The 71,384-nt window shown below is 49.3% G+C and overlaps 1 protein-coding gene across 1 annotated transcript; it reads left to right on the top strand.

Moving 5' to 3' along the window:
* Positions 1-27,720: 27,720 nt before the first annotated feature.
* CDX2 (caudal type homeobox 2) lies at positions 27,721-48,020 on the top strand. The gene is made up of 3 exons (XM_056858158.1): positions 27,721-28,225; positions 41,839-41,984; positions 47,820-48,020. Exons 1-3 carry the CDS (start codon positions 27,721-27,723, stop codon positions 48,018-48,020), a joined length of 852 nt encoding a protein of 283 aa, XP_056714136.1.
* The last annotated feature ends 23,364 nt before the right edge of the window (positions 48,021-71,384 follow it).

Below are 71,384 nucleotides of genomic sequence, written 5' to 3'. Positions count from 1 at the left end.
AATTTAACAAGGCAGAGTTCTACATCTGGGTAAAAAAAATGAGAAGCATGCATGCTTCCAACTCTATGATGCTATGATTCTATGCTTTTGTATACATCTAGGGATCTGATCATAGATCCTCAGCATGACTTGTAGTTTGGCACTAGGATGCTGTCCCACCACCATTCATGTACTTCTCAAAGTAGCCCTCTGGGAAAATTAATTACCCATCAAACCTTCGCACCTTGTGAACTGCTGGTTTGGCCCACAACTCAGCCTTCATTTCCAGCCTTCCTACTACTCAGTTGTTCTGCCAGGTTTCAAAGCCTGGTTCCTTGTGCACACTGCTTGTGTGAAGAACAACAGATGCTCCATCCAAGTCCTTCCCTAATGAGCATGGGTTGTTGGAATCAAGCTCAAATGAAATTAATATAATATTCCTCCTGTCTTGACCCTGTTAGATGCAAGGCTCCACCTCACTTGGTTTTACCATTTCGAACACTAGGTGGTGCTCGAAGATCGTGTTTTCATAGCTGGGCATTTTTTGCAGGGTGGTACAAAATAAATATTTGTGTATACCTTTGCATTCCTCCAAGAAGGGGAAAAATAGAAGAATGGAGGAGGGGAATTTTCAAAACAAACACTTCTAACTCAAATGTGGTTGGACACACACACACATGTTTTTCAATACCTTTAATTCCAGATACCATTCCATTTACGGGTTTTAGGGAAGCATTAAAAATGAATTTGGCAAGCTGGCACCTTTAATGTTGTTTTTAATTGTTCAGATTGTTTAAATCTTTTTATGTTGGCTACTTTGGAGACCCTGATTAAGTGGGAAGGCAGCATGAATTGCTTTAAATAAATAAAATAATCAATTAGTTAAAACAAGGCAGCACAACATTATTATTTCCCCCCAAAATTCAGAACTCCTCATTGAAATCATTTAATGTTAACCAGCTTGGAAATTGTGTGCAATTTTGTCTTTGCCCTAGCTCTGAGTAGGTTTACCAACTGGGCTGGAGAAAAAAATGTCCCTTTCATAGAGTCATAATGGAATGGTGATACTATTTAACTCCATGCCAAGAAAACCTTCACCTGCCCATTTCCACAAATTAAGCCTCTATTAAAGGGACAGGACATTCCTCCACCCCACCAGGTTATTGCCACCATAGCTCTGAGCAGCAGACCAAATGTCTACAAAGTACTTTCCCGCAAAACTGGGCACCTCCTTGTTCCTCCAGGGATACCAAAGAACTGCCCTTGACTTCGGAGGCTATTTTGAAATGTTCAAAAAGCTACTAGTGGGATGCTGTGAAGAAAATGTATGGAGGAGGGAAAGAACTCGTGCAGAAAAGTGTGGCCGGAAAAAGGATCTGGAGTTTAAGGAGGTCTGCTTAATGCAGGGTATGAAAAGCCTGTTGCAGCTGGCTCTGATATCTTAGGGCCAGAGCTCTGGTTTGTATAAAAGAGTCTGGGGGAGGTGGAGAGCAAGGAGAGAGAATAATACGGTACTTATAATAACATGAAAAGGGAGGGGGAATGCTGTACCTCTTCTAGCTGAATACAATGTTTGGAATCTCAAGAGATGCATATTCTGCTCATCTGAAAGAACATAAGAAAAGTCATGCTGGATCAGACCAAGGCCCATCAAGTCCAGCAGTCTGTTCACATGGTGGCCAACCAGATGCCTCTAGGAAGCCCACAAGCAAGACGATTGCAGCAGCACCATCCTGCCTGTGTTCCACAGCACCTAATATAATGGGCATGCTACTCTGATCCTGGAGAGAATAGGTATGCATCATGACTAGTATCCATTTTTAGTAGTAGCCATAAATACCCTTCTCCTCCATGAACATGTCCACTCCACTCTTAAAGCCTTCCAAGGTGGCAGCCATCACCCCATCCTGGGACTGGGAGTTCCACAATTTAACTATACGTTGTGTGAAGAAATACTTCCTTTGCTCAGTTCCTCTGCTCAATCCTTCCCGGACAATGACGTTTCCTTTTTTAAATGCCTCTGTGTATGTAGCTCCCTAACTTCTCTTTGAATCCACCCAAGTTTCAAAGTGGAGCATTTGGAGCAAGAACTTTGCACCAAGGGTGAAATAGAATAGAAATGCTGGGGTGGCAATAGCTATCATGCCCAGCCTCATCCCAAATGGTCTTGAACATGGAGGCTTAAAGAACAGTTTGGGTGTCCCTTGTAGATACTCTTCTGAAAAAGAGAAACTGAAACTGTTTGGATGCATCCAGGCAGTGTGCATTCATGCTCATCTGGTTCTTGGCCAATGGGATTTTTGTCCTCATTGTATGGCTTTATTTGCTCCCTCCACCTATATTTACCATTGTGCTTATTGCCTGATGGTTTATGTTTTCTAAAAGGTAAAGGTAGTCCCCTGTGCAAGCACTGGGTCATTACTGACCCATGGGGTGACGTCACATCCCGACGTTTACTAGGCAGACTATGTTTACGGGGTGGTTCGTTCTACATCAACCTAAAAAGCAATACACAAGGTAGAAGATCTTCTTAGATTTGAGCACTAACAGCAATAATACAACATGTTTCCATTTCTAGCAAGACCAATCCTTTCCTTGTTTAGTTCTTAACCAGGAACAATCTTAAGAGTTGCCTGTTCCCTGGCTTTATAAGTAGGCGTCTGTGAGAAGTATGTTTCCTCAGCAGCAAGTGAATACAGCAGAGACAGCACGTATACAAAAGTGCTATTTTTATTCACAGTGATAAAGTACTTCACAACACACCTCCTTCTCACAACCCACAACCACTATACACAACCCACAACCACTATACACATATAGTACAGATATATACACTTCTGGCACAGTTTACCAGCCAATGAACTGTTGGCTTCTTTGTGGCCAGGACTAACTTGCTCAGTCCAGTTCTGTCCAGAATTTCTGCTCAGTCATTGAGCTATCATGTGACTCCAGCTGTCACCTGGCTGTCACTTGGATCATTTCAATCTAATTGCTATGTGCAATCTCAACTGTCAACACTTTTGCATTCGTCCACCATCTGAGGTGTGGAGGAAAAGAACCTTCTTGGTGTAGAACCAAGAGGATGAAACTTACTCTCTATGGACTTCTTGGCTCCTTCCTTGCAGATCTTTAGAAAGTAACTTAAGACAGTTCTTGTGGAGTGTAGAAAGATAATCATTTCTTTCACTGCTACTGGCAGGATAAAAAAAATATTTTAAGAAATTAAACTTTAAAACAACTGAAGTCTTCCAAAGTAATCTAGCCCAATATAGGTGAGATGCCCTTTTGGTGTAAAGGTAGGGAGGGTCAACTTCCCTTTCCTTGAAGACCTCTTTATTCTGAAGATGATGGTCCAGGCCCAGAAGTATATTTTCTTGCATAACCCAACCATTTCCCTTGTGCAGAAGCAGTATAATAAACATAGGCTGCAGGATCTGGGAGACCCAAGTTCAAATCCTTACTCACTTATTCATCATGGGCCAGTCACTCATCATGGGCCAGCCACTTACTCATCGTGGGCCAACCTAATCTACTTTACGGGGTTGTTGTGAGGGTGAAATGGAGGAGGGAAGACTGATGAATGCTACTCAGAGCTCCTGGGATGAAGCGAAGGATACAAACGCACCAGCCTGATTCTTGTCAGAAGCTAAGCAGGATCTGCCCTGGTTAGTATTTGGATGGGAGACCACCAAGGAAGTCCAAGGTCACGGCACAGTGGCAGGCATGTCTCTTGCCTTGAAAATTCATGGGGTGTAAGCTCTAGCCCTGCGGCAAACCCATAAACAGATTTCAGCAGACAGCAAATCCACGAAAGCAATTTTATTGGTTAGGATCGACAGGTTTCAGAAGCCATATTCAAAAGGACACTAGTAAGGGTCAAAGGCAAGGCACATAGCATATATGGGGGAGCAAAAGGAGATAACCGGTTACACAGGCAACCCCCCCCCCCCAACAGGCAGGAAGGAGCACTCTGCGATTCCCACAGTATGGGAATCTATGAAGACTAAACACGGGGCTTAGACTGGCCTTGGACAGAATAGCACAACAGCACCTGGAAGCAGCACAACAACACTACCACATACCATTCTCATGGCCTGCTCCAGACATGGGCTGAGCTGTGTAAATCAGCTGTGACTTGGAAATGGATCCTCCTTTAAAGACTCCCTCTAGAGAGCGAAATGTTGGCATTGGGGTGTGGGCACCAGGAAGAGGTGTTTGGGGGACCAATGTTAATCAAATTGAGATTTTTAGCTGGGAAAAATACGGTTGAAGCCGATGGATATGTGCTGGGTAGAGAATGGGGCCCTTCAGATCATTCTGGGACAAATACCCCAGGTCTACAGTCCTTGAAATGCTCCCTTTGAGGTGCTCAGGGCCACGGAGAGGGGAGGGCTGGGGGGGGGCAAAATTTGGAGGGCCCCTGAAGACAGCCAAATTGCCTTTCCAACTATTTTCCTTTTAATGCAATAGAAAAGAGCAAGAGTCCAGCAGCACCTTAGACTAACAAAATTTCTTTCGTGAGTCACAGCTCACTTCTTTTAATGCAGTCCTCGCTGCAGCCACTAGGGGCACAGAGAAGTCTGAGCACAGTAAAAGGCCCATCATCTACAGCAGGGGTGGGGAATGTCAGGCCCGGGGGCCGTTGAAGGCCCATGAAATCATTTGGTCTGGCCCTTCGTGGGTCATGGCAGATCTCTAGCTCAGAAGGATTTAAGACTGGCGATCCACCCCCTCTCGCAGACAGGAATAGCCTCTATTAAAGGCGGATATGAGTTTGTTTTGCCGAGAAAAGGAACCTTTTCTCCACCTTGCAGAAGTGTCATTAGCTATGGAGATGCTAGGACCACCCAAGAAACTGTTAACCCTTTCCGACCCGGGCCGTGGAGAAATGTATTCCCTCTGTACTACAAGAGGGCTGGGAGCGGAAGTGGCCGCAATGGAGGGGTTAAAGGGGGCAGGGCCAGAATGCGTGGGGGGCGTTCTTAGCCAGAGTGTCCTCATTTTATCCCTGGAGGCGGAGGTAGCAGGAGCTGGCTGTAGAATCCGGCCCTGACCATGTGGAGCAGGAGCAACTCCTGCGTGTGGCTGGACGGCTACACCCAGCTGGTGCAACAGACCATCCTGTGCCACCAGGTGGGTGAATGTGCCACTGGTTGGATGCCTGCCTGCCTGCTTGCCCATGCCGGGAGTCATCTGGGGCAGCTGCCTGCTTGGGGCTTGGTCGGCTAATTTTTAAGTTGATAATTTTGTATGGCCCGTGAATGATGTTGTAAATATCCAAATGGCCCTTGGCAGAAAAAAGGTTCCCCACCCCTGATCTAGAGATTCTAGCCTTTCCTTCGTCCTTTCCGCGCCCCCAACTCAGTCAGAACTTGCAAAGCTGTAGTTAGTGAGTGTTGCAGCAAAATAAAACAAGCTTTCCTTCTCTTTCCCTTGATTTATCTCCCTCTTTCCCACATTTTTCTCATTCGTTTCTCTCTCCCTCCACCTAATTTTTTCGTGTCCCCCCCCCCCATATATGTATAACTACTTACTATAAATTCATGGTGACAGCAAGCTAAGTTATTTCTTTTGTTATGATATTGGGTTTGGATCAGGGTCGTGGGGAAGGGCAGATAGAAGCCTTGTCTGGGGGGCCGGGAGGGGGGCTCTCAGCAAACCCAGAGCTGCTATCTGAGCAGCTCCTCTCTCAAGCTGTAATCCCTCCCTATATGGTTGTCGTTCAAAGTAGGCTCAGTTGAAACCGATACAACTTACTTCCTGGGAAATGAGTTGAGACCCAAGGTGTCATAAATTGAACAAAACAACCTGGGACCTCTTTTTGGAGGAAGCAATCAACACCCAGGGAAGGGGGTGGGAGGGGATGGCTCTCCAATTTCCTTTTAGCTACAGGTCCTTGACTAGAGGTGGAACCCAGAGGTGAAACATAGCATTTATGACTGTCACAAAGCAGCTTTCAAAACAAATTCACTTATTCAGTGTGTTTTTTCATTTACTAATTTCTATCTACTAATTTTTTAAAACAGGAAGTGTTGAGATTGTTTGATACCTGACTGCTGGGTTGAAGAGAGATCTGAGTTCAACTCTACCCTTTGTGTGGCCTTGGGCGAGACTAGGCCTCAGTTCCCAGTTTTATAATGTGAGAATAACGATGAGCGTTCAATACAAGCACTAAATTGAAGGTAGCAAATGAAGTGAAATAATACCCTCATCCTCAGCAAATCACTTTCAGGCATTATTTATGTATTGGTTTCAATTATACCCCACTTTTCTCCCCAAAGTGGCTTATAATTTTTTCCCCTTCTCTATTTTATCCTCACAATAAAACTGTGAGGTAAGTTAAACTGAGAGTGACTGGCCTAAGATTTCCCAGCAAGCTTCCATGGCAGAGTGGGGAATGAAACTTGGGTCTCCCAGATCCCAATTCAACACTCTGACCACTATAGAAGACCAAGAAGAAGAAAAGTTGGTTTTTATATGCCGACTTTCTCTGCCACTTAAGGAAGAATCAAACCAGCTTACAATCACTTTCCCTTCCCCTCCCCATAACAGATACCCTGTGAGGTAGGTGGGGCTGAGAGAGTGTGACTAGCCCAAGGTCACCCAGCTGGCTTTGTGTGTAGGAGTGGGGAAACAAATCCATCTCCCCAGATTAGCTTCTGCCACTCATGTGGAAGAGTAGGGAATCAAACCCGGTTCTCCAGATCAGAGTCCACCGCTCCAAACCATCGCTCTTTACCACTCCACCAAGCTGGATCAAAAACTGTGACTATTAATCAGTAGAAAAGAGCAAGAGTCCAGTAGCATCTTAAAGACTAACAAAATTTCTGGCAGGGTATGAGCTTTCATGAGCCACAGCTCACTTCTTCAGAAGGTTCATACCCTGCCAGAAATTTTGTTAGTGTTTAAGGTGCTACTGGATTCTTGCTCTTTTCTACTGCTAGTGACAGACTAACATAGCTACCCATCATGATCTGTGACTATCTATGGAATCTACCAATGAGGCCTTGGAAGTGTGCAGGCAGTGAACCACACAGGTGAATGGATTAATTAATAAACACCACCTAACATAATAATTAGCATATAACTTCCTTTAGCATCTCCAACTCAAATTCCATTGTATGGGTACAGCTTTGGAAAAGTGAGTTATCATGTGCAATCAATGGGATGTAAGCCAATTTAAGGTTTTCTGTACCCAACATGTTTGGGTTGTGAGTTTAAAGCAAATTCACAACAATTTTTTGGGGGGGAGGGGGGGAGTGTTTTCCACTTCATCTGTTATGCAATTCATTGCTTAGTGGTAGATCACACCATGCGTGTGGATAAGGTCCTAGGTCAAATCCCCTCCATCTCCACTTCAAACCACCTGTTAAGGAGGCTGGAAAAGATACCTCGGGATCTTGGGCAACTGCTACCAGTTAGCATTGACAGTACTAGGCTATAGTAATGGTCTGCCACTATAAAACAGCTACACATGCATGTCCTAATAAAACCTGTATGACCAAGCACATCTGATGCCTTTAAAAAGGACTCACATTCTCTTGCTGCCTCCTATTAATCATGTCCACACATGTCCATGAAGAGTGCAAAAGATGCTCAAAGGCATATTCATTATCAGGCATGCACAGGGCTATGGAAGCACACATCCTCTTGTAGGATGGATCATCTGGTAATTTGGAAAGAGAGGGGATTCTGCAGAGTCCGTGTGGTGCAAACGTGAGACCAGGAATGGGGAGACCAGGGGTATCCTCACCACTCAGCCATGAAGCTCCCTGGATGACTCTTCTCTCCTAAATGAATTTACCTCCAGCAGGGAGAAGAAGAGTTGGTTTTTATATGCCGACTTTCTCTACCACTTAAGGAATAATCAAACCGGCTTACAATCACCTTCCCCTCCCCACAACAGACACCCTGTGAGGTAGGTGGGGCTGAGAGTGTGTGACTAGCCCAAGATCACCCAGCTGGCTTCATGTGTAGGAGTGGGGAAACAAATCCAGTTCACCAGATTAGCATCTGCCGCTCATGTGGAGGAGTGGGGAATCAAACCTAGTTCTCCAGATCAGACTCCACGGCTCCAAACCACCACTCTTAACCAGTACACCACGCTGGCTCTACACCACACTGGAATAATCCTCCCAAAGTTCCCAGGAAAAACTGGCCGGGGTGTGTGTGGGAGGAATGTATTGTAGATTGTTGTGGGTGGATAAGTCCCCAAGGCCAGAAACTCAGAGGAAGGGGGGGAGAATAAGCCCTTTCTTCCTTCTCCCTCCCATCAGAGCAAGTTGGACTATGAGTTTGGGGGGTATGAATTAAGGAGGTGATGCACACACATATACATGGTCTAGTCTGTGCCCAGCTGTGCCAACCACAAGCCTTCCCTTGGCCCACTCCGCACTCTGCCTGGATCCCCTAGCCCTGCATTCCCAGAGGCCTGGATTCCCACAAGCCCAATATCATCTCCAGGACAAAAGTATTGGCTTATTCTGCAGTGTAATCTACATCAAAGCCCTGGGGCTAACCAGCTTGAAAAGGACCAAGATGCTTTTTAACTTCTTATCGGGCCTGTGCTTAGAGGGAGCCATAAATTCCACAGGTCGCTCTCCCACAGGGTTCCTACTTCCCCCCTCCTTCTTGGCCACCAAAAGCATTTAGAGAGTTTTTTTTTTTGTAAATCCAACTTGCAAACAAAGCCCCCAAGGGAAGGGATGGGGGGAGGGGAAGGCCACTCCAGCAGGGCCCTGTCAAGCTGACTTTCCCTAAGCACCCAGGGGTGAGGAAAACAACATTGCTGGTGAAGTCGAGTCCAGAGCTGGAGGAGAAGAGGGCACCGAACCCTGAGGCAACCCTTGGACTGCCTTGATCCTTTCCCTGCCTGGACTAGGGTTTGAAAGCCACGTATTGACAATGCAGTGCATGAATGTGACCAAGGCATGTTTGCAAATGAAGAAGAACCCCCACTTTCTCTCCACACCCTCTTCAGTTGCCCCATGTTTAAGACCACCTCTGATTATTCCTCTGAAACATCTACACCTCTAGACCACATGAGTGACAATGATTATTAAATGGGCCTATATAATGCAATCCAAAGTTACCAAGTTTCTTTCTTTCTCTTTCTTTCGGAAAGTAAATGTCTTGTAAGGATAATACTGTATTCATTATGAGATATTAAGACGCAAAGACAACAAATGCTCTTAGAATAACGGGGGCGGGTGTTAGCTTTTCCTTTTTGTCGCAATCTAACTCTGTACCTATCCGATCATGTGATCCAGTTATTCCAATCTAAGCCCATGGATAAACTGGAGGAACTCTGCACTGGGTCTACCTTGCTGAGAAACTTGCTCTCCTGCAAAGATACCCCCTCAATTGCTGAACTGTCCTTCTTGCAGCAAATCCTGTGATAGAAGAGTAGCTTTGGCCTGGCCATGCAGTCTTCTGTGAACACATGAATACATGAAGCTGCCTTACACTGAATCAGTTCCTTGGTCCATCAAAGTCAGCATTGTCTGCTCAGACCAGCAGCGGCTCTCCAGGGTCTCAGGCAGGGGTCTTTCACATCACCTACTTGCCTAGTTCCTTTAACTGGAGATACCGGGGATTGAACCTGGGATCTTCTGCATGCCAAGCAGATGCTCTACCACTGAGCCACAGTGCCCCACCCACAAAACAGCCTGGATCCACCTTCCACTCTGGATCCACCTTCTGCCCTGTCCTGTTGCCTTTCCTTTTGGCTATTAAGCCTAAGGCATCAGAGCAACCCACACAGAGATTGGCAAATATGGGGCTCTATAGAAGGAGGAGGAGGAGGAGGAGGGTTTTATATGCCGACTTTCTCTACCACTTAAGGCAGAATCAAATCGGCTTACAATCACCTTTCCCTTCCCCTCCCCTCCCCACAACAGACACCCTGGGAGGTAGGTGAGGCTGAGAGAGCTCTAAGAGAGCTGTGACTAGCCGAAGGTGTGTAGGAGTGGGGAAACAAATCCAGTCCACCAGATTAACCTCCGCAGCTCATGTGGAGGAGTGGGGGAATCAAACTCAGTTCTCCAGATCAGACTCCACAGCTCCAAACCACCGCTCTTGACCACTACACCACGCTGGCTCTCAGAAGGATGTTTTAGTGCTGTTGCATGTCCATCCAGCCATGAATTCTGCACAATGGCGCAAGGGCAGACAGCCCCAGCTTCAAGCCATTTTCCAGCAGTGGTGAGAACTGCAAAATTACATTCTTAATACCCATTGCCAGTGGTTCAAATATTAATCATTGGACTATTCACAAGTTTTCTCAGTAAAACCAAACATCTTGCTGCAAGGAGTAATAAAAATGCAAAAAGAGGAATTCTGATTTGATTAAGATGATCTCATGCCTGTCTGGATGAATGCATACTGGGATTGGGGAGGGGTGGGTTTGCAAAGCTATCAGGAGAGGGCAAGCATTTCAGATGTTAACCATTTTTCTCCAACCCCACAGACTGGAAATCTTTTTTCAAATAATCGTGATCTCTTTTAGTTTGATTAAGGCTGCAGTTTGTACATACAGGTTTGTGTTTGAAAGAGAAAGGTGATAAGGACATCAAAAAGTTTCAGCCCTGCAGAGAGCCAAGGTAGTGTAGTGATTAAGAGCTGTGGACTCTAATCCAGAGACCTGGGTTTGATTCTCACTCCTCCACATGAGCGGCAGACTCTAAGGTGGTGAACTGGGTTTGTTTCTCCACCTGCAGCTGGCTGGGTGACCTTAGGCTAGTCACAGCTCTCTCTGAACTCTCTCAGCCCCACCTACCTCACAGGGTGTCTGTTGTGGGGAGGGGAAGGGAAGGTGATTGTAAGCCGGTTTGATTCTCCCTTAAGTGGCAGAGAAAGTCTGCATATAAAAACCAACACTTCTTCTACCTCACAAGGTGCCTGTTGTGGAGAGGGGAAAGGAAGGAGATTGTAAGCTGGTTTGATTCTCCTTAAAGGTGGAGAGAAAGTGGGGTATAAAAACCAACTCTTCTTCATCTTCTTCTTTTAAATATAAAACTTATTCCTACATCAAGTCAGTTTCAAGAAGGTAGCCTTCTGCAGTCAAACAGCAAGATTCAAGTCCAGTAGCGCCTTAGTGAACAACAAGATTTTGGGGGTGTCAGCTTTTGAGAGTCTAAACTATCTGAGGAAGGGAGCTTTGACTCTGAAATGCTCATATCCCTAAGATCTTGTGGGTCTCCAAGGTGCTACTGGATTCGAATCCAGATGTTCTTCCTCCATGAGGCCTAGAAACGTTGCCTCCATTTTTGTTTAATATCATCCGGGTTTGATCCAAAAGTCCACCAAGAGGCTGACTCTCTGGGAGGGGAAAAATCTTAAAAGAATGAGCCTTTCCTGCTGCGCCTCCATAGGAGGCCGGGCTCCATCGCCCTTCCTCCCGGGTAGGTATGTGGATTTCACAAGGGGGCTGTGTGCGTGTTGGCCCGCCCGTGTGTGAGCCAGACTTCCTCGGGGCAAAAATACTTGCCGCGGTCACTGAGAAGCTGGCTGGGGTTTGCCCGGAGAGGTGTTTTCAGTGCAATTCCGAATGAACCTGGAAAGTGCTTCATGTCCCATAAAACGGTTTATAAATAGTAACTGAGCGGCAGCGAAGGAGCCAAAAATGACAGGGCCGGAGAAGGACGGGTTCTGGCCAGGCCGGGAGGTCCCCTTCCTCTCTGAGCTTGTCCTCTTCAAGGAATCCACCCCCTTTCCCCCCTCCCTCCAGGAAAGCACATGGGGAGGGGTGGGGTGGTTGGGGAAGAAGCCTCTCCCGTCCCCCCACTACCCCGGGGGTGCTGCTCTCGGTGTGGATGGGCCGCCTCTCCTTCACCAATGCGTCCAAAGGCCCGAGCAACACACTGCCAAGCCCCCTTGCAGGGGAGGGGGGCAAGGGGTCGCTCATTTCTCCCTCCCCAGAGGGGCTCCGTGGTTTGTCCTCCCGCATGCTGGAGGGGCTTGGGATTTGCGCAACCAGTGAGAGATCTCTTCTCCGTGAATCCAGCTAGAAGGAAGAAAGGAAGAAAGAAATTGTTTAATTTATTTATACCGTGCCTTTCTCCCCAGTGGGGACCCAAAGTAACTTACATCATTCTCCTCTCCTCTGTTTTATCCTCACAGCAACTCTGTGAGGTAGGTTAGGCTGAGAAAGTGTGACTGGCCCAAGATTTCACAGCGGCTTCCATGGCACAAGTGGAATTCGAACCTGGGTCTCCCAGATCTTAGTCCGACACACTGAACTACTACACCTCACTGGTTCATTTCCATATTGCGCGAACCATTTGACAATCAGGTTCCCCGGGGGATCCTGAGTTCCAATGTCTGGATGGGGGGTGGGGAGAGGGAGACTCATAGTAGCATAAGCCCCTATCGCTCGTCCAACAGTGGGGCAGAGGCCCAAAGGGTGCGAGGCGAACTGATTTCTTCCACATTCTTCGGGTGGGATCCGAATCACGCTGCCAAGAGTTTGTTTCCCTGGCCGCGCCTCTCTCCTGCCCTGGCTTGCAGCCTTAGGATTCAGAGCATGTTTCAGAATTGCAAGAAACGAAATTAAATACCTAGACGATCAACCAACCACAACGATCTCTTAAACGATTTTCCTTCCACCCATCCAGAGAGCCAGCGTGGCGTTGTGGTTAAGAGCGGTGGTTTGGAGCGGTGGACTTTAATCTGGAGTACCTGGTTTGATTCCCCCACTCCTCCACGTGAGCTGGGGACGCTAATCTAGTGAATGGGGTCGTTTTCCCACTCTTACACACGAAGGCAGCTGGGTGACCTTGGGCTAATCGCAGCTCTCTTAGAGCTCTCTCAGCCCCACCTACTTCACAGGGTGTCTGTTGTGGGGAGGGGAAGGTGATTGTAATCCGGTTTGATTCTCCCTTAAGTGGCAAAGAAAGTCGGCATATAAAAACCAACTCTTCTTCTTCAGGAACGACTTTGATTGCTCATAGAAAATGCTGGTAGAACTCGGACTCCGGCGAACCTCCGCTACCATCTGGCGTGGACAGTGAATGACCCCCGGGACATCTCTCTCTCTCCCCTCACCCTTTTCATGAATGGGAAGGACAACTCTTAGCACAAAGCGGGGTAAAAAGAGTGGGGCAAAAAAAAAAAAACCCCATCTTGTCAAGGGGGGGAAGGGTGGTTACAGACAGAGGGGGTTATGTATTCCCAGCGATGTATTGAGAGTTTGAAAATGTTATAAAAAATACTGTTCGCACTTTCTCTCCCTCTCCCTCTCCCTCTCCCTCTCCCTCTCCCTCTCCCTCTCCCTCTCCCTCTCCCTCTCCCCCTCTCCCCCTCTCCCCCTCTCCCCCTCTCCCCCTCTCCCCCCTCTCCCCCTCTCCCCCCTCTCCCCCTCTCCCCCTCTCCCCCTCTCCCCCTCTCCCCCTCTCCCCCTCTCTCTCTCTCTCTCTTTTCCCCTCCCCCCCTCTCTCTCTCTCTCTCTCTCTTCCCCTCCCCCTCTCTCTCTCTCTCTCTCTCTCTCTCTTCCCCTCCCCCTCTCTCTCTCTCTCTCTCTCTCTCTCTTTTCCCCTCCCCCTCTCTCTCTCTCTCTCTCTCTCTCTCTTTTCCCCTCCCCCTCTCTCTCTCTCTCTCTCTCTTTTCCCCTCCCCCTCTCTCTCTCTCTCTCTTCCCCCCTCCCCTCATTTGCCAAGAGCTTAGCAGGCCCCGTTTCATGTTAACTGGAAAGGCTCGTGTTGTCCCGACAACTACAGCCCGGGAGGCTCCGGAAGGCAGCAGCCATAAACCTGCTACTTGCCGGTGGCCCCACCGCCTGGTTCGAGGCCCTGAATTGGAGCCCCCTGCCAGGGAGGAAAGGCCACGGAAGCGCCCGCGGGCGGCAGGGTTTCTATCCTGGCATGTGAGCACTTTCCAGATCCCAGCCCAGCTTCTGCGCAGGGCCCGCGGGCCAGCCCTTGGGGTCCCTTGCAGCAGAGCCCGCCAAGAGGTCTGCGGCATCTCCAAAGCAAATCTGTTGGTTTGGGCAGGGGGAGGGGGAGGGGTGGCCTTCAGACACACTCACCACCCCCCTCAGATGCAGGCGGGAGAATCCTAAGCAGGCAAGGCTGAGGACCGAGAACCACAGCAAGAACGAAAGAGAGAAAAACAACAACCCTGCAATACAGGGGGAGCGACAGTGAGGGTTTCCATTTAAAAACATCAGCGGACTATGCTTAAAATTCACACGGGAAGCCCAAGGTTTGGTGCGTATGGATGGAAAACCCACGCGCATGTGTCAGGTTTCTGAGAACCACACCTGAACACATGAAGCTGCCTTATACTGAATCAAACCCTTGGTCTATCAGTATTGTCTGCTCAGACCGGCAGCAGCTCTCCGGGGTCTCAGGCTGAGATCTTTCACATCACCTACCTGCCTAGTCCCTTTAACTGGAGATGCCGGGGATTGAACCCGGGACCTTCTGCATGCCGAGCAGATGCCACAGTCTCTCCCCACAGCCCCACGGTTTGCAACATGCTTGTCACAGAGCAGTCTGTGATTTTATATATATAATATATACATTATTTATTTATTTATTTATTTAAAACATGGTTATGCCGCCATTCTACCAAAATAGACCCCAAGGCAGTGAACATGAAAACATGGAGGGAAACAGACGGCTCGTCCTGCGGAGGGAGGGCCAGAGCGTGGGCGCCACCACCGGGAAGGCCCTTTCTCGGGTTGCAGCCCATCTAGCCTCAGGGGGCACCTTGAGCAGGAGCCCTGGGAAATTCCAGAGGAAGAGTAGATTTTGATCTTCCCATTTTAAACTGCACATTTCAAGTCTTCAAAGCATTTGCCACCCAAGCGCCAGTCTTCCTTGCAACAGCCCTGCAAACGGGGTTGCCAGCTGACCTGGAGAAAAACGCCAGTCCCTTTAGCAGAGGCTTAATGGGGTGTTGTTTTACCAAGTGATGAGATTTTCCTCCGTGCCACGACAAGCTTCCCTTGCCTGTTTCCACAGAGGAAGCCTCTGCAAAGGAGACAGGGATTCTCCCCCCCCCCCAGGCCTGTTGGCAACCCGGCTCGCATTGCAGGCCCCATGACACCAAGGGGGTCTTATTAGACAGGCAATACTGGGCAAGCCCCACTGAACCGAGGCTGGCTCCCGAACAGATAGGGGTGGAATGAGCGGCCCCTTCTTTCCTGGAAATCCAAAGGTCGTCTAGCAGCTGCGTCCAACCCCTGGGTGGGTCTCGAAGGTCCCCGTAGCTCTGGTCGCTCCTTCGAATCAAGGACGCTCATTGCTCCGGATAAAGGGGCTTCTGCCTTGCACACAGTGGCGTTCTTCCGAGTAAGTGCACTGCTCACACAGAGCCAGGCCGGCACGTCTGACTAGGCTCAGAAGGGCCCCTCCTCAACTCCCCCCTGGGGTAAGGCCAGTCACTGCCTCACTACCTCACAGGGTTGCTGTGAAGATCAAGAACATAAGAACATAAGAAAGGCCATGCTGGATCGGACCAAGGTCCATCATGTCCAGCAGTCTGTTCACACGGTGGCGAACCAGGTGCTTCTAGGAAGCCCACAAGCAAGACGACTGCAGCAGCACCATCCTGCCTGTCTTCCACAGTACCTAATATAATAGGCATGCTCCTCTGATCCTGGAGAGAATAGGTATGCATCATGACTAGTATCCATTTTTACTAGTAGCCCTCTCCTCCATGAACATGTCCACTCCCCTTCCAAGTTGGCAGCCATTACCACATCCTGGGGCAGGGAGTTCCACAATTTAACTATGCGTTGTGTGAAGTAATACTTCCTTTTATCTGTTTTGAATCTCTCACCCTCCAGCTTCTGCAGATGACCCCGCGTCCTAGTATTACGAGAGAGGGAGAAAAGCTTCTCCTTGTCCACTCTCTCCATACCATGCATAACTTTATAGACCTCTACCAAGTAGATTCCTTTGAAATGTGGTGTTGGAGGAGAGTGTTACGGATACCGTGGACTGCCCCAAAAACAAATCAGTAGGTTCTAGATCGAATCAAGCCTCAACTGACCCTAGGAGCTAAAATGACTAAACTGAGGCTGTGGTATTGTGGTCACATTATGAGAAGACAATAGTCACTGGAAAAGACAATCATGCTAGGAAAACTGGAAAGCAGCAGGAAAAGAGGAAGACCCAACAAGAGATGGATGGACTCAATAAAGGAAGCCACAGCCCTCAGTTTGCAAGATCTGAGCATGGCTGTCAAAGATAGGACATTTTGGAGGACTTTGATTCATAGGGTTGCCATGAGTTGGAAGTGACTTGACGGCATTTAACACACACACGCACACACACCATGTCTCCCCTTAACCGCCTTCTTTCCAAGCTAAACAGCCCTAAGCGTTTTAGTCGTTCCTCATAGGGCAGTTGCTCTAGTCCCCAGATCAAGGGAGACGGGGCGCCTGAGTCGCTTGGGCCAAGGGCCTCACTTCCTGGGAACCTGTCTGCTTCCCGCTTTTGAACACATGAAGCTGCCTTCTACTGAATCAGACCCTTGGTCCATCAAAGTCAGTATTGTCTCTTGTGGGGTACGGTCAGCACACCAGTTTGGAAAGGGGACGAATGAATGTTGGCTTCGTAGGCGGCTCCTGCGGACTCTACTAGTCAGAAAAAAAGAATTCAGCTAGAACATTTAATACTACAAAAGGTGCCGGTTGATTTGCAATCTTGCCAGACATAGCACTGCGTGCATACAGTTTTACATAGGCAGCCTCCATTCAGTTTTACAAATAAATACTTGAAGGGCTGTCATATAGAGGAGGGTGCCGAGTTGTTTTCTGTTGCTCCAGAAGCTCGGACCAGAACCAATGGGTTGAAATTAAATCAAAAGAGTTTTAGACCAAACATTAGGAAGAACTTCTTGACCGTTAGAGCAGTTCCTCAGTAGAACAGGCTTCCTCGGGAGGTGGTAAACTCTCCTTCCCTGTAGGTTTTAAAGAAGAGGCTAGATGGCCATATGTCAGCAATGCTGATTCTATGACCTTAGGCAGATCATGGGGGCATCTTGGCCATCTTCTGGGCACGAAGTATGGGTCACCGGGGATGGGGGGGAGGTAGTTCGGGATTTCCTGCATTGTGCAGGGGGTTGGACTAGATGACCCTGGTGGTACCTTCCAACTCTATGATTCTTTCTGTGACTACCCCCATACATATTTATGCCAACGTAATTCGCTATCATTTCTATTCTTTGCCGTTATGCATTTATGTTGGAGAATCGGCTGCATGTTTTAGTCAAGCACGTCTATTTATTCCTGCGGGGGATTACCACAAAACAAAGATTTCCCCTTTGAAAGATGTGCGGGACAATTGATAAACAAACGCCAAGGCTCCCTGTTAGAATGGGGTTTCTTTGTTTTAATTCACTCTGACAGCAATAGGCCCCGACGCCAATTAGCATGGCCGGGACCCTTCGCTCCACCGATTAACATTTGCCCCCAGCCGCCATTCATCAGCTGAAGAGGCGCGTCGTGAATTACGACCCGGGCAGCTCGCAGCGCAATCCTTAACGGAGAGGTACACTCTTCCAAGTCCGTGGAAATCAAACGGGGTTAGAAAGGGGTAACTCTGCTGGGGATGGCAGTGTTAAGTATCTGCTTACATTCAAAAGACCTGTGGCCTTATTCTGGGCGCGTTTGCTTGGAAAAGGCTCCCACGGGGCTCGGTCATAGCTACTTCCAAGTAAGTGCACATCGGATTCCCGCTTCTTAGCAGACTAGAGCAAAACTTGCATCTGTATGTTTTAACTAGCATCTTTATTTTTATCTTTAGGTTTTGGCTGGTTGAAAACTTATAGACTTCACCAAACTTCGAGTTAAAGCAGGATTGTTTACAGAAGCGATAGATTGGCTATAAAGGCAGACAGACATAATATGCAATAGACACTTTATAGATGGCCGGCCTGGACAATATCACATGCACCATACACAAATGCAATATATATTTTACAAAATGCATTCCTAGTATATAGCATTTTGTGTACAATATAGGTTTCTACCTGCCTCTCCCATTCTCTACGCTCCAGGAGAAAGCAAAGAATTTCGGAGAAAGCACAGAATGAAACCAGCGGGCCACCGGTTCGATCCACCAACTCGCGTAAACTGAGGTCCAAGACTGTCGATTTATGCCATTTTTAGGCAAGGTGGGCAGGAGAGCTCCCATTACCACTGTTCGTTGTAACCGAAGGCCTCGGGGTCAGTTTTCAGTCCCGGTCGCGCTTTAAACACCTTGCGGAACGGTTTTCCTATAGAAGGATTTTCTCCCCGACTTGTCCTCTGAAACACAACCCAAATGGAAGCAAACGCTGTGGAAACAGGCGCTGGTGAACCCTCCAGATAACCGTATTCCGGATCGGCCCCAAGACTAAATGCGCTTTCTTGGAAGCAAACTGGGCTGGAAATGACAGCGCCGACCTTTACATAAATACGGCGTTTGGTGCAGGATCTGGAGATACGAATGAATGGAAGAACATGCAAAATGCTTGAGGTTTTGTTTTGTTTTTTAATCCTTCTTGGCCGGCGTTTTTTTTGCTCCCAGCCGCGCTGTCTTCCAGAGAGCCCTTTGCCCCCCAGACGCGGCAGGTAAGGAGAGCTTCAGGTCTTACAACAAGACCTTTGGAGTCATCGCACGCCTGCTGTTGCCTGGGAGCTGACGGCATTGAGGGCGACTCTCTCGGTCTTCGGTGCCTTTCCCCGCGGCGACAGACACAAAGGAAAGCAGCTGCGGACGGAATCTGGGCCCAGAGTCATCCCTAAGCAGCTCGGCTCATTCCTGGAGCGGCCATCCCGTGGCAACCCGACCCAAGAAGAACCTCCAGAGCCAGTGGCTGGCGGGGGCTACCCGCAGCGCAATCGCACCTGGGGAGTGGGGGAGTGGCAAGGGCTCTTCCGCCGGGGTCTGGCCAAGGTCAGGAAGTGGGAGCATCTTTGCTTAGCTCCCCCCCACCCCCGCACACACACGCACAAAACATCTTTGGTCGGGATTCCAAGAGGAAAAACCCAGGCCGTTCATCATGCCGTGGGAAAGCAGGTTTATAAAGAACCTGTAGAGTTTCCCCTTCTCTCAGTCCGAGAGGCTGCTGCTTCAAGTGTTGGCAGAGGGAAACCCCCCAGCCCAGAATCCCCTCTCCCATTTGTGTGTGTGTTAAGTGCTGTCAAGCCGCTTCCGGCTCATGGCGACCCTATGAATCAAAGTCCTCCGAAACGTCCTGCCCTTAACAGCCTTGCTCAGGTCTTGCAAACTGAGGGCCGGCTTTTTTTTTTTACAGAGTCAGCCCATCTCTTGTTGGGCCTTCCTCTTTTCCTGATGCCTTCCACTTTTCCTAGCAACTTCTAGGGTCAGTTCTGGCTTGATTTGATCAAGAAGAAGGAGAAGGAGAGTTGTTTTTTATATGCCGACTTTCTTTACCACTTAAGAAAGAATCAAACCGGCTTACAATCACCTTCCCTTCCCCTCCCCACAACAGACACCCTGTGAGGTAGGTGGGGCTGAGAGAGCTCGAAGAGAGCTGTGACTAGCCCAAGCTGGCTTCGTGTGGAGGAGTGGGGAAACCAACCCGGTTCACCAGATTAGCCTCCGCCACTCCATATCACCGCTCTTAACCTCTACACCACGCGGTCTCCCACTGATTCGTTTTACCCACTGATCTATAACCCACTGGTTTGTTTTACCGACCTAGTAAGTGCACTTCCCAAGCAGACCCCTCTCCCCGGCAGTTGCACTTCGCCTGGATCAAACGTGTGCAAATACCAGTAATAATCTTTATACCCCTCTCAGTCCCCCCACCCCACTAGTACTTCTTGGAGGCAGCTGCCCCATCGCCTGGATCCCATGGAACTGTTTTCCGAAGAAAGGGCTTTGGAATCGGGCTGACCCCCAGCCATCAATTCCATCCTCCGCTCGGCCAACGAGTCGCATTTTTCAAGCAAGTCCATAACACACTAACATGTGGAAGTAAACCCCCACTGAGTAATCTGGGACTTCTTGAGGAGCAACATGCCTAAATCTACTGGCATATCTATTTTGCCAAGAAGATTAACTGGAATGTATACATATAAATGCCAAACTGTTGTATTAGACAACAGGGAGAGGGGCCGTGGCTCAGTGGTAGAGCCTCTGCTTGGCATGCAGAAGGTCCCAGGTTCAATCCCCGGCATCTCCAGCTAAAGAGACTAGGCAAGTAGGTGATGTGAAAGACCTCTGCCTGAGACCCTGGAGAGCCGCTGCTGGTCTGAGTAGACAATACTGACTTTGCTGGACCAAGGGTCTGATTCAGTACAAGGCAGCTTCGTGTGCTTCAGTTAGGACTGCAGCTTGACATCTCGCTTCAAGGTATATCTCCTAGGAAGTAGAAGGGTTGAGAGCCGGCTTTGTTAATGTGTTGAAAGCATCTGTGGCACCAAGCTTGTTGTGTGACCTCGGGCCAGTCACGAACTGCTGCCCCACAGGGTTGTTGCAAGGGCAAAAATGGAAGAGGGAGACCGATGTACCTCGCCCTGAGCTCCTTAAGGAAAGGCGGGATAAAAATATAGCCAATAAAAACAAACTTTCCCACAAAAGGCTTAGCGCTCAACCACTGCTCTCTAACTTGCTTGGGAGTAAACAGGTTTGGGGGGCTTGCCCAGGTCCATCCATTCCATTTATTCACTGCTCAAAGACCAACAGGTCACAAGCAAAAAGGAGAACTGAGTTCTCCCTTTTTGCAGGCAGGCAGGCATAAGATCTCTCCTGCAGCGGCCTTTTGCCATTCCAGTAAGGTGTTGGGTGTGTGTCCAGGGGAAGGGAGTGTCCAGAGACCCAGACAGAAGCGCTTCCTGTGTCAGTAACACAGTTAAGGTTTTAAGCGCTCGCTCAGAAACAAATTCATGGATTTTCAATGGGATGGTCTTCGTACGTTTAAGATCGGGGCCCTGCTCGTGGCAAACCCCGGTTAGCTTTGTGCAAAGCAGCTGCGCACCTTATTTGTAAATGCAGTTCAGTTCGGCAAAGCCTTCATCGGGCGTCGGGTCCGAGAGTCTAAACCTAAAAACTTCACCCCGAACTACGATTGCCTAGTGAGGGGTGGAGGGGAATGTCCTGATTCTTTAATGGGTGTTATTTACCAGGCGATGTTATTTCCCTCCGTGGCCTGAAAACGGTCTCCTGCTCATTTCCACACACTAAAGTCTCTATTCAAGGAACAGGAGATTTTTCTACAGAGCAGTTGGCAACCTGACCCTACCGCAGATGGATTGTGAGGCAGTTATTCATCAGCCTCGGCGGATAGTCGACAGGGATCTGTTTTCACTGTCCCAGGGTGTGAATAAAAATATATCTGAGCATATACAGGATGCATTTTCTTTATGCTGTGCGTGGGAATAGAAAGGGGTTGGGCCCTGGCAGTCACTCTTTTTAAAAAGCGCAGACCCGGGCTAAAAAAAATACTGCTTAGGTCAGAAACATTTATCCGGAAGGAAGCGGGGCTGAGACTCTCCTCCTTTAGCTACACAGCGGCCCTGTGAGGTGGGCAAGGCTGAAGCTGGAGGATTCGAACCTAGATTTCCCCAGCGTTAATTGGCTGCTCTAACGACGACACCCCTGACCTGGATAGCCTCAGGTTAGCCCGATCTCATCATCTTAAAAGCTAAGCAGGGTCGGCCCCGGTTAGAATGTGGATGGGCGGCCTCCAAGGAACACCAAAGTCACACGAAGCTGCCTTATACTGATTCAGACCCTTGGTCCCTCAAAGTCAGTATTGTCTACTCAGACGGGCAGCGGCTCTCCAAGGTCTCAGGTCTTTCACATCACCTATTTGCCTAGTCCCTTTAACTGGAGATGCTCGGGATTGAACCTGGGACCTTGTGCATGCCAAGCAGAGGCTCTACCACTGAGCCACAGCCCCTCCAAACGGAGGCAGGTAAATCACCTCTGGAGGTCTCATGCCTTAAAAACTCTGTGACTTGACGGCACACACACACACAACCACTTCACCGCACAGACTCACAAGGGTGACCTAAACCAAGCCTATTCAACTCTTCCCCTCCGCTGCCTGCGGCGTTACCCCCAAGCTGTCACCCGAGTCCGGGGTTGCGATTTTGCCACCCAACACACTGGCACTGAGACCCCACGTGCGCGTGCCCTGAAGAGCGAGGGGTCCCTTTTAACACCGCCTGTCCAGAGCTCTGTCACTTTAATGGCCCCGGGTTCTGCTTTATGGCGGCATCAAACGCACAAGCTCAGAGATCCGCTTTGCTGGCGCTTATCGGAAGAGGCGACCCCCTTTCTTGGCCTCGGCAGGCGCGAGTCTGCTGTAAGCCTTTGGTCTCAGAGCGGCCCAGGGGGAGGGGGAGTGCTGACGGGGGGACTTTAAATGAAAGCTCTAAAGCTGCTGCCTTTCACCACCAAAACAGACCTGCCGGTTGCTCGCCTATTTAGTTCTTGACTACGGGGGTGTTTATGGATACAGAAGATCCTCTGTCTGCGCCCCATGCAGCTGTTTAATGCAAGAAGAGTTGAAGAGTTGGTTTTTTTATATGCACACTTTCTCTACCACTCAAGAATCACCTTTCCCTGCCCCTCCCCACAACAGACACCCCGTGAGGTAGGTGGGGCTGAGAGAGCTCTATCAGAGCTGTAACTAGCCCAAGGTCACCCAGCTGGCTTCGTATGTAGGGGTGGGGAAACAAATCCAGTTCACCAGATTAGCCTCCGCCGCTCATGTGGAGGAGTGGGGAATCAAGCCCGTTCTCCAGATCAGAGTCTACTACTCCAAACCACTGCTCTTAACCACTACACCACGCTTTGACCCAGGATGTTGATTTTGCAGGTCAATCCCAATTAAATCGAAGGGGTTTCCTCGCGGGTAAATTCATTTCAATTGGGGTTTTATCCTGATCTGGGTGAAAGGCGTCCCTTTTGAGGAACTGATGTCAGAACGTGCAGATTGCCTCGCAGGCTGGAGCCTAAATCAAAAAGTATCTGATGTAGGCTGCTTTTGAGCATGGAGGTTCCATTTAGTTAATCTGTGAGTGTCTAGGAGAACGCACGCCCCCGCCTGCATACATAAACGAACAAACAAACAAGCCCATTTTCCAAACACGGCGATCAGCAGAAACCCATTTTGTTTACTGAGAAAGTCCCACAGAGTTCAATGGGGTCACGCAGACCGATCCTAGCCATGTTGACGTTTAGCTATGTCCCATTGTTTTCAATGGGATTTGCTTCAGGGGGAGGGGGACTGCAATAAGAAGCCAAGTAGAATTTGGCGCAGGTAGCCAAAAAAAAAATAAAAAAAAAAGGAGCCAAAGGCCATTCATGCTCCGGAGGTTTTTCCTTGGATTTGCCCCTTTCTAGATGCACATCTTTCCCATCTGAATTCTCAAAACTCAAAAATAAGCCCCCATGAAGAGTTTTGAGAATGTAGATGGAGAAAATGTGCATCTAGAAAGCAGCAAATCCAAGGCAAAACCTCTCATGCATAAATGGCCAAAGTCTCCTGGTTTGTAGGCGGAAATTCAAAATACATGGTTTTGTGAGAAAAGTTCCTGGTCTTGTGTATGTAGCTAACCGGAAGGGTTTCCAGCAAGCGGGGCTTGATGTGGGCAAATGCTTTTCATGGCTTGGAGATAAATAACATCACCTGGTAAATAAGATCCCATTAAGCAGGACACGTTTTCTCCCGGTTGTTGGCAGCCCGGCCAGAGGTCTAGAATTCTCTTCGCTTCCTGGATTGATTCCTGCTTATAGGAATGCAGAAGCTTTAATTGATAAGAACATAAGAAAGGCCCTGCTGGATCAGACCAAGGCCCATCAAGTCCAGCAGTCTGTTCACACAGTGGCCAACATATTGGAGATATGTGTCCCTCGTTTATCATAAAAATAAAAGAGAAAGGGTGATTGTTTTGTGGCCTGGCTATCACCTGCCACTTCATTTATTGATCTTATTTATACCCCCGCTTCCCCTGCAGAATCCTGGGAAATGTAGTCAATTGAAGGGCGCTGAGAATTCTCAATTAGAGATCCCTGTTCCCACACTCTCTGGATTACAATTCCCTGGGGAGAAGGGATGGCCCTCGAACCGCTATTATTATGCACAAAGACACTTGACATTTATATAGTGCTGTGCTCTCCTTGTTGAAATGCTTTCACACGCCTTGTCTTGACCGCCCTCTTGTAAGGCAGGTCACTATGATCAGCATATTGGTATTCCTCTGCGGAAATAGCTTCTCTGCCTCCACACCCAGTCCCTCTCTTCTTGTGGGTCTGAAGACGGGCCGATCTTCCTCCCGATCCCCCTAAACGCGATTCTCCGAACTGCTTCCATCGCTTTGTAGAATCATTAATGATTTCCCCCCATAAGGTGAACGAAAGCAGGCTTTCAGCTTTCCAGGTTTGCCAAAACGAAAATTTATTTGGGGTATGTAAAAAAAAAGGGAGGGGGAGTAGACACCGAATCGCGTTAACCAATTTAATCCAGATCCAATCGGTGCTACAAGGCGAGACGGCAACAGTTCCCAACAGTTCGTTCACATTTCATCAAGACGCCCTCCCTGCAAGAAATGGCTTATTTATGGTCTTCGTTCAGGAAACTCTGCTTGCCCCCACACCATTCATTTCCTCCAGAACAGCCCTATTAAAATCTCGGGTGGGGGGAGGGGGCTGCCTGCAGCAAGCCAAAGGGCTGCTCTTATCTGCAGCCCAGGTTTGTTGATGTGTTTGTTTGCGACTGTATTGAGAGAGCTGTCCTTTATTTCCTTGGGCTAATTGGATTTGATTAATCCTTTATTCGGTTAATAAAGTCGAACGCTTAACAGCCTAGCGTGTGTGTGTGTTGTGTAGTGTGTAGGCAATACAGATAGGAATGATTGTGTCTGTATATGCAGTCTGTATACACAGATCGATACAGAGATATTCTTTGAACTCCGAAAGGTTATCGGAGTCTTAATGATATGGCTGAGCAGACTTGCCTGGAAATGCATGCGATTGAAATCAATGGGATTGTGAGTGTGCACGAGGTAGAGAGAGACTGAAGAAGGGGTTAAACGGGGGAAGACTCATCTCTGGGAAATATTAATCTAGCACGTGTTTCCGAAACAATTTCATATCTACTTCTTTTCCACAAAGACGGCAATAATCGAAGGCACAGAGTGGGTACGGGTTTACTTTCAAACCCGAAAGTTAAGCATGTGCAGAATTGAACCTTTTCCCAAAACGAGTTGAACTAACGCGTTTTAACGCTGGCTGGATCGTGCTCGGTAAATAACAGCCACAAGTATGGTGAAGCCATCAGCCAGGATCGTGCCCCCAGCATTTATAGGGCTTTCCAGAAGCGCCCCAAAGGCTTGCAACTTCGTTGCTGGTTCTCCCTAGACATGCACGGGAGGTTTTGCCTTGGATTGGCCGCTCTCTAGATGCACATTTTCCCCATCCAAATTCTCAGAACTCTGCATGGGGGCTGATTGTGGAGTTCTGAGAATTTGGATGGGGCAAATGTGCAAGTAGAGCGGCCAATCCAAGGCAAAACCTCCCGTGCATAGATGGCCAGACTCTCTTGCTGGCCTTGCCAGGGGACAGGCCGGGTTGGCGCTTCTGTCAAGGCCGGCAGGGATGGGAAAGTTTCCACCGCGGGTTATCTGGAGGAGCCCAAGATTGGGTTGCCCGTGTGTCTAAAGAGATGCAAATCGCCCACCCCTCCTGCATTGTTCCCGACCCCAGGTGAAAAGTTAAAGCTTGAAAGTGCCGAGCGAATCTGATGGTTGGGGGGCGGGGGGGGGCGGTGGCAGCTTCAAAGGGCGCGCGGCGTCTGCGCCCGGGCGCACTGGAGGGCTAGCGACAGATTCTCATATCAAAGCGACGTTTCCGCGTCTGTTCCAGAGGCTCTACGATTCGGATCGGGCTGAAAATGTGCCCGGAGCTCCTCAGTCCCTAAGGTTAACAAAACAGACCCGGGTCAGGGTCACAGAGACCCGGGATTTTATCTTGTCTCACTGAAGGAACCCCCTCCTCCCTTTTCCAGATTAGAGGATTGGAGCGGAATCCTGTTCCGCGGGTGGCTGCCCTTGGCCAGGCGCACGGAAACCGTCGGGTTTCCCCTGCCACTTCTTCCTTGCCTGCCCCTTTCCCTGAAATGGAGAGCATCAAAGCCGGACCCCATTCTTTCTCATTCCTCGCCTCGCCTTGTGTTTAAATGGTATGAAACTGAACATCAGGTGAGGGCTCTGGCCCGCTTCTTTTACCCCGGTTCTTCATTTCGATCCAGCTGACTCGAGACGAAATGGATTCCCTTGCAAAGCGGACTGGGTTTCGGATGCTTTTAAACATAAAATAAAAGGCAATCTTTCTTCCCTATCTCCAATACGGATGGGTTCGGAAGAGGATGAGATTGATTTATCAGGCATTCCCTCAATGACCTTGCGCGGAGCGCAGACTGCAGGTGGGGGGGGGGGGAGAGAGAGAGAGCTCGTTAACTTTCACACGCGCACAAAAACACCCCGCACATAATACACCTTCTGCGATGACCCTAAATTGCAATCAAATGGGGTTTCCTAAACGCGTTCACTTGATAAGGGAAAGGGGGGGGAGAGCCGCTCTTGACACACGCCGAAACCCTAAAGAAATTAAGATAATCCCTTTCACATTCTGAATTCACTCCCCCCCCCCCCTTGCTCCCTCTCCTCGGCCGAGATTAGCCTGCTGGATCGGTTATTAATGAGTAAACGGCTCTCCGATGGGCAGGGTGCCTCCGACGACGACGCCTTGAAAGGGCTCGGGGTTTCACCGGAGGGCAGCCCCTCTCCTCGGGACTCCAGGGGGTGGCCCCGCGCGCGGAGTGGGGTTGGAAAGGCCGCCACGCAGAGAGATTCCGGAGCTGGAATCTTGCACTCAGTCGGAACCGCTGGTACACTGAGGAGGACACCTTTTTAACAACAACAAAAATACAATTACTATTGTTGTTGCTACAGCCTGATATAGTGGTCAAGGGTGGTGCTTTGGAGTGGTGGACTCTGATCTAGAGAACTGGATTTGTTTCCCCACTCCTACACACGAATCCAGCTGGGTGACCTTGGGCTAGTCACAGCTCTCTCAGCCCCACCTACCTCACAGGGGAGGGGAAGGAGATTGTAAGCCGGTTTGATTCTCCTTAAAGGGTAGAGAAAATTGGCATATAAAAATCAACTCTATTATTATTATTATTAATATTAATATTATTATTCTCCTCCTCCTTGGAACTCCGGCGGGCTGTCACTGGGCGCGTTCCCAGGTCTCCCTCTCTCCCCTCCCCCTCTTTTGCAAGCCCCTGGGACTCGGTCCTTTGAACCTGCGCTGGGAGGTTAAAGTGCACCAGGTTGCAAAGGCAGAAGGAAGCTCCGCGACAATAAAGCCTGGGCGATGTGGCGGTGATCAGGTCGCTGCCCTCTCCCTTATCTTTTTAAATGCAAATCCTCTCGGGGGCGAGCGGCAGCTATATTACCCCACCGCCCGCCCGCCCGGGCTCGCTGCTCCTGCCCGGCCCCCTCCCTCCACGTCACCTGCCTGCCGCGGTGGGCCCGGCCCAGCCCGGCCCTGCCCAGCAGCGCCTCGCCTCGCCAAGCGCTCGCTCAGCCAGGCCGGCCGATGGCGCGCCAGCCCTGACGGAGCCGGAGCCGGAGCCGGGCTCGGCTGGCCGGCGCTCGGAGAAGCTCCCAGGCCGGGCCAGGGCCCCGATCCGCCGCGCCCGGCGAGGGGAGCGCACCGCCGGCGGCCCCAGCAGCATGCAGAGAAGCGCCGCGCCCCTCCGGCCACCATGTACGTGAGCTACCTGCTGGACAAAGAGGGGCCCTCCATGTACCCGGGCGCCGTGCGCCACGCCGGGGGGCTCAACCTGGCCGCCGCCGCCCAGAACTTCGTCGCCGCCCCGCAGTACCCGGACTACGGAGCCTATCACGTCCCCGCCGGCCTGGGGCTGGACGCCGCCCAGTCGCCCCCCTCGCCCTGGCCGGCCGCCTACGGCGCGCCCCTCCGCGACGACTGGAGCGGCTACGGGCAGGGCCCGCCGGCCGGGGGGGCGGCCAACGCGGGGCACGGGCCCGCCGGCGCCGGCTTGGCCTACAGCCCCGCCGGAGACTACCACGCGCACCCCCACCACCACCACCCGGCCCAGGGCCCGCCGGCGCCGCCCTGCGGGGTGCCCCCCTCCGGGGGCCTGATGCAGACGCTCAACCCGCCGCCCGGCGCCGAGCAGCTCTCGCCCGCCGGCCAGCGGCGGAACTTCTGCGAGTGGATGAGGAAACCCGCGCCCGGGGGACCCGGTAAGGCTGGGGGGGCGGGGGGCGCCGGCGGGGCTGGGGGAGGTGGAGGGGCGCGGGGAACGCGCGCTGGACTAGCTCAGAGGCGGCCTGGCCCGTTGCGCTTTCTTGGCAGCCGGGGGGTGGGGTACGCACTGAGACCAAGCGGGGATCAGCCCCCCCTTCAAGGATGTGGATTGGGGTCCCGCGGGAGCTCAGCTTCTGGGAGATAAAGACTACCTTGGCCGGCCCTTGGAGATCGGCGGCCAAGCTCCGCTTCCCGGATCGCACCAGACGCTGGCGGATCCGCAGTTTGCCCGTTTTCCTTCAAGTGCCGAAAATCGTCGATTTAGCTGCCTAGTGGATTGGCTCCCCTTTGCCGCCAGTTAGGTTAGGATGGAGGAGGGGGGGTTGCCCAATTCCATCTGTGCTTACTCAAAGGTTAACACAGCTATTTCAGTGGGGTTGGTTAACGTGTGCTTAACCCTCCCCCCAATTTCTAGTCGGTTCCCGAAGGCGTTGGTTCGGTGGTGAAATCCCGGTCAGTTTAGGAGGACGACCCGGCACCTCGCAGGCGGCCCGCGCGCAAATGCGCCTGGCACCCGCTTTGTCCCGCCTGCGACCCACAAAGCCCGATCCGCCGAGCTGCGGGACCTGCGGGAGGCGCCGCCCCGATACCTGTGAAAAGCCAGCTTCTCGCCTCGGAGGGGGGCTGTCCGGAGCGCTCAGTCGCCGGGCGAGGTAGCCAAGGAGTTGCTGCTCCTAACCTCTCCATGGGTTGTTCACGTTAAAAACTCCCCCCCTGCAGAACTTTTGGCGGAGTTCAGGCCTCGCTTCGCCTTCCCCCGGGACTCGGGTCCCGGCTTGCTTGGAAAGGAATCGGACGCCAACCCGCCCAACACATCAACAAACCGCCTGCCCGGGCCATCGTTTCGTGGTTCTGATCGGCCTCTCCGTTCCTGGGCCGGTTTGGAACCGGCTCTCGAGTGGCTCTGGGTTCTAGCGGAGTCCCGGGAAGGTCAGCTCCCGCTGTCAGCTGCGCTCCACCGGGTGGGTAGATCTACCGGCTGCCCACAGCCTGCGTGGAGGCGGCCGCCCGGTCCCCGAGCGCGTTCAATGGAAGTCGGCGGGCGCGAGAAGCGCCGCTTCCTGGGCAATCCCTTCAGCGGGAACGAACCGGGCTTCCCTTGCATTGTGGTTCGACCTTCGGAGGTCACACCAGATCGATCCTTGCACTGCGGGAAAAGTGTGGCTTGCAGGAAACTGCGAGGTGGGGTTTTCTTTCTGTGACCGAGCGCCGAATCCCGGTTAGACCTCCTCGTGCAACGTCAAGGTGCTTTTCTACTTTGGAGGATGTTGTTATTGCGCTGGGGTGGCCGGGACCCGCCAAAAGGAAAAGCACCCCTGGAAAGGTGGGGGTTTTCGGATCACCAGTGTGCCTGCCTGAGTGCGTGTGAAAAGGCAAGCAACGGGACGTACTTGAAAACCACGGAAACGTGGAGTTGAGATTGGCAGTCCCCAACCGTGTCTAGGGAGTAAATCCGACCGGTTTTCCTTCTGAGTGACATGCGGAGGGAGTCCCAGAGAGCGCCCTGCGATTCCGCGCTGGATTGTGGCCCTGCTGGGAACTAGAGAATCGACGCAGGGGGGAGAAACCGCCCCGGCTTGGGTTTGACACAGCAGGGCTCAAAGACTGGGGCAGTCCACGGGAACGGGCGGAGCTGTTTGCAGAAAACCTTGCCGGGAGCAAGGATCAAACCCCTCCGGAAAGGAAGGCCTTGACTGCTGTGTTGTCTCCTGGACACTTTTTTTCACCTGAGAGGGGGGCTTGCTGCGTCTCCCATGCAGGACGTGCCCACCAGCTCCGGGACCTCAAATACCAGCTTAAAGAACAGTTCGATTCGAGTCCAGTAGCGCCGTTGAGACCAACAGGAGTTTCTCGGTATAATCTTTCAGAATTTATGCATGGGAGGTCCTTGGATGTGCCGCTCTCTAGAAGCACATTTTCCCCATCCGAATTCTCAAAACTCTGCATGGGGGCTTATGGTTAAGTGTTGAGAATTCGGATAGGGAAAATGGGCATCTAGAGAGCGGCAAATCCAAGGCAAAACCTCCCGTGCATAAATTTCCGTGGAGGGTTTTAAGGAACGTCACCTTTAATGTGGAAAGGCCAGGAGACACGGGTTTGGGGCGGGTGCTCGTGTGGAAACTGCAGGCTTTAATGTTCGGTGTCAAAAGAAAACCCCAAGTACGCCAATGACCCATCTCTGCTGGTTTTGCCCGTTGTAGTTAGAGGGTTGGACTAGGATTTGGGGGCACTTTCCCACATACTGAATAATGCACTTCCAATCCACTTTCAGTGCACTTTAACGGTTGCAAGTGGATTTTGCAGCTTCACACAGTAAAATCCGGCTGCAAAGTGCATTTAAAGTGGATTGAAAATCCGTTATTTGGCATATGTGAAAGTGCCCTGGGAGACCCAGACTGGGGACACCCCCCCCCCATAAAAGCCTGCTGGGTGATCTTGGCCCAGTCATGCTCTCGCAGCCTATCCTACCTCACAGGGTTGTCTTAAGGATAGAATGGAGAAGGGGAGGATATCGCAAGCCAATTCGTTTCCCTACTGGGGAGAAAAATGGGGAAAAAATTAAGTGAATGAATGCGAGAATCTCCTTAACTCGCAAGAGTTGTAAACAAAGCGCATTGGGCAAGGCTACCCGTCGTTGCTTTACGCAGAAGAGTGATAGGAAATCAATGGGGCTTCCGTCCACGTCAATCCGTTTTGGAGCACAAGGCGCGTGGCTTGCTTGTTTCGGTTCGCTTTTGTATCCTGCACCTTCCGTTCGAAATTTTACAAGGGGGTTTAGGATTTCCGCCTGGCTGAGGCGATCTAAGGTAACTTCGGAAACTCGGATTGGAGGGGACGCTAAATTTCTTTGAAGTTAAACATGACTGGAATCCGTTTAAATGCAAACCCTGCATCTGATCCTAAATACTTCCTGTAGAAGAAGGTCCCATGGGGTTTGTTTCCGAGCAATGCCGGTGGGATCCGGAATTTAGTGCTTTATTGACTGGAAAGATACAATGTACCAATTCTCCGAATGGGCTTTTGAAGTGCGGCGTTGTATAGGCCAGCTCCCAAGCCAGTGACTTGAAGCTCCATTCGGAATGGAAATGCAAACCACTGAAGTGGATGGATAAAAATGCATATTAAATATGAGTGGTAGCATATTTCTTTCTTTTTTCTTTTTTTAAATGACTGTCTTGGCCTGCCTATTTTTCAAAGGTGGAGTTTATTTACTGATGAGACCCGAGAACTCGGGCGTTGTTAGACCTCAGTAGGATTTTATTTTATTGGCAAGTGCCATTCATGCCACCGGCATTTAAAACCAAAAATCCTGGCCCAAGGGTGCTAGTTGTTGGGAAGGCCACGATCCAGAGCCCAGCGTTCCGGGAAGCAGGCCCAGGTGAGAGGAGCGTAGACTGCAGCAAGGGGACTGCGCTGATTGTTTTTGCAGTCAAACCACCAGGAATTTCACTGCGCAGCCGTTAACATTTATTTATTTGGATTTTTGCACGCCTCCACTTCGGGTTACTTGCGCTGGAGAACTTCCTGATGATTGCGGCCGGGAGATGGGCTAGTGACATTCTCGGCACCCTTCTAGAGGGCACTTCCACACCTGCCAAATAATGCACTTTCAGTCCACTGTCAAATGTCAATGCGCTTTAACGATCGTTTGCAAGTGGGTTTTGCCGTTTCACACAGTAAAATCCAGCTTCAACGTGCATCGAAAGTGCATTATTCGGCATGTGTGAAAGTGCCTTATTGAGGGCAGCCGGCTCAGAAAGTGGTATGTGTGCTCCGGATAGCACACGTGAGCCGCTGTTGTCTCTCTGAAATGCAACGAGGCGCTGTCAGATGGAGCAAGTGTCAGGTGGGAGCTAATGTGACTATTACCCCCCAAAAAAAACCTCAGCCAGAGAACCGGTATGTTAAAGAGAAGAGGTCTAACTTACTCCCTGGCATATTGATTTTCTACGGGCAGGGTTTCTTTTTCTTTTTCCTGGCATGGAGAAGCATTCAATCATATCGGTTCCGGCCTGCCCTCGGCCCTGCTGGTAGACCAGACCCACGTCCATCACCTCCGTTTTGAGGCCTTTCCAAGAAAGCAGACCTCTCTTTCTAGAGCAGAGCCTCCTATACCAGGTCAGAGAATCCATTCCCTTCAGCACAAAATCCAGCCTGGGAGAGGCTAAAGAGAGCCCGACGCGCCTCGCCTGCCTGGCTGCTGGAGGGCCAGCGCCTCCACCCTTCCGACTGGTCCTGATGCCGGATTTCATTCTTGGGGGAAGTGGTGATATCCCCCCCTCCTCCGCGGCTGCCCGAGGCCCTGGTTACAGCCACTTAAAAGATTTTTATAACCAATTACAGTCCTATAAATCATCGGCCGGGGTGTGCTTGGCTGTGCATTAGTTTCTGACTCACTGGGCTCATGCCTTTATATTCCACGCGCATCCTGCTAATAACAATCGCTGCGGAGGAGAGACGCGGAGGGAGCGCTCCAAGGCCGGGCCTGTCGCTTGCCCGCCCCCCCTCCCCGGCATCCGGCTGGGGACAGGCCTTCGGGTTCCGGGCTCACCTCCCGGGAGATCTGATCGAGCCCTTCCCCCAGGAAGGCTCCTAGCATCCAAAGGACGTCTCTCCCCCGCCCCCAACCTCTACCATTGCAAGACAGCCAGGCGGGGACCCGGCAGGACTGCACGCGGTGGGTGAGGTTTTCACACCTTGCGTGGACGAGCCTTGTGTGATCTTCTTTGGGGTTCACCTTTGGGTTGCCCTTCCCCTCGGGGAGAGCCTTTCGGGCCCTGTGACCTTTCCGTGAAGCGACAGCCGCTTGAGGCCTCCTCGCCCGCCAACAAAGCCTGCGCTTCCTGGAGTTACTGGTTCAAAATCGCAGCTCTTTCGGTGAGTTGCGATCAGCCCCAGGTCTGCGGTGGGGGGAGGCCGACCAGCTGACCGTAACAAGGTGTCTTAGGCAATGCAGTAAAGCACAATCCAGTCGAAATGAAGTGCGATTTCATTCTGGGGCAGATTCGCAGTGGAGTCCTAGGCGCACTCAGCAGTAAGTCTCACTCTCACCGTTTTAACAGGGGCTGCCTCCCAAATGCCTTTGGGACTCCAACGCCTTGACTGGATCGCGCTCTTAGAATGAGTCCCGGAAACTGCATTATTTGCTTCTATTTCTTTTTTCCCAGTGGAACCCAGTAGTTCGGCTCGAAACCGAAAGGGGGCTAAAAATTCAGATAGATCCATTTAATTTCCTTATGCCCCAAATCAGCCCATACCTTTCTGCAAAGGGGCTCATTTTGCAAGCAAGCAGTTCTATTTATAGCAGCCCCCCCCCAAAAAAATCCTGACATTACAGTCCTGTGCGCGCTTACCCGGGAGTCCCATCGACCTCAGTGGGGCTTCCTTGAGTAAAGCAGCATAGGACTGCTCTGTTCAGAACCTGTCTCGCCCAACACCCGCAACCCTGGCGCAGGGAGCCGAGAAACACCCCTTTCCCGAGCCAGTAGAAATGCCGGGAAGGAGCCTTGTGGATCGAGGCGCAGCGACTGAAACGGGCTGCAGAAAGCTTCGGCCCAAGTTGACGCGCGTCAGATGAAACCCGTGTCTGGCGGCACAACAGTCTGCAGCATCCGCTTCCCGGAGCCGGCGCCCGTTCCCCAGGGCGACTCAAAGCTACACGCGACAGAAAGGCGAGGGAGGCAGGAGATTCCTGGGCGAGAAAAACGAAAGCCCGGTCCAAAAAGAGAGCCGGGGTCGCATGCTGGCAGCATCGCCGGCGGCTCCTACCCCTGTCGACTTGTGCGTGCTGCTGAGTTCGACGGGATTACTCCCTAGTAAGTGTGCAATAACCCTTTTGGAGCAGAAACAATGGGCTTCCAACCCGGCGAAGTGGTAGGCAGCAGACCGGTATTACACCTGGTATCAATCTTAATATTCTTTGCCCGAGGAGGCCCCACCAGAGCAGAGGGCGGGAGAAGAAGAGGGTTTGTGATGTTAATCTGCCTCCTTAGAGCCAGGAGCCACCCCACCTCTTTCCACCCCACCGCCCCTTTCTTTGTCCTGGGGAAAGGGGGCTTTAAACCCATCTCCCTTTGATATACACCTTCCTCTCTATTGTTTCCCTGCGGCCTGACCGGAAAAGACAGCCACGGGGGCGGGGAGGGCAGAAATTTTCGCAGTCAATACCGAAATCTGCCATTCCCTTCTCATTCTCTCTCCCATTCCTGTGTGTGTGTGTGGGGGGAAATTGCGGTGGGAAGAGGTTTCGGGCCGGGCGGGTGAGCTCCAGAGCCATCCGCTGGGAATTGCACCCCCCCCCCCCAGAACGTCGCTGGCGCTTGGGTTAGAATCATAGAATCACAGAATTGGAAGGGACCACCAGGGTCATCTAGTCCAATCCCCGGCACAATGCAGGAAATTCACAACTACCTTCCCCCCCCCACCCCCAGTGACCCCTACTCCATGCCCAGAAGATGGCCAAGATTCCCTCCCTCTCATGAACCGCCTAAGGTCACAGAATCAGCATTGCTGACGGATGGCCATCTGGTTGCTGCCAGTCTTCCCCCCGCCTGGTGCCTACAAGGCTTTCCTAGGAATGGCAGAACCGGAAAGAATCCATGTTGAAAATGCCCAAAGCATGGGGCCCTGGGGTACTCCCCCACCTCCTCGGCAGCCCGGAGAAGAAGGCGGCCGATTCCGCTCTTTCTCTTCCCCTCTTTACGACCCTGTTCACTTTTGAAATGTGTCGGCTCGCTAGTGTTTATTGGGGCCAATCCACGCTGGCTCAGGAGACCCTGCGGGTGGGTGGCTGGCGCTCAGGGGTCTCTTTTCTCTGTGCCCTACCCAGCTCCTTAACGCTGGCGCTTTGTTTTCTGGCAGGAGTCGGCTGCCTTTTATTCTATGTTATTTATAGTCCGCCTCTCTCGCTGAGACTCCAGGCGGATCACGCAGTGCAAGTCGATGCACTCAACAGGATGGTGCGTCCAGTAAAAAATGTGAATTTGCAGGAATTTGAAACGAAACGGTCATTTGAACGAAGTTTAAGTATGAAACATGACACATGTAATAAATATCAAGTTCTGCTTTGCTTAATAAGTGGAAACACAAAGCATTATCCTGGAGCAATCTGCTAAGAGGTAGCTCTAAGTCGTTTATAAAAACGCCCTGCTGAACAATTCCGTTTTTAACAGCTGCGTAACAGGCAGGAATGCAAAAGGCAAAGTGTCCCACCCCCTAGAGAAGAGCTTGACCAGCAGGACCTCAGACTGCGTGTGTTAAAGGCAGAGGAAACCTCCTTGGGCGACAAACAAACCAAATTATTAGCAAAGCCTCTCATTTCAGTCTGGTTCAGATCCTCTCCGCTGAGCCGCTCTTAAGGGCTGGTGGAGTCAGGGCAGCTAGAGGAAAGCGACATGCCCCCCTGGCTTGACCAGCCGGAAAACTTGGCCCGGCTCGATTTCTGGATCGTCTTTATTTATGTAGATATTTGGAGTTTCCGATATTGTTTTCTTCGCCTTCCTTTCATCCTGGCAACAACAACCCTGCGCGGTAGGTTAGGCTGAGAAGGTCAGAGAGACTGACTCACGGTCACCCCGTGAGTAAACCTGGCAGAGTGAGGATTCCAACCAGGAATCCTAGATCCTGGTTGGGCAGCCTAATGGTTACACCGTGCAGGCTCTGGTTTCCGGATTAAAAACTACGGGGGCCGACTAGGACATTTTAAGAGCCCCGATTGATATCACTGGTTAAATTTGGATGCGCCAATCCTATCAGAAAGCTGAGCCTCGTATAGGTGGCGTAATGTTATTTAATCTGGAAAACAGGCCTTTGTGGGAGCGCCTGTACGGTACAATCCTATGCATGTAAACCTCCTTTTATTCGATGTGACTCAGCCCCAGGTAAAATTTCTTCGGATTGCCGCTCTAATCCAGAAACGGGAGTGTTGGACTGGTGAGGGCTGGGTCGCTCAAAGTGTCACTTGGGCCAGTTATTCTCCCTCAGCCTGGCCTACCTCGCAGGGTTGTGGTGAGGACAAAGTGGGTAGAGGTCACAGCGTACGCTCCCTAGGCCTCGGTAGATTAGCCTGGCTGGGAGGAAATATTAGCCCCGGTCACCTTTAGAGTTTCATCATTGCTCAGGGAACTGTAAAGTCTCCGCCGGCCTCCCCAAACCGAGTTTGCCCCGTCGGGCTGGACTGTTGTTTCTTAGTGCGAGGAGCCAAGTTTGTACGTGCTCCAAGCAGGGAGAGGCTGTGGCTCAGTGGTAGAGCATCTGCTTGGCATGCAGAAGGTCCCAGGTTCAATCCCGGCATCTCCAGTTAAAGGGACTAGGAGAGCAGGTGATGGGAAAGACCTCTGCCTGAGACCCTGGAGAGCCGCTGCCGGTCTGAGTAGACAAGGCTGACTTTGATGGACCAAGGGTCTGATTCGGTATAAGGCAGCTTCATGTGTGTCCGTGCTCGTCCGTGCCTTTTGCTGTTGTGAGAACGGGAGCGCGCTGCAGTTTCATACTGCGAAGAAGACGAGATTGAAGATAGGCGCGGGGGCGGGGGGAACGCCCGCGATTTTAAGCAAACGCTGGGGGGGGGGGGCGTGGACGCGGATCCGACCGTCCCTGTTGCTTCCACTGCCTTGGGGTGTGGGATAGAGTCATAGAGTTGGAAGGGACCACCAGGGTCATCTAGTCCAACCCCCCGCACAATGCAGGAACTTCACAACTACCTCCCCCACACACCCCCAGCGACCCCTACTCCATGCCCAGAAGATGGCCAAGATGAAAGGGATCCAGCTTGTCTTCTCCTCCCCCCATTTTTAACGGACCAGTAAAAGACCTCCTCTTCCCCCCCCCCCAGCCCTTGCGTGGTGGTGGGGGGGAAGGGCCGGGCCCGGCCGCCGCCTTTCAAGCGCTGCCTTTGGAGCCAGCCGGGGCTGCTGTTCATATGCAGCGCGGGGGGATGAAAGCGCTCGCCGCCATTTGTTCCGGGGGGCCGGGCAAACAGAGCGCGCCCGGGGTGGGGGGCCGCGCGATAAGATCGCCTTGTCGCGCATTGTCGGCCGGCGCGTTGCCCATTCAGCCGCTCGGGGGGCTTCCCTCTGATCCGCCCTTGTCTTCCTGGCAGGGGAGCGCCGGCTGGCGGGCTGCGGGGAGACCAGAGCCAAGGCAGGCTGCCCGCCACCAAAGGCCTCCAGGCAGAGCCCAGATGTTTCTGGGGGGCTGCGCGGTGGGAAGGGGAGGGGCGAGAACCAGCGGAGCTGGGCAGGAACGCGCCCTTGCTCTGGAGTCCAAACCCCGGAGAATCATTCAATTCAAGCCTTCCCCCTTACTAAGGAAGGGTGGGATGCTTGGCAAAAAAAAATCAACCGAATTCAATGTATAAAAATGTATGCATGGATACTAGTGATGATGCATACCTATTCTCTCCAGGATCAGAGGAGCAGGCCTATTCTATTAGGTGCTGTGAAACACAAGCAGGACAATGCTGCTGCAGTCGTCTTGTTTGTAGGCTTCCTAGAGGTTCCTGGTTGGCCACTGTGAGAACAGACTGCTGGACTTGATGGGCCTTGGTCTAACCCAGCGGGGCCTTTCTTATATTCTCATGTTCTTATCTTTCAAAGTATTAAAATGATGGGAATAAAATTTGGTCACGTATCTCTCATAGATGTGACCACCTTTCCTTGGAATAGACCAGCCTTCTATGATTGCCCTCTGAGGGCACCCTGCAGAAAAATAAATTTGGGGAATAATTATTTATAAACATAGTGAAGCATCTCAATACACAGCACTGGAAGCAAAGAGCCGTTGATGTGAATTAAGGTTTCTTAATTAACGTGTTTGGGTGTGACTTCAGAGTTAATTTTTTAAAATGCACATGCTTCAAAGAGAGACAAGATGTGTCTTCCCAGTTTTAATAGCCACAGGAGCAATCTTTTTGTACCAAGGGTGGCCATCCTATGAGCATAAACCAGGCCTTAGTTCCAAGTAAACATGCAAGGTGGTTGAGCAGTTTTTTCCTTCTCATTTGCAGACTATTACAAGTTTTGTTGTCATCACCTCCAAAACATTTCCCCTTATCCTGGCTTTGTTTATGGGTGTCCCATTACTCTGATGTTGCAGAGTTTGGAGAATTTTCGTCCTGTTTTATTAGCTAGTCCTAATATTCTGCAACTGTTTCTTCCAAATGTTTCCAATGGGCCACAATGGTTGCTTTTCATTCATTTATTTTGCTTTAATCAGATCTAGGTATTTTATTTTATTTTAATTCAGTTAAGGCGTCTGCTTCAGAGGCATTGCCATCCAGGGCCAGTCCCCAGTCACTTTCACACAGGCTGAATAATGCACTTTCAATGCACTTTGCAGCTGGATTTTACTGTGTGAAATGGCAAAAACCACTTGCAAACTATCATTAAAATGCATTGAAAGTGGACTGAAAGTGCATTATTCAGCATGTGTGAAAGCCCCCCTTGTTTCCTTTCCTGAAAGTGGTTGCGCTGCCGTACAAATACCACGAGGCCTGTAAACCCCCCAATTTGTGTCCCTCTTGTGGTGCTAGGAATTCCAGGGAAATACAAAGGCTCCCTACTTGATCTTTGTTTTGGTTGTGGTTATACAATTAGAAGCGGCCATGTATCATTTTGGTTGTGAAGAAACTTCCTCTCCCCCCAACCACCACACTGCATTTTCTGCCGTTAATCAGTAGCCCATGTCTCAGGTGAAAATGTGTGCCTTTGGGAACAATGTAGTGTGTGACCTGCCCTTGGAGGAAATAACTGGTGGGGCTGCCAGGCTTAGATGATGACCTTGTGTCACTTGGAAAGACCAGCAGTCCTGAAGGTGCCCCCGGGCTCCCTTTTGTGTTTATTGCAACCAGACTAAGTTGTGGATGTTTATGCGGACTATTGGGTGTCTTCGTTTTACACAAAAGGGACCCCTGTTCTTCTTAAAAGCAAAACACCTATTTGTCTCTTTGCCTTTGAAAGAAATGGCAGTGTGGTATCGTTGTTAAGAGTGGTGGTTTGGAGTGGTGGACTCTAATCTGGAGAACTGGGTTTGATTCCCCACTCCTCTACATGAGCGATGGATGCTAATCTGGTGATCCAGGTTGGTCTCCCCATTCCTGCACATGAAGCCAGCTGGGTGACCTTGGCCTAGTCACAGCTCTCTTAGAGCTCTCTCAGCCCCACCTACCTCACAGGGTGCCTGTTGTGGGGAGGGGAACAGAAGGTGATTGTAAGCCGGTTTGATTCTTAGGCGGGGGAGAAAGTCAGCATATAAAAACCAACTCCTCTTCTTCTTCTTAAGTGGGGAGAAAGTCAGCATATAAAAACCAACTACTACTACTCTTCCTCCTCCTTTTCCTCCTCTTCCTCCTCCTCCTCCTTCTTCTTCAAATTTTCCTGGCTTGTGCTGTGAACTGGAGAAGCTGTTTTGGACTGAGTCAGACCATTGGGCCATACAGCCTACTGGGTACTTAACACATATATAGGCTGCCCTTTCCAAAACATTGCTCAAAATGGTTTTCAAACAAAAGCAGGCAACACACTGAAAATAATATAAATGTGAGCCTTCCTGAGGTTGGTGAAGAAGAAGCAGAAGAGCGGAAGAGTTGGTTTTTACTCCCTGCTTTTTCCTCTACCTTTAAGGAGTCTCAAAGTGGCTTACAATCGCCTTCCCTTCCCCTCTCCACAACAGACACCTTGTGAGGCAGGTGGGGCTGAGAGAGTTTGGAGAGAACTGTGACTAGCCCAAGGTTACCCAACAGGCTTCATGTGAAGGAGTGAGGAAACCAACCCAGTTCACCAGATTAGAGTCCGCCACTCAAGTGGAGGAGCGGGGAATCAAACCTGGTTCTCCAGATTCGAGTCTGCCGCTCTTGACCACTACACCACGCTGGCTAGGGTCTGAAAACTTCATGCCAGTGTGGGTATTTCTCCAGAGTCAGTCAAGCACTAACCACTACACCACATGGACTCTCTTGGGCCTCACTGCTTGTGACTTAAGGATTTGATCTGCAACAATGTTTTGCACTCATACATGGTGCAGTGGATAAAATTTATGACTTGTACTGGAGAGACCCAGGTTCAAATCTCCACTTGGACAGCCAGCATTGGACTAGGAGACCCAAATTTGAATCCCTGCACTGCTGTGCAAGCCTGCTGGGTGACCACGGGGCCGGGAACATCCTCTCCGCCTAACCTACCTCATGGGGTTGTTGTGAGGATAAAATGGAGGAGAGGAGAAAGCTGTAAGCTGCTTTGAGTCTCAGAAGACTGGGGTATAAATAAGCAAAGAAATAAATAAATAGATGTATGCTTACCAGATAGGCTAAATGCACTACCCTCCGCCTTGTTATATGGAAATTTGCATAATATCCCTTTTGTGGATAGAGTTTACCCTTGTGGGAATGGTGAAACAGAATCACTTGTGCATGTCCTTTTTAATTGTTCCTTTTATGCTTGTAGCCGATCTCAATTCATTGACCCACTTTTTGTAAACAGGGAATGGCTTTCAGATGAAATCAGGACATCCTATCTTATGACCACATAAAACCCAAAAATAATTGAATCAGTTGCAAGGTTCTTACAGTTAGCAAGCAGATATCATGAATGGTGTGTAGCTTTCCTTAATGGCTGATTTGGGATAGTTTTATCCAATTTTATTTATTTGTACTTGGATTTATCCTAACGTAAATAAATAGATACAGGTCTTCAACACAAGTGTAATTAAAATCTCTAGGACTTCCTATTGATGAGGCTTACTTGCAAATAAATTAATTTTAACATCATCTATAACAGGCCTAATTACAGGATGTCAGATTCTAAAATGAAAACACAAACCCAGCTCTCTCGATCCTCACACTTGAATTGGTTCATGTGGGTGTTTAGCTTGGAGGTCATAAATCCAGCAGCTGCTTGTTTTTTACAAGCACACATTGTTTGGAAATCACTTCCTCTTACAGCCAGACATTTGAGGGCTTATATTTTAAACTCGGAGGAGAAGGAGGAAACTCTTCAAAACTGCTGTTGGGAAAACCATAGTAAGCAAGAGTCCAGTCTCTGAAAAGTGGGTGCTGAAAATACTCTGGGTCAGCAGCAAATCCTTATATCAATCAATCACTCCTTTATTGGCATAAAAGGGCACAATACAAAAGGATATGAAAGGAACAGAAAAATTAAAAGGTGCCCTTGAAAAAACAGTAGACAGTTGCTTCAAATAACATTGTTGATAATACCATCCAATTAACTGTTTGGCGGGTTTTAAAACAAAAAATCCTTATATCTTTTAAGTCCATTGAAGTAAACAGGTTTAGGAAGGTGTCATCCCTTCCGCTGCTGGTGATTGACGTATAGACCACAGGGCACTTGTCTTCAAGGGACTTGGTGTAACTCTGCTTAGAAATTACACTATTGCGCACACGCCTCTCTAATTCCCTTTCCCCATAAGCCATGGTTGTTGGAGACCACTGGGTACATGGAATGCTCACCAAATATATCATGGAAAGAGTTCCCTAATGAAAACCATGCTGCCAGCGTGCTTTCTTTTACTGACTTGTGGCTGTCTGTCTCCCCAGTGAAAACCCGGACAAAAGACAAGTACCGTGTGGTCTACACAGATCACCAGCGCCTGGAGCTGGAGAAGGAGTTTCACTACAGCCGCTACATCACCATCCGGAGGAAAGCGGAGCTGGCAGCCACACTGGGATTGTCAGAGAGACAGGTCAGGCGGATGGATGCTCTGCTCTGGGAAATGTCTAAGTATCCCCCAGCGATTCCCTTTGTCCAATTGCTTTGGTTCTTGGCCCTGCAAACAATGAGATGCTTTTGTTTACCCTGTGCTTCTCCCCAATGGAGGCCTACAGAAGCTTACAGCACCGTTCTCCCCCTCTTCATTATCCCTACAACAGCCCTGTGAGGTAGGTTAGTCTGAGAGCCTAGGGTCACCTGGCAAGCTTTCATGGCAGTGCAGGGATTTGACCCTGGCTGTCCCAGATCCTGCTCAAACCACTATACTTAATTTGATTAATTAAAAAGGTAAAGGTCCCCTGTGCAAAGCACCAGGTCATTCCTGACCCATGGGGTGACGTCACATCCAGACATTTACTAGGCAGACTTTGTTTACAGGGTGGTTTGCCAGTGCCTTCCCCAGTCATCTACACTTTACCCCCAGCAAGCTGGGTCCTCATTTTACCAACCTCGGATGGATGGAAGGCTGAGTCAACCTTGAGCTGGCTACCTGAAACCGACTTCCATCGGGATCGAACTCAGGTCATGAGCAGAGCTTGGACTGCAGTACTGCAGCTTACCACTCTGTGCCACGGGGCTCCTGTTTGATTAATTAGGATGTGATTAATCAAAAAGTGACCTGTTGGTTAATATCAGAGGAATAACTAATCTGAATAAGTCATTCAACTTTTGGACCTGAACCAACTAGGTCAGCATTGGCCATTTTTCTGGTGGCTCCAAGATATCTGTGGCTGCTGCGATTGCCCACACACTTGGAGAAGGACATCCTTGAATAGAGGCTTAATGTGTACAAATAGAGAGCTGAACTTTTCTTGGCGTGGAGGTAAATGACATCACCTGGTAAATAACCAGCCTATTTTTACCTGCCTATGTGGCACATACAGGTGGAGGGAACAAACTCTCACCCTCTCATCTTTATTTCTCTGCACCTTGAAAGCATTTGTTCCCTTTACAGCCTGCTCTTCAAATCAGAATTTGAAAGGCCTCTCCAAAAGCAGACATTAATAAGCTTTTGAGAGTCAAAGCTCCCTTCCTCAGGTGTCTGAGGATGGGAGCTTTGACTCTCAAATGCTTATACATTGAACATCTTGCTAGTCTTTAAGGTGCTACGGGACTCAAGTCTTGCTGTTCTACTGCAGACCAACATGGTTACCCACCTGAGAACTATCCTACAGGACACACTGTCATATCAGCCGGAAATCTGAGAAGGTGGATTACTTGGATGAGGATCTGAGGACACAACTAAGTGTGAGGGGAAAGTTATAGAAAGATATATAGTTCCTGCTGAAACCAACAGGGACAACTATCCACCTGAGTAGCTAGCCAGAACATGTATCAGCACAATATTAAATAATCTAATGTTTTGATAAAATGAGCCACATCTAAACAGAATTTCTGTGTGCATCTGAACAATCAGCATGACCCACTAACTGGTTCAACTGAGATGCAGATATTAAATATGCCTGATGGTTTTAAAAATATATTGACTAATCCTTCCTGTCCTGGATCTTAGAAGCTAAGCAGGGTCAGCTCTGGTCAGCATTTGGATGGGAGACCACCAAGGAATACCAGGGTCGTGATGCAGAGGCAGGCAATGGCAAACCACCTCTGTACATCTCTTGCCTTGACACCCCTCCAGAGTCACCATAACTCAGCTGACAGCAAAAAAATGTCCTTCCTAGAACAAAACAGTGGCATCTTCACATGTGATCTGTTTCAGGTATCATCCATAGATTTTAAAAAAATCATTACAAGCACATTGTTCAGAGAACCAGGAGTGGCTGTAGCTTCCAACTTGAGTGTCCTTGAGGGGTCAAAGTTGGACTTGTTCGGTGTAACGTGCAACATGGGCTGGCTTAAGCAGTTTGGGGATTGCAGCTTTCATTTCCACAGGTGAAACTCAATTGCTTAAATCTCCCTGCAATTCTAATGTGAAACCTCCTCACTGGTTTAGATCCAAAGCTTTGTTTCCACGAGTGGAAGAGCTTCCTCCTGAGGACCATGACTTTCACACACATTCTCTTCCCTAACCCAAAATACCTCCTGAAGTGCTGCTCAGGAGAGGGGAGTTGATTTACAGTGGGGAGGGGAGTTGCACCCCATGGGTGGAAATTGTGGAAATTCTCTGTTGGATCCAAACCACTATTTAGGGTTTGTATTTTATTTCCAAATGACTTTCTATCCAATATTAACATCTGCAAGGGTTTACCCAAAACCTTGCACATGCCCAAAGGAGTTTTCTGTGTGTTATCTGAGGGGAAAAATTCCGTGAGGAATGACAGGTTTAAGGCCTAATGATCATGGCAGCAGGCAGAAATGGACAGAAAGAAAAAAGCTGGAAACTGCTGATGTATTACTCCAGAGTCATCCTACCAAAGGAAAAGGCATTGTTATCCAATAAGTTGGGTGTTTTTGTTGCTTTGATTGCAATCAGGTAGGCTTACCAGGTCCCTCCTGTCCTTCGGCGGGAGGTTTTTAGGATGGAGGTGAGGTGGGATCGCGTGCGCGCACATGGTTTACAACTGGGAGTTTGAGTGGAAAAGGTCTCTTGCGATGCATCACTTCCGGTTGTAAACCGGAAGTGACATACCTCTGTGGGCAGGCGCACATGCACTCATTGCCCGCTGACCCTCAGCTGGTCGGCGGGCAGCCAGGTGGATTGGTGGGGGTTTAAGCAGCATCAAATACACACGCGATCCCATTTGTATGCCTCCTTTCTACCCAGCTTAGGATCCCTAAGGTCAAACAATCAAAAATTAAAACAGTGTTTTATAGATAGACAGATAGATAATGTTTTAAACAATTAAAAACATATAACCACAGAGACACAGAGAGAGAAGGGTCAGAACAAAGTCTTCGCCCACTGGCAGAAGACAATGACAGAGGGAGACAACTGAATCTCCCTGGGAAGGGAATTCCAGAGTTTGGGCATCATGACCAAGTCCCTCTCATTGGTTGCCATCCATCTAGCTTCAGATGGTGAGGTACCTGAGGCAGGGCTTCTGAAGATGGCCAGAGTGATTGGGTAGGTTCATATGGGAGTAAGCTATGCTGGCACCAAGCCAAATCCACTCTTTAGAGGGTGTGGAAAAAGAGGGATCCTCCAATTACCACCTGAAGTTTAGAGCAGCAGTAGTCATAAAGACTGCTTTTGAACATTCTGTTTTCATTGGCTGGGCCTTCTTTGGAGTACATGGTTTGAATAATGCACAATGAGCAAGTGGTTCATTTATAGAAAAAATTCAAAACAGTAGAGTAAAACCCCTTTTTAGAGATCAACCAAAACACATTGCAAAATAGTGAAAAATTGCCCAGAGCTTTTCATCATACTTGTTGAGTACACACAAAGAGAGATGAAATAGGAGAGAAGATGACATTTCAGAGCATAATATATAAACAACAAACGGTTTAAACCAGCAGTTAATCAGATCTCTTGAGCACTGATCCAAATACATGCGACCCTTTATAAAGCAGAATTTAAAATTTTGATTTCTTAAGACAACCAGTTGCAAATAATCATTTTAGAATAGGCTTGCAGCTTTTCCAATGACTCCAGCAGCCAAAATACAAAATGCTAATAAAGCACCACACTGAACGCAAATAAAAAGCATATAAATTCATTCCATCAAAAGTAAACAAAAAGCAATCCAAATAGTGTATGTGATGACAAGTAATATATATTGGCACATGCTGTAACATAAACTACATAGACATGTACTGTAAATATACTTCTGAACACATTACAGGAATATGGTATTTGTCCTGTTTTGATAAGTTGCTTCATAAGATGAATGCAGAATGAAAAACTGGTGAATTGCCTGTCTCTGTTACTGTAAGAAAAGCCCCTCTGTTATGTTCAGCAACTTATTCATGTAGATTAAAGCCTCTGAAATGGGAATTCCTGTTTAACTTAAAACAGCACAGGATGTTCTTCATACAGCAGTTTGTCTCTGCATTTAGTCAGATGTCTCTCTATAGCACTAACCCAAATACCTGGCTCCTTGTGTAAAGCAGAATTTTAAAATATGGTTTCTTAGACAACCAGTTGCAGATAACCATTTTGGAACAGCCTCACAGCATGTCCAGAAATACCATTCGATCATTTCTGGTGCTGTGGAGGGGCTTGTACCTTCAGGCTGTAACTCAAGGAAGGCACCAAGCTGCCTCCTAAGAAAATGAAACCCAGTGGCAGTCCATAGAAAGTGAGCAATCCAAGAACAATTAGGCTTTTCTTTGAGTTGCCATAAGCATACAGTTTCAGGTGCGTAGCCCTGCTGGTCTGCTGTAGAAGAGCAAGATTGAAGTCCAGTAACAAAGATTCAACATGGTGTACTGGTTGAGTGGCAGCCTCTAAACATTTATCCCATTCCACTTATCAGAGGTCAAAAGACGTTCCAGGCTACCAATCATGTTCTCAGTGGTTATTGCAAAACCCCCACCTTAGTTCTCAAAGTCCAAGTAACTCGCATGTCTCACTCTGAGTTCCGCCCCTATTCCAGGTGTCCTTGGGTTTCCTGTAAATTAATTAGCTCAGAGTCAGGCTTCTGTGTGAGTAATGGGGTTGCTTCCCCCCCCCCCCCCCCCGCCGCTTGCATAAGCAAGAGCTGCCATTGGGATCGCTGCTTGGATTTCTAGAATAACCACGACAAGAAATCAGCTAATATTTGAAGCGCTCCAGCCTTCAACTGTTATCTTTTGAACATAAATCAGTGTTGTTATTTGTTGTTTTGTTTCAGATCTTTTTGAACTAGCTTGCCTGTTACTTTTCCACTGCCATAGACAGGTGCTCTTTCAAGAACTTTTTTTTTTAATGTTGCTTTGACAACTTACTTGGTAGTAGGAAACCATTCCAAATCCAGCCTGATACTGAGCAAGCCCATGTGAACTATTCCTAACCCTAACAAGCCTCTCCTACAAGCCAGCTCCTGAAAATAGTGAATAACAATAAGCAAGATGCCTGTTCAACATTAGGACTGCCATCAATTGGCTGCAATCCTTCAGATGTTCCATAGATAGCTCAATCCAAGAAGAACTTTTGTCTTGAGAGCCAGCATGGTGTATTGGTTAAGAGCAGTGGACTGTAGTCTAGAGAACCGGGTTTGATTCCCCAACTCCTCCACGAGCAATGGACTCCAATCTGGTGAACTGGGTTGGTTTCCCCACTCCTAAACATGAAGCCAGCTGGGTGAACTTGGGCTAGTCATAATTCTTTTCGAGCTCTCTCAGCCTCAACTACCTCACAGGGTGTCTGTTGTAGGGAGGGGAAGGGAAGGAGATGGTAAGATGGTTTGATTATCCTTAAAAGGTAGAGAAAATTGGCATATAAAAACCAACTCTTCTTCTTCTTCAAGTAAAGCATCAATCTCTTAAATTTTATGGGAAAAGTTAAACACATGCTCAAGAGTTATGAGAACATACCTGATAACAGGAATTGGTACATTCCCCACCCTACACCCCTGGATGAGCACAAGTGGGGTTGCCCAGTGCCCAGTGGAAGAAAAATGTCCTGTAGTCTGTTATTTGCCAGGTGGTATAACTTGCCACAGAAGGCATCATCTACCTATTTCCATCCATTGTCTCTATGGAAGAAGCATGTAATTTTTCTCAAGTTCTGTGTGGGCTACCCTCTTCCTTAGGTGAATCTCATAAATGTGTCCTTCTGAATACCACAAGCCTTCCTCAAAGGAACCCAGGGTTATACAGCTTCTACATCTCCTCCAGAACCCCAGGATACTCTAGACTTCATCCATCCAAAGACTGCAGTGGCCTTTTAATTTACCTGCACTGACTTTGTCTTTCTAATCTCCAGGTAAAAATCTGGTTTCAAAACAGGAGGGCGAAAGAGAGAAAGATCAACAAGAAGAAGTTGCAACAGTCTCAGCCGGGCGGCGTGCACAGTGGATCAGAACCCATGAGCCCCGTCTCCTCTATGCAGCCAGGGACTACCGGTTCGGCCCCCAATGGAGGTGTGTTGGGTGCCCCTGGCCTAGCACCGCCCCCTGCACAGTGACAGGAAATGGGACGAAAGACTGTGCAGCTAGAGATCCCGGCCCTCCTTGCCGAAGGGAGGGGCTTGTGCACACCAGCCCCCTGGTGGGACAGGCCAGGAGTCCCCCCCCCCTGCAATTGAAGAGGCGAGGCGGTGGCTCTCCTTCCCACCGGTGCACTAGGATGGACTTCCCTGCACCGCCACACTCCACCCTTTGCTGCATGTTTGTACAAAACGCACTGTGGGCGACCCATGTTTCGTTGGAACAAGGGAGTGAAGGGAGTTTTGTTTTTTATTTTTGTTTTTGCTTTTCCTCTTCCACGCTGCAGTAGGTGCCACGTAGCCAACACTTTTCAACCAACACTTCTCTTCACCGTGAAAGTACCGAATCTCAGGGAATTGAGCCTGGAATGCCTTTTTTTCTTAATGCTGTTGTTTGTTGCCAATGTTGTTGGGCTGATGATAAATTCTAATGGGGGGGAGGAGGAAAGAAAACCATTAAAGTGTATTTTTCCCCTCCCCCAGTATCCTACCTTTACCCAAAGGATGACCCTTTTGCCCGGCAGCTCATACAAAAGACTGAGACACCAGTTTTGAAACACTGAGAAGTGAGCTGCTTGGTGTTAGTCTCATGTAAAAGAGCTCATAAACCTGGCATGGATGGTCACCTAACTAGATTTGTGTGTGTGTGTGTTTTGTGTGTAAATGGTCACAAAATCCAAAGGAAGGAAGGAAAGAATTCAGTTTTGATTAGTCTAGGGCACCTGGCAGCCTTTAAATATGAGCTTGAAGCGAGTCCCATTCGTTACATTGGAGAAGACTTGCACATAATGGCCAGAAAAAGTCACACTGGTTTTATTGGAATTTATTCATAGAATCATAGAGTTGGAAGGGGCCATATGGGCCATCTAGTCCAACCCCCTGCTTAATACAGGATTAGCCTAGAGCATCCCTGACAAGTGCTTGTCCAGCCTCTGCTTAAAGACTGCCAGTGAGGGGAAGCTCAACACCTCCCTAGGTAGCTGATTCCACTGTTGAACAACTTTTACTGTGCCTTTCCGCTTTCAATTTAAACCCATGATTGTGAGTCCTATCCTCTGCTGCCAACAGGAACAGCTCCCTGCCCTCCTCTAAGTGACAGCCCTTCACATACTTAAATGGAGCAGTTATGTCCCCCCTGAACCTCCTTTTCTTCAGACTAAACATTCCCAACTCCCTCAGCCTTTCCTCATAGGGCTTGGTCTCCAGGCCCCTGATCATCCTTGTTGCTTTCCTCTGCACCCGCTCGATTCTGTCCACATCCTTTTTGAAGCGAGGCCTCCAGAACTGCACACGTTACTCCAGGTGCAGTGTGACCAATGCAGTGTACAGCGGAACTATGACATCTTGAAATTTGGATGTTATGCCTCTGTTGTGCCTGTTATGTATTCCATACATAAGAGGTACAATCCCAAAACATTTACAGATCCATCCTCTGTGTGTGTTTGTTTGGAAAGGGGTCTCATGTTGTTATTGAGTTAAGCAGTTAGTAATGTCTTAATCACATTTGCATGAAATTTAAGTTTCTTTGAACTCAATAGACCCAATCTACACTCTCCTTACTCTGAGAAGGCCCATTTAGGATATGGATGCAGTACTGCTCTCATTCATGGATGCGGTATTATCTTTTCATTCAAGAAGCTCAAGATAGTTTATTAGAGAAGCAAAACTACCACAGGCAGTTTCTAAGCTTAATGCACTCTGCTAAATACTGGAATATCAGACGATAGATGTTCCAACAACTTGAGACCCATACTTGAGAACCAGTGTGGTGTAGTGGTTAAGAGCAGTGGTTGGGAGCAAATGGACTCTGATCTGAAGAACTGGGTTTGATTCCCCACTCCTCCACATGAGCGGTGGAGGCTAATCTGGTGAACCAAGGTGGTTTCCCCACTCCTCCACATGAAGCCAGCTGGGTGACCTTGGGCTAGTCACAGCTCTTTCAGCCTCACCTACCTCACAGAGTGTCTGTTGTGGGGAGCGAAAGGAAAGGTGATTGTAAGCCGGTTTGATTCTTCTTTAAGTGGTAGAGAAAGTCGGCATATAAAAACCAACTCTTCTTCTTCTTCTGAAATAAAAGGGAATAATTTAAGACAGCTGTAGCCCTATCAGGCCATACCATTCCCACATGTTGGGTTTGTGCTTCAGGATTTCTGGCTGGGCTGTGTTCAGTGCCTCACGCACGACCACAACAAGGCATTGCTGAGGTTCTCAGTAGCACAGCTGACATTTTAAATTGTTATATAGGCATATACTTTTGACTAGGATATAGTCTCAATTTATTCTCCAAGAATCCTCTAATGACTAATGGTCCTAACACCAGTGCACACATTTCTCTTGGGAATTCTACAACACTGTCCTTGACCTGCTGCTGAAAATGTAAGCTCCCATGATGTTTCTATTGTGCAAGAGCTTATTCATCAGTCACATCAGTAGTAGAGCTCTTCCTCCTCCTCGGTGTAGCCACCTGTACAGGTATGTGACCTTCACTCCCTTGGCTCCAAAGTCCAGTTGAAGCTAGCAGACAGCAGTAAGGCCAGTGAGGAAATGAGTGAGCCAGTGAGGGGTTGCTCCCTTCCAAGGAACACCAGGGTCGCTATGCAGAGGCAGGCAATGGCAAACCACCTCCGAATGTCTCTTGCCTTGAAAACCCTACCAGGGTCGCCATAAGTTGGCTGTGACTTGACAGCACTAACTTTGTATGGTCAAATGGGACCACCATTTCCCCCATTTCATTATCTTTCCACCTACCCTCTCATTGGGAACCTGCTGCTCATTTGAGTTGCCTTTCAATCCTCTCTGTGGACACCTGTTCCCTTGCTTTGGGGTCTCACAGCTTTCCAGTCCACTGTCTCCCTTACATATTGTCTTAGTGTAAAGTTTTAACCCCAGCCATAATAGTCTGCCGTGACCTGGATAGTTCAGGATAGTCTGATCTGTCAGATCTCAGAAGCTAAGCAGGGTCAGCCCTGGTTAGTACTTGGTGTAGTGTAGTGGTTAAGAGTGGTGGGCTCTAATCTGGTGAATTGGGTTTGATTCCCTACTCCTCCACATGAAGGCTGCTGGGTAACCTTGGGCTAGTCACAGTCCTCTCTCAACTCTCTTGGCCCTACCTACCTCACAAGGTGCCTGATGTGGGGAGAGGAAGGGAAGGTGATTATAAGGTGGTCTGGGACACCTTAAAGGTAGAGAAAATTGGGTTATAAAAACAATATTCTTATTCTTCTTCCTCTTCCTCCTCCTCTCTCTCTTCCTCTTCTTCTTCTTACTCTCCCTCCTCCTCCTCTTCTTCTCTCAAATTCTGGACAAACCCATTCGACACTATCCAGAATTAATAAAGCTGATTCAGCTTTATCTTCCTTGGGAAGGAGCGGTGGCTCAATGGTAGAGCATCTGCTTGGCCTGCGGAAGGTCCCAGGTTCAGTCCCTGGCATCTCCAGTTATAAAAGGATCATGTAGGAGGTGATGGGATGAGATCCACTGCCAGTTTGAGTCAACAAATACTGACCTTGATGGACTGATGGTCTGGTTCAGCACGAAGGCAGCTTCATGAGTGTGTCAGCCCTGACCTGGATGGCCCAGGCTAGCCTGATCTCATCAGATCTCAGAAGGTAAGGATCAGCCCTGGTTAATACTTGGATGGGTGACCAGCAATGAACACCAGGGTCGCTATGCAGAGGCAGGCAATGGAAAACTACCTCATTCATCTCTTGCCTTGAAAAGCCTACTGGGGTGCCATAAGTCGGCTGTGACTTGATGGCACTTTACACACATGTGTGTGCATGTCTACATCGCTGGCAAGTTTTCACCAGGCCTTATCAAGCACCATTCTGTCACTGTGTGACCTCTGTGACCTTCTATATTTCCTGTAAATTTCAATGATTGCTCACCAGGGTCATCAACGCCTTCATGGGCTGCGGGGACTCCCAGGAGGGGAAAACGGATTCTACAACCATCAGGAAACCCGGCCCCAGGAGAAGGTTTTAAAGCTCCTCCAAAGAGCCAGCAGCTGGCTTGAAAACTCAGCTCCATTGTTTAGCCCCAATCCTGGCATTGCTGTTTACAGCTATTCATCACAAGGGCTGTTTCTCTCCCTGAGGATGGAAGAGTAGCTTAATTATCGTGCTGCTGTCCATAAAGGCGATTCGAAGGGACCCCCTCCCAGCGCCAGCCCAGTTCGTCTGATCAATGTCACCAGGTTAATCCCTGCCCTTTGGAGCCAGCGTGTGTAGCAGTTAAGAGCGGTGGTTTGGTGCGGTGGACTCTGATCTGGAGAACCGGGTTCAATTCCTCACTCCTGCACATGAGTGGCGGAGGCTAATCTGGTGAATTGGATTTGTTTCCCCACTCCTACACATGAAGCCAGCTGGGTGACCTTGGGCCAGTCACAGTTCTCTCCGAACTCTCTCAGCCCCACCTACCTCACAGGGTGTCTGTTGTGGGAAGGGGAAGGGAAGGTGATTGTAAGCCGTTCTGATTCTTCCTTGAGTGGTAGAAAACGTTGGCATATAAAAACCAAGGGCAAAAACGCATGGGAGGTTTTGCCTTGGATTTGCGCTCTCTAGATGCACATTTTCCCCATCTGAATCCTCAAAACTCTGCACGGGAGCTTATTTTTGCACTTTGAGAATTGGGCTGGGGAAAATATGCATTAAGAGAGTGGCAGGTCCAAGGCAAAACCTCCCGTGCGTTTTTGTCTTCTTCTTCTTCAGTTACATTCTGAACAGCCAACCATGTCATCTTCTAGTGCTTTGGGTGTCTGTCCTTCTGCATTTCTGGGTGTGCATATAGAAACCAACTCTTCTTCTTCTTCTTCCCCCAAAGACATTGGCCCGATGCCCCCCCCCCCTTCTCTGCTCGGCAGCCACGCCCGGAGGCAGGCGGCGGGGGGAGGCCTCGTGTGCCTCCGTTGCTAGGGCGCGCAGGTCAATAAAGCCTGTTTGGCTTGCCGAGCAGAGCGCAAGGTCTGTTTGCTTAGTGGCTCGAGGTTCCAAAGTCGGCATTGTCCCGCTGGCCGGCCGGCCGGCCCCGCGGGGGAGGGCTGCCAGCGCCGCAGGAGCGCGGCAAGGGCCCAAGTGGCTGGGGGACCGCAGCCTTGCGTGTAAAGACCCGGGTGCGACCAGAGTGCGCCAAGGCGGCCCACGGGCCGGGAGGCGGAAAGGCTGGGCTCCGATCAGCCTGCAGAGGATCCCGGGCCGTTTCAGACCAATCGGCAACACGGTTTTGGCTCCAGACGAGTCGCGGTCCTGAAACGCCACTTTCCAGGAGCAAACCGGAGTTGGGCATACGAGGGCTTCCTGCTAGGATTAGGAAACGTGAGGCACTGGACGCATTTCCTTAGAGGCAAGCGGGTTTACCTAAAGGGCACGATCACACATGAAGCTGCCTTACATTGAATCGGACCCTGGGTCCATCAAAGCCAGTGTTGTCTACTCAGAGAGGCAGCGGCTCTCCAGGGTCTCAGGCAGGGGTCTTTCACATCACCTACTTGCCTAGTCCCTTTAACTGGAGATGCCGGGGATTGAACCTGGAACCTTCTGCGTGCCAAGCAGAGGCTCTACCACTGAGCCACGGCCCCTGTTTGCTCCGAAATGCATCCCATTGAATTCTTGGAGAGTGACTCAATGCGCTCCAACCACTTTCGTTTCAGCTGTTGCGCGAATGCAATTTGGGTCGGACAGGGATTCCGCTTTGAGAGACGCGCAGATAAAGAGGCTGAGGCTGCAGTCCTCAGGAATCCTTACCCGTGAGTAAGAGCCACTGATTACAGTGGGACTTTCTTCTGAGTAAACATGCCTGGACTCGCCTTGCTATCGTCTTTCCAGATAGTGGTTGCGAAAGAGAAAAACCGCTCTCCGTCGGGTATTTCCTTGGGTTGTTAGGAAGAGGAGAGTTCCCCTCCTCCAAGCTAGTGGTAGGTTTGCGCAACAACTAGGGCTTGTGTAGCCCCCTCCCGTTTAGTTCTCTCCCTGGCCTTTTTATACGGGAACAGTGGTGCTCTTCCTGAAGCGTCCCCTCTGGCTATGTGACCTTGGGCGAGTCACATCTAACCTACCTCACAGGATGGCTGTTAGGATAAAATGGAAGAGAGGAGAACAATGTAAGCCTCTTTGGGTCCCCATTGGGAGAAAGGTGGAGTACAAATGAACTAAATAAAATACATCATTGGCCCTGCTTGGTGTAGTGGTTAAGAGCAGTGGTTAGGAGCAGTGGAATCTAATCTGGAGAACCAGGCTTGATTCCCCACTCCTCCACATGAGTGGCAGACTCTAAGCTGGTGAACGGGGTTGGTTTCCCCATTCCTCCACACGAAGCCAGCTGGGTGACCCATTTCCATGGAATCACACTCTACTTCCACCCACTCACTTAAACTCTTTCCAAGCTTCAGCAAGGTCCTAATCTGAGTTGGACACACACCAAAATGAGCAATGATATGAAAGAGGACACCAAATTATAGAAAACAGGAATGAAGAGAAACTGAATTTCAGTTCATCCTCACAAAAACATTAAAGGAACCAGGACGATGCCAGGTGCCACCACAAGGGTCAGTTGTGTCCTATGGTTGAGAGACTGAGGCTGCTGGGCACCTGGCCAGTGATCAGCTGCCAGGGGCCCCAGTTTTTGGCAGACTGGGCCCTGCCGTTTCCTAATCAGCTGGCAAAACAAAACCCACTGGAGGTGGATCATAAATTCACCAGAGCTAAGTGGATGATATTTAACAGGATTGTGAAAATGCCTTTCGACAATAGGGAGTGTGGGGGGGAGAGACGGTTAGCTACCCACACTTCCTGTTCAGTGCTATAGCACATCGTTTGGAAGGGTGGAGACTGTCCCCCCCCCAAAAGCGCAGTCTGCTCCTTGGATGTCCGCCATTGAAAATCATCAGCAAGAATGCTACACAGATGACCCAGTGTAAACTGGTTCCAAAATTATCCTTATTGGCCCTGTGGCCCAATGGGCCTGGGGAATTTCTCTTTCATAGAATACACCAATTGTTAAGAGGGCCAGATATGATGTAAATGTTGCTTGGTCGGGCTGGGCCATGCCTCCCCAGCCCAGATTGAGAGTGGGGGGGGGGGCGGTAGCTGCCTTAGCTGGCTTGTGAGCCAGATAAGAGCTCTCAAGGGGCCAGATCCGGCCCATGGGTCTTATGTTTGACACCCCTGGAATACACTGTATGAGCATATCCAGTTCCTAAAAAGAGCTCCATGTAGACATGCCTTTAGCAACTGGTATCATCTTATCTGATTTAGCTTCTAAGTGATCATACCTTCATAGAAAGACACTTAAGCACAGATGACATAAAGCAGGAGAGCCATTGTCGTGTAGTGGTTAAGAGCAGTGGACTCTAATCTGGAGAATCGGGTTTGATTCCCCACTTGTCCACATGAAGCCTGCTGGGGGACCTTGGCCCAGTCACTATTCTCTCAAAATTCTCTCAGCCCACACAGAGGCAGGCCATGGCAAACCACCTCTGAATGTCTCTTGCCTTGAAAACCCTACTGGGTCATCATAAGTCAACTGTGACTTCTCACCACCAACTTAAAGCAAGAAAGGTGGGTGGGAGTGCATGCAGTCCTGTGTCTATTTTCATAGGAGTGTACTTTACTGAATACAGCAGGACTTACTTCAGAGTAAACTTACACTGGATTGCACCTAGGCCTCGCACCCTGCAAATATTAGCACTATGTTGTTGTTTTTTTACCAGAGTAAAGGCTGACTAAAATGGATGGTAGTAACAAGAGAATGAATTGATGTCCAAGGTGAGAAAAGAGACCGGAGCCTTCAGAAGGGAGAAATGTTTTGGTCCTTGTAGGGCAACAAAAGTTTGTAAGAAAGAAAGATGTTTTAGATGCAAAACTAAGCCACGTCATTCTTTCTGGAAAAGCAGGATGGAAACATCAAAGGCTTGCCAAATACTGAATAAGCCCCTGGAGCTGTGCTTTCCATAGCAACTTCAGCATGCAAATGTTAGCGAGTGATAGTGATCGTCTCTAATCAGTAGCAAGCTTCACCTCCTGCATCTTTGGGGGGGGGGCGTGGAAACCCTGCAGGAGGCAGACCCAGAAAGCAAACTACGAAAGTGTAGGGGTTGGGAAAGTGTCCAAAGAAGTGATATAGGCAATTCCAAGAAAGCAAGAAGGTGTTCTCCCCCACCATTCTAGAGATTTATAATATTCCCCCATGATTGCCAACTAACTAACTCCACATTGTAAACATTCACTGTGATATATACACAATAGCATCAATGTGTTGCTAATTTTCCAATGTAACACAAAAAAGTCAAATTCCATAGATATTCAAGGGTACAATTTATATGAACTCCTTGAGACCCAAGCAGAGTTTTTTTTTAGAGTTTATAGAACAGCAAGATTCTCTCTTGGCGTGCAGGCCAGCCCAGTAATGCATTCTCTCCTCAATCAACACTTTTGCCCTTCAACATTACACAAGGATACAGAAAAGTGAGGTTCATCTTAAATAAATAAAAAAGAAAGGAAAGTGAGGTTCACACTTTCTACCATCCTGGGGTTGGATGGTAGAGATCTCTGTGTGTGTCCACCTCATGCCCTTTAATCTGGCCCTGGGTGGTTATCCATTACAGATAATTCCTAATCCTATCTGCAATGGAAGCGACCATCTATTCAATGCTGCTTAATTAACAGAAGTGACTTCCCTTCCCTTTAGAAGAGCCCTTCTTCATCCAGCTGGCGGTTTACAATCTATTGACCCCTGGTAGTGGAAACAATTAGTGTCACGGCATATATATATCATCGGGCACAATTAGCACACTCGTCCGGCTCCTTTGCCCCCATGCAAAAGGAGGCCGGCCAAACAACCAGCAGGCACCCAGTCGCTTCCCCTGGGGATTGCAGGAGGGTGGGAGGAGGCAACATCCGAGGGGGGAAAGGTCAGGCCGTCAGAGGCAGAACACGCGGGCATGGTGAGCAGAGGAAACTCCGGGGCCTCGTTCCCGGGGAGGCATTCTCCTCCCCTGAGTCATCCTCCAGGTGCTCTTTGAAGTCACGAGCCATTGTTAGCTCCTCTGCGCCTTGCCTTTGCGCCAGATTTGCCTTTGGCTCTCCTGACTTCAAAGAGACCTCCGGTAGGAGTTTTTCTCTCCCTCGGCTTGACAGGAAGGCTGGAAAGAAACGGCTCTGGAATAACCAAGCTGGACTTGAAGGGAGAAGGGAGGACCCCCGCACTCACCTCGGTGCCCATTTATGCTTGGGAATTAGCAGCCCGTTCCAAGCTGAAGGGCCCCGCATGTTTTTAGTGGCTATTTATGCATGGGTGGTTTTGGCTTGGATTTGCCACTCTCTAGATGTGCATTTTTCCCAACTGAATTCTCAGAACTCAACAATAAGCCCCCATGCAGAGCTCTGAGAATTCAGATGGGGAAAATGTGCATCCAGAGAGCAGCAAATCCAAGGCAAAACCTCCCATGGGTAAATTTGAGTTTTTCACACTGAACCTTCATTCAGGAAGTGGCTGCGAAGCCGGTGCATACCTGCTTCGCATTTCTTAAGAGCCCCTTTAAAGCGACCTTTTGTGTTTGCTCCACCCCGCCTAGAAGAATCCACTCAAGGAAGCATGCAAAATCACACCCACGTTTTAGCTATGCAAACGGAGGATACTAATGGAAGGTATGAAGGAGCAGGCAAGTGTTTGTGGGGGGGTGGAATTTCTCCTTTTGCGTGGGAACCATGAATAGGCATTTTAAAGGTCACATTTTTTTAAAAAGAGCTTTGAGCGAGGATCAATATGGACACTGCATAAATGGCCAGTGCAACCTTGGAAGGAGGCTCAGATGTGCTCCTGCAGGGGCTCCCCTGCCCCTCCCCCTCCAGCCCATATGGCCAGGGGCTTTCCCCGTTTGCACAGCACTGGGCTTTGCTCATCCATCTGCAGGACAGATGGGGACAAAGGCAGGGCCCGTGCTGTATACACGGATCAAGATGTGATGTCTGTGGGATGTTGACCCATGCAGAACCAGAGCTTCTCTAGAGGGGAAGGGGAATTGTCTCCAACCCTCCTTTTGGAACAGGACCCTTTGTAGCATGAGGTCTAATTTCTTTGCTTGTAGTTGTAGTCCCTCCGTTTATATCCTGCCTTTCCCCCCAGTGGGATCCAAAATGGCTTATATAGTTCTGTTCTCCATTTTATCAACACAACAACCCTGTGAGGTTGATTAGGCTGAGAGTGTATGGCTGATCCCAGTCACCCAGCAAGCTTCCCTGGCAGAGTGGGGTTTCAAACCTGGATTTCCCAGATCCTAGTTCAAAACTCTAACCACTACATCACACAGGCTGTACTGTGCCTCTCTCACTTCACTCTGGTCAAACTGGAAGGTCTAAGTTAATATACAATGAGCACACGATGCACTTCCTTTGGGAAAACTGTGTCATTTCACTTTTTTGAGGGATGATGCTGGCGTGGGAAATAGGGGTGTCACAGCCTCCTCCTATATTGCCTTGATCTCAGGTTCCCTGGATACCCTTAAGTTCTCTTAGACGACAGGAGGAAGACAGGAATGACTCCTACCGATTCATCTCTCATCCTTGAATCTGATCCTTCCCTCACTTGCTTTGGCAAGCAGGATTCTAGATGTCCCCACCACAACAAGCGGGGCTAAAATAATAAATAAACATATTGTCGAAGGCTTTCATGGTCAAAGTTCATTGGTTCTTGTAGGTTATCAGGGCTGTGTGACCGTGGTCTTGGTATTTTCTTTCCTGACGTTTCGCCAGCAGCTGTGGCAGGCATCTACTACACCACACTGGTTACTGTGATAGAGGCTTGAGGGCCAAGAATATTTCTCCTATTGTCTCTGCTTTTAAACTATGTTTATTTATTGGTTCTTGTAGATTATCCTGGCTGTGTGACCGTGGTCTTGGTATTTTCTTTCCTGACGTTTCGCCAGCAGCTGTGGCAGGCATCTTCAGAGGAGTAACACTGTCAGTGTTACTCCTCTGAAGATGCCTGCCACAGCTGCTGGTGAAACGTCAGGAAAGAAAATACCAAGACCACGGTCACACAGCCAGGATAATCTACAAGAACCAATAAATAAACATAGTTTAAAAGCAGGGACAATAGGAGAAATATTCTTGGCCCTCAAGCCTCTATCACAGTAACCAGTGTGGTGTAGTGGTTAAGAGTGGTGGTTTTTGGAGCGGTGGACTCTGATCTGGAGAACCGGGTTTGATTCCCTGCTCCTCCACATGAGCGGCGGAGGCTAATCTGGTGAACTGGATTTGTTTCCACACTCCTACACATGAAGCCAGCAGGGTGACCTTGGGCTAGTCACAGCTCTCTCAGCCCCACCTACCTTACAGGGTGTCTGTTGTGGGGAGGGGAAGGGAAGGTGATTGTATGCTGGTCTGATTCTTAAGTGGTAGAGAAAGTCAGCATAGAAAAACCAACTCTTCTTCTTCCGTAGATCAACACATCCAGTCTTACAGAAGCTGCTTCAGCCTCTTGTTCTCTGCCTCTCTGCCCTCTTGCCTTCCCTTCTTGGATGATACACTTTACACAAAGCCTGAGTAGAAAGATGTATTTTGGCCTGGTGCCTAAAAGAAAATAATGGAGGTTCCAGCTGAGCCTCAAGGGGGAGCACTTTCCAGAGGCAAGAGGCCACCACAGAAAATGCCCTGTCTCTATAATCACTACCTGCCTTTCCTCTGAAGGCAGGGACACAGAGCTTGAGAGGCAGACCTTAACTGTTGGGCTGGATACACGGACACATGGGCACTGAATCAGACCACAGGTCTATCACAGTCAGTATTGTCTACTCAGGCTGGCAGCAGCTCTCCAGGGTTTCAGACAGAGGTCTTTCACCTCCTACCTCCTACCTAGTCTTTCAACTGGAGATGCCAAGGATAGAACCTGGGACCTTCTGCATCCCAAGCAGATGCTCTACCACTGAGCCACAGATGGTCTTTCAGGTCCTTGAATAAGATGTTATTTACCAGATGACATTATTTACCTCCATGCCATGAAAAGTGTTTCCACACATCAAGTCTTTGTTAAAGGGGTAAGACATTCCCCCCCTCCTCCAAGCTGGTTGGCAGCCTTAAGTATGTTGGGGGTCGGGGAGACACGATTTTGTCCCATAACAAGGAGATCTGTGAATGCCCGCCTCAACCCGAGTCAGAGAATTTTCCCACCATTGATTCAGCTTGTAAAGACTACTTTGTGGAGCAGGTCGGGGCACTTTCTGCTCGCCACTAGGCCCCATCTTTCCACCAGAGCCTGCGTACACTGCAGGCTAACTTTAACCATATTTATTTGAATGCATGGATCTGTCAAGGTCATTACTGTTCACTCTGACTGGCAGCAGCTCTCCAGGATCTCGGGCAAATGTCTTCCACCTTACCTACCACCTGATGATCCTCCTTACCGGAGGTGGGAGCAGATGCTCTGCCCTTGATCCATGGCCACTCAAAGTAAGTCCTGTTGGTTTCAAGGAGGTTTACTCTTGAATGAATTTGCATTGGCTTCCAGCCTGAAAACTAGGTCTCTGCCACTGATTTACTGTATAAAACCAGCAAGTTGTGTATGTGTCTTTTAAACCCTCTTCATAAAACCTGGTGGATGTAGCGTAATTCACCACCTCACACTTAGTATGTAGTATGCTGCTCTACAGTACGATGTAACGTTGGGATGGCATCCAAGATGTGTACTATTTGTGTTTTTAAAATTATGGCTGATGTTTATGAATTATTTAACAAATCACTTTTAATTTGTTAGATGCTTTTCCTTCACCAGAGTTCTGTAATGTAATTTCCTCTTCGCTCTGTTTTCAAGACAATGGGAGTGAGGGGAAAAATGGGTCTCACAAACTGTTTTCAAGACAATGGGAGTGAGGGGAAAAATGGGACTCACAAACCCGCAGCCAGTCAGGAAATGTGCAGTGTTAGCTAGTTCAGTATACTAACGGGGGTGTTACAGGGACCTGATCCGAAGTCAGTGGAAACTCTCCAGTTTACTTACTTTGGAACTGGACATTGCTCTTTAACACTGCTCAAGACTCTTGTTGATTACACAAGGCTTTGTATCTTGCAGTGACGCATTAGAAAATACCAGGATACACACAGACTGTTGCCGCAATGATATTGTTTTCTTCTGGTGTGCAAACATAACTAAGCATGGGGAAAGAAAGAAAGAAAGAAAGAAAGAAAGAAAGAAAGAAAGAAAGAAAGAAAGAAAGAAAGAAAGAAAGAAAACTCATATGCAGGAATCTGTTCTCAGAAGTGAAACTAATATTTGGTGTCTAAACTATATGATCATTTCTCCCATTCAATTAATGTTTTAAACACACACGCGCCTATAAAAATGCTTATGAAACCAAAAAGAAGAGTTGGTTTTTATATGTTGACTTTCTCTACCACTTAAGGGAGAATCAAACCGGCTTACAATCACTTTTCCTTCCCCTCTCCACAACAGACACCTTATGAGGTAGGTAGGGCTGAGAGAGTATGACTAGCCCAAGGTCACCCGGCTGGCTTCCTGTGTAAGAGTGGGGAAACAAATCCAGTTCACCAGATTAGCCTCCCCCATTCATGTGGAGGAGTGGGGAATCAAACGGGTTCTCCAGATTAGAGTCCACCGCTCCAAACCACCGCTCTTGACCACCACACCACGCTGGCTCTCAGGGAAGGGGGAAGCCATACAAATCAAGTCTGGTCTAGGAGACTAGCCCTACTCTACAAAGTCCTGGCGTCACCAGTCATGTGTTTCCAGGTCGCATGGCTCTTCAAATACTGGCTGTAAGGGGAAAAGGCCAGTAGATGGCAGTGTTGGTTCTTGTTTGACAGACCAGCGAAAAGCGCTTCGGGGCGTGTGTGTATGTGGGGGGTGGGGGAATCACTGCAACGTTTTCCTCCTCTTCTGTTTCCCCCAGTAGCGTCAAAGCTGTCAGATGTCAGAACTTGCAAAACGCTCCGGGAGATCTGAAAACACGCGCATGTTCCAAGCAGACGGATCATTATTGCTAGTAAAAGGAAGGGAAGGAAACATGTCATATCAACTCCCCCCCTGCAACTCACACCTCTTATTCAAAGTAGTAGAAAAGAGCTGTGGCTCACGAAAGCTCATACCCTGCCAGAAAATATTTTTGTTAGTCTTTAAGGTGCTACTGGACTCTTGCTCTTTTCTACTACTGCAGAGAGACTAACACGGCTACCCACTGTGAATTCTCTTATTCAAAGGTCATATTGGTCTGGTGGAGGGATTCAAGTGGTGTGAACGGAGCCTCGCTAGAGTGTTGAAACGGGCCAGGGCATTGGCACTATTCACACGTGACCTGTCTTGTTGTCATCTCTCTCGCGGAGCCGCAACCTTTTCACAAGCCCCTGACACAACCTCGTCTGATCGGGAAAACGTCGACGCGACAGGAAGGAAGATTCGTAGGTGGACCAAGAATAAGAATGGTGAATGGGGGGGGGGGGTAATTCACTGGAAGAGGACTCACAGAAAGTTTGCGCTACAGGGCTGGTTCGCATTTATAACCCCCGGGCAACATCTCACTGTGTATCTCACCCTTCGCTATCTTGCAGCAAGGGCCCCGGCATTATTTCTCCGACTTGAGTACAAATGTAGTACTCCACACACGACCCTCCACACACGACGCGCAGGTCTCCGTCACCATGCGTGGGCCCTTCTTATTGCTGAACCTGTGAATGGGCGACCACAAATGTTTTCGTTGGTAGGGTTGCGAGGCAGAGAAGGGGCGAAAACGCACGGGAGGTTTTGCCTTGGATTTGCCGCTCTCTCGATGCACGTTTTCCCCATCCGAATTCTCCAAACTCTGCATGGGGGCTTATTGTTGAGTTTTGAGAATTTGGCTGGGGAAAATGTGCATTTAGAGAGCGGCAAACCCAAGGCAAAGCCTCCCGTGCATTATGTTGCAGTCATTATGTTGCAGTCCGAGGGTGGCGTGTAGGTCTTCAGGAGAACAGCTCGATTCGAGTCCAGTAGCATTTAGGAAAAGAAGCTCTGAATCCGTACCGAAAATCTGGTTGGTCTCTAAAGTGCTGCTGGACTTGAATAGAATCATGGGATGATAGACCTGACCACTATTCCTAGTGGCACCGGGCACTCACTGACAAATTTGGCTTTTCCTTTTGTGGTTATCTGAAGAATAGTTCCCCACCCCCAAATGAATGGTCTTTGAAGCCCCAGAACAAGCAGGGCATTTTCGTATTCCATCGAACTTAATCTCAAATTTAGAAGAAGAGTTGGTTTTTATATGCCGATTTTCTCTACTACTTAAGGCAGAATCAAACTGGTTTACAATCATCTTCCCTTCCCCACAACAGACACCCTGTGAGGTAGGTGGGGCTGAGAGAGTTCAGAGAAAGCTGTGACCAGCCCAAGGTCACTCAGCTGGCTTCATGTGGAGGAGTGGGGAAACAAATCCAGTTCACCAGATTAGCCTCCGCCGCTCATGTGGAGGGAGTGAGGGATCCATCCCGGTTTTCCAGATCAGAGTCCACCCCTGCAAACCACCGCTCTTAACCACTACACCACGTTGGCTCCTAACTACATTCTAATTAAAACTACATTCTAATTCCAGGAAACAGACAGGAGTTCTTCTAAACATCTAGGCGGGGTTGCACAGGGCAACGAGGTTCTCACAAGGATGCGATATGACCAGAGTCGGAACAAGCCACCGCCGAGAAAAGGAGCATCCGAAGAACGGTCGCCGCCCGCCTTCTGTGAACCAGGAGAATGTTGCGTGTTTATCTGCGATTTACCTGGTGCAGAACAGGAACAGGTGAGTCTATGGGCTGCTAAGAAAGTGGAAACTCGAGGAGGTCTGGCTGCTGAAAGAAGAAACGCTGCTTGTTCAGAGAGACAGGTAATGGGGTCAGGGCGGGCAAGTGGAAAAAGAAGACGGAAGGACTCGGACCAGAGAACAGAGTATCTGAAGAAACCGGGGGAAACAACCTGCCCTTCCGTTTGTCTTGTCTTCAGTTTCCCGAAAAAGGGTGCCAAGAAGCAGGGAATTATTATTGTTATTATTATTATTATTTTGGTATGTAGTTTGTGTGACCTTTCTCCGAAAAGAGTAATTCGTTTGTAAAGGTAATGTGTTAATCGTCGCTGCAAACGTTTAATTGGTGAACCTGATGGATTTAAAACAGTTTGATAGAAGAAAACATGGTCCCTATTCATCCGGCAGAAGGTTTTTGCATTTTTTGACATTAATTTTAAGACAAGTAAAAACTTCCAGTGCCCAGCGCTGTTTTAAAATACCCTTTCGGGTATTTTATGCATGGGAGGTTTTGCTTTGGATTTGCGGCTCTCTAGATGCACCTTTCCCCCATACGAATTCTCAAAACTCAACAGTAATCCCCCATGCAGAGTTTAGAGAATTTGGATGGGGAAAACGCGCATCTAGAGAGCGGCAAATCTAAGGCAAAACCTCCCATAGATAAATGGCCAAGTAAAAACTTCCAGGGCCCATCTCGGTTTTAAAATACCCTTTCAGGTGTTGGGAAGAACCAGAGGAGAAACATAGGCGCTCATCCTTTAAAAGCAAAGTGCGGGTTTCCTCTTTAGAATGGCTGCGTTTTTTTCTCAGATGCATGCAGATTTAATTGATGAATCTTCTACACTGCCAGGATTAATCGAACCTGGCTACTATCACGTTCATCTTTACCTAGGAATGAACGCCTATGAAGCACTTACTTCTGAGTAAAGATGCGTAGACTCGAGCTCTAAGAATGCTTTATTCGTGCGTGGAATTATTTTGATTAATAGTAATGATGATGAGGACGATGATGATGTAACATCCCTTTAAGAGGCGGATTCTTCCTGCTAAGGAGATTGGTGGTGGAGTCTCAAAAATAACAAGAGGAATTTGCTGGAGGAGAACTCGCTCCGGAAACTTTTTTTAAAAAAAACCGGGGCTGAATAATCACGAAATCCAGAAAAGGTGGAAAGCCGGAGCGCCTCTGGATACGCGCAGCGCACCTTTCCGGACCTCCCCATTCTGCACCCACAGTCAGACCCATTGGGAATGAGGGCCTGCGGGTAGGAGGGACAAGACTTCCGAGGAGGCGAATTCCTTTCAGCAGCATCAGGTATGATCAAAGCCGAACCACCTGTGCCGGTACTTTCAATCCGGACTCAGTTTCCGCCCCGCGCTCGCAATCTGCCTGAGCCAGGCAAATCCAGCGGGGCGATGATGGTTGCTTATTCCACTAACTGTATTCCACTAACTGTATTCCACCATTCTAGCTATGTCTGAAGGAGTGAGCTGTGGCTCACGAAAGCTCATACTCTGCCAGGTATTTTGTTAGTCTTTTAAGGTGCTGCTGGACTCTTGCTCTTTTCTACTGCTAAGGACAGACTAAGACTAACACGGCTACCCATTCCTGACTTATTCCACTGACATTCATAAGCAGGAGATGATGGGGCCAGCAAGGAAATATTGAAGTAGGGAAAATAAAGACCTGGAAAGACCTTCACGTTGGTGTAAAAGAGAGATGCTATGCAGGCTATAATTAATTTTTATTAAAAAAAAAAAAAACTTCAATTTTCACAGGCAGTAACCCCTTTTAGAAGAAGACGAGATATTGTGGCGCTGGCCATTCAAGTCACTAGTCCTGGTGAAGGAAAGGACAGCTACCTGGCCTGTTGTACTTCTGAACCTCTGACATAAAAGGAAGCAGTGGTGCTTATAGTAGGTCGTTGACCTCTGGGGTTTCTGTATGGGGAAGGAAAAGCACGATAGGCTCAAGGGAGAAACGGAGAAGCCTCAGCCCGAACCTCCCACCAAGCGCTAATTCCCTGGGTGGCCCAGAAACCTTCCCGGCTGTCACTCAAGAGATCTCCCTCCCTCAGATCTTCAGGACTCTGCAGCGGAGCGCCTGGCTTCTGTTTAACAAACAAAACCACCACCACCCAAACTCAGAAATCATACGAATGAAAGCAACCCCTCCCCAAACAGAAACTTCTTGTCCCACCCTCGACTTCAGCTAACAACACGCCGCCTTGGCACAGTTCCCTGGGGCCAGCCCGCACCGCTGACACCGAGCCAGAACAGTCGATTTTGGGCACACTGAGTCCGAATGGATTTCGGGGGGGGGGGGCTGCTCGTCAGTAAATGCGTCTGAGCCCATTTTCACCGAGATGAGGCTGCGATCCTGCACGTGGGGCAATCTTCTGAGTAAACACGCCTGGGGTTGAGCTGTGAGCCCTAGCATATGCCGTGGGAATCCTTTGCGTGTCAGAGGACCCGAGACCTTTACGGAGCCATCCTAAACCAAGCTACAGACTGCTTAGGATGGCACTGTTAATATCCCAGCCTGGGCCCTTCAAACAACTGGCCACAGCTGGGTTTCTGGGTTTCCTTTCCCCACGTTCCTGGCTTCTTGCCTTCTTGCTTAGCGCAAGAATAATTCCTGGGAAACGTCCCTGGGAAAGTACATTTCTCCAGAAGTCTGTGGCTGTCAAACCAAGAGGCTTTCTTGCCTCCTGCTTTCCTTTAATAGGAAAATATTGACCCAGAAGAGAGAAAAGAGACCAGGCTGAGTCCCCAAAGGATGCACTCAGGTTGGGACCGGCTGCCTGTCCTGGCCCGCCTGTCGGGTGAATCCTGCACTGGCTGCGGAAGAAGAGACAACATAAGAACATAAGAAAGGCCCTGCTGGCTCAGGCCAAGGTCCATCAAGTCCAGCAGTCCATTCACACAGTGGCCAACCAGGTGCCTTTAGGAAGACCACAAGCAAGACAACTGCAGTAGTGTTATACTTCCTGCCTGTGTTCCACAGCACCTAACATAATAGGCATGCTCCTCTGATCCTGGAGAGAATAGGTATGCATCATGACTAGTATCCATTTTTACTAGTAGCCATGAATAGCCCTCTCCTCCATGAACATGTCAACCCATCTTTTTTACGATCAGCGATGGTGAAAGGAAGCCAATTGGAAGTCGTTTCTAATCCGACAGGAACCAGAGTTCCCTGCCATCTGCGCAGACAAAAATCCCTGCTTTCGCTGGGAACAATTCTGAACCTCTGACATAAAAGGAAGCAGTGGTGCTTATAGTAGGTCGTTGACCTCGTTGGGTCAGGAAAAAGGCACTGGGAACGTGGCAGAGGGGCAAGTAGAGGCTCTAAAGAAGTGCTTTGCTGGATCAGATCAAAACCCATTTAGTCCAAAGTTTATTGTCAGAGTCCTGGCAGCTAGAAGGCAGGCCACCTCTTTCTCTACCACTTAAAGAAACATCAAACGGGCTTACAATCACCTTCCCTTCACCTCCCCACAACAGACACCCTGTGAGGTAGGTGGGACTGAGAGAGTTTGACTTCCCCAAGGTCACCCAGCTGGCTTCATGTGGAGGAGTGGGGAAACAAACCCGGTTCTCCAGATCAGAGTCCATTGCTCCAAACCACCGCTCTTAAGCACTACACCAAGCTGGGAAAATGAACCAATGGGCCGGGCCTACTTTCTACTTTCTATACCTGATTTACACCAGTAAGAAGGAGGAGAAAGAGAAGAGTTGGTATTTATATGATGATTCCCCCTACCTTTTAATCAAACTGGCTTACAATCCCTCCCCCTCCCCATAACAGACACCCTGTGAGGTAGGTGGGGCTGAGAGAGTTCAGAGAGAACTGTGACTGACCCAAGGTCACCCAGCTGGCTTCATGTGGAGGAGTGGGGAATCGAACCAGGTTCTCCAGACTAGCCTCCACCGCTCTTAACCACTACAACATGCTGGGTCTGGTATCTATTTTGTCTGGGAAAAGAAAGGCTATTCCCCTGCCCCCCCATGTGCACATTACAAAGCCCCCCACATCCACCAAGAGGACCCTGCTTCCGAGGTGCGTTTGGAGTTGTGTGCCTTAGCATGGAAAGCAGCGCAGTTGGGCAGAAGGCGGAGGTTTCAGCAATGCAGATAGGCTGTGAGTTTGTTCTCTTGGCAGGGCTTGCACAGCTGAGTAACAGGCGGAAGTTCTGCGGGTGAAGCTTTAGCTAGCGCCTCACCTGCAGCCAGGCCCTGAAGCTCCACCTGCTAAGCCTGCACTTGGCCACAAAGGTTTGGCCTGAAGTCAAACTGAGCCACTTGAAGGGCTCGGTAGCCTTTGAAGCCATTCCAGAAAGGAGGCTGAAATTGGTTCCCAGTTCTTTATCAGCACTTCCTGCCCTGCAAGCCACACATGAAACTGCCTTATTCTGAACCAGACCCTTGGTCCATCAAGGTCAGTATTGTCTACTCAGACTGGCAGCAGCTCTTCAAGGGTCTCAGGTGAAGAGGAAGAGTTGGTTTTTATATGCCGATTTTCTCTACCACTTAAGGAAGAATCAAACCGGCTTACAGTCACTTTCCCCTCCCCTCCCCACAACAGACACCTTGTGAGGTAGGTGGGGCTGAGAGAATTCTAAGAGAGCTGTGGCTAGCCCAAGGTCACCCAGGAGTGGGAAAACAAATCTAGTTCACCAGATTAGCCTCTGCCCCCCATGTGGAGGAGGGGAAATTAAACCAGTTCTCCAGATCAGAGTCCACAGCTCCAAGCCACTACACCACGCTGGCTCTTTCACATCACTTCCTACCTGGTCCTTTTCCCCCCAAAGATGCCGAGGATTGAACCTGGGACCTTGTGCCTGCCAACCAGTGCTTTACCACTAAGCCATCGCCCCTCCCCATTGGGCTTCTCTTCCAGATGAGAAAAGAACATATACAGAGGAAAAGACCAGTGTCAAAGTTTTAAGTAGCAAAACAGGTTGTAGTGTGATACAGGAACAGTACAGCATGCTAGATCGCCTACATAAGGGGGAGGAAGAACAGCTACGGCTCTGGAGTTCTGAGTATTTTTAGCCCCAAGGTGAGTCCCTGCAGCAGGGAAAGAGAAGACCCAGCTGGAGGGACTAGATGTGCCCTTCCATCTTGCTTTCGTTTTTCCTGGTGGCTCCCTCAGCCTTTTTTTTGTACCTGTAGGCATCTTTGGACTTCTGACACAGGAGGCAGAACCAAACACAGAGGAGGCCCAATTTCAGGGGAGAAAGGGGGTGGTGTTTAAAAATTCCCTGGGGGAAAAGGAGTGAGGAAGCATAAAACCAGTACTGGTGGCAGCTGGCGCAGAAACAATGTTATTTTAATCTGCACAGCCAATCATAGAGTTGGAAGGGACCACCAAGGTCATCTAGTCCAAACCCCTGCACAATGTAGGAAATTCAATACTCCCTCCCACACCCCCAGTGACCCCTACTCCATGCCCAGAAGATGACCAAGATGCCCTCCCTCTCATCATCTGCTTAAGGTCATAGAAACAGCATTGCTGACAGATGACCATCTAGCTTCTTCTTTAAAACCTTCAGGGAAGGAGAGCTTACCACCTCCCGAGGAAGCCTGTTCCACCGAGGAACCGCTCTAAGTGTTAGAAAGGTCTTCCTAAATGCTTCCTAATCAAAACTCCTGCTGGGCAAGAGCCCCACCTTCTTTCTAAAAACACTTGGTGGGCTCCAGGTTTGGCATCCAGGGGTATCATGCCTTAGATTTTCCTCCAATTTGCTAAAAACATAGGATTGTGACATACTTCCCTACACAAATCCATGGAGTTTGTGCTGTTCTAGCGAAGTTCTAGCGAAGCCAGTCTGCTGCAGTCGTTAGGGTTTTGAACTAGGGTCTGGGAGACTCGGGTTCGAATCCCACTCTGGCATGGAAGCCTGCTGGGTGACCTTGGGCCACTCACACACTCTCTGCCCCTAACCTGCCTCTCAGGGTTGTTGTAAGGATAAAATGGAGGAGAGGAGAACCAATTAAACCATGCTGGGTCCCATTGGGGAGAAACGCAGGGATAAAAGAATGGAGCAGAGTCACGTTCTGTTGACAGGTATGAATGTGTAGAGGCTATTGGGGGCTATTCCTAGAGTTCTTTGGGCTGGGTTGTAGAAGTGGCCAGGTCTCCCCAGGGCAGGTGAGAAGCAAACCCGTCAGAATTGAAGTACCTTACCCGGAGCCGGACCTTTGGCTCAGTGCAGTCAGTGCTCAAGCACTTTGGATCTCTTCACTTGGCACCTTCTACACTTCTTCTCCAGAAGAATTTCTGATAGTTCACTAGGCCAGTGGAGGGCCAGTTCACTAGTCCCACGTGGAATTTGGGGGGGCCTCTGGACTTTCCTTCCTGTTCCAACAGGAAGTTGATCGGGAAAATAGCTGGGGGGGAACGTTTTCCTTTCCCAGGCCGCCCTGGCCCTAATCCACATCGCCAACCTCTCGGTAACGCTTACCACCAACTGGTCCCACCCTCAATGTCCTCAAGACTGAAGAAGGCAAGGCAGAAACCACTGAGGGCCGATGCAGGGTCTCCTTTCCCCACCCCAGGAGAGGCAGGAACCCCTCCCACCCTCTGTTCCCTGCCCTCTAGCTCGACCCCCCCCCCCAAACTCTGCCAGCTATAACCCTCGATCATAGAATCATAGAGTTGGGATCACCAGGGTCATCTAGTCCAACCCCCTGCACAATGCAGGAAATTCACAACTACCTCCCCACCCCCCACACCCCCATTGCCCAGAAGATGGCCAAGATGCCCTTCCTCTCATGAACTGCCTAAGGTCATAGAATCAGCATTGCTGACAGATGGCCATCTAGCCTCTGCTTAAACACCTCCAGGGAAGGAGAGCTCACCATGCAGAGTTGCAAATTCCAGGACATTTTCTGGAGATAGAAGGAGCCCACCCACTGGGGTGTGGTGAGGGTTGTCAACCCAACCCCATGGTCGAAGCCAGCCCTTCCCAAGATTCTTCCAGCCCAGCCCGATCCCAGTGAAGAACACGAAGTCACTCTGGTTTCCTCAAGGAATTATATTTCGAACCAAACGCATATGGAAACAGGGCGGGGCGGTTGCTTTATATCCAGAGACCCCTTTCCCCCGGTCCTCATTGTCTAAATGGCTGGGCATGATCCTCTGGAGCAATCGTTTAAACCCCTCGCGTTATTATTATTTTTGTTAAATTTTAAATGAATGTGTTTCTAAACAGAGTGCAAAAACGCATGGGGGGTGGTTTGCCTTGGATTTGCCGCTGTCTAGATGCACATTTTCCCCATCTGAATTCTCAAAACTCTGCATGGGGGCTTATTTTTGAGTTTTGAGAATCTGGATGGGGGAAATGTGCATTTAGAAAGTTGCAAATCCAAGGCAAAACCTCCCGTGCGTTTTCGCCCAGAGACTGCAAAAGGGAACGCACAGTTGGGACGCCCTTGTTTCCCACCCCCTTTCTCCGCAGTCTGCCCCCCCCTTGTTTCCGGACAGTCTGCCCAGCTCCGATCACTTTGGAGCCGAGTCCAGAGGAGGGAGGATTTCCTCGGAGCCGCTTTCCGGGCCCTGGTCCGAC

This window comes from Euleptes europaea, chromosome 12, assembly GCF_029931775.1.
Source record: "Euleptes europaea isolate rEulEur1 chromosome 12, rEulEur1.hap1, whole genome shotgun sequence".
Classification (NCBI taxonomy): domain Eukaryota; kingdom Metazoa; phylum Chordata; class Lepidosauria; order Squamata; family Sphaerodactylidae; genus Euleptes; species Euleptes europaea.
This window is presented reverse-complemented; position numbering and strand designations above follow the sequence as displayed.

Bases quoted from the DNA above. Each gene is read 5' to 3' on its own strand.
- CDX2 (XM_056858158.1), top strand. From the start codon at position 27,721: ATGTACGTGAGCTACCTGCTGGACAAAGAGGGGCCCTCCATGTACCCG. The intron at 28,226-41,838 runs GTAAGGCTGGGG...CTGTCTCCCCAG, and splicing joins ACCCGCGCCCGGGGGACCCG to TGAAAACCCGGACAAAAGAC. The intron at 41,985-47,819 runs GTCAGGCGGATG...TCTAATCTCCAG, and splicing joins TGGGATTGTCAGAGAGACAG to GTAAAAATCTGGTTTCAAAA.